Raw genomic sequence first — 72,089 nt, 5'->3', positions numbered from 1 at the left:
AGTATCGTTTTGTGTGGAGCAAGATCGAGGCCAATGTCTCGTAAATTATGATTAATACTTAAAATCGCCCTCTCTATCCTTTTCCTGCAAATATTTATGTTGGTTGTCCTCGAATAAATTGCGATATCGTCGGAAAATTGCCATACTACTATACTGGCAGGTAAATTGTTAGTTATGTCCGCGACGTACAAGATGTACAGTATTGGGCTTAACACACCACCTTCCGGCACCCCTTTGCCCACCACTCGAGAGCTATTGTCAGAGATTTCCGTATGTATGAACCTTTCATGTGTTAAGAATCTGACAAACTTGATCGTTTTTTTAGATATTGCAGTCCGCGAGTCTATTTAATAATATCGTGCAGTCAACATTATCGAAAGCACTGCTCACGTCGAGAAAAGCTGCTAGCACATCTTTGTGCTCTATATGGGCTTCATCAATGTGTAGCATTAGATTCGTAATATTATCTAAACAAGAACGACCCTTCGTGAAGCCTGCTTGGTCATTAGGCAATAAATTCTTTTGTTCCACCCACCACTGCAATCTGTTTTTAACTAATGTTTCGAAGAGCTTGCAAGTGCAAGACATTAAAGTGATTGGTCGGACAGATTTGCCATCTGCTTTATCTATAAAATGTACAAACGAATGCTTCCAGGCAGTGTGGTATTCCCTAGTTTCAAACATTTCATTAAATATATCAAGTAGAATAAGCTTAATCTTAATAGGTAGATTTTGAGGATACGAAAATCAACACCGTCCGGGCCAGGAGATGACTTATCTTTTTTACTGTCGAGCGCTATATTGAACTCAGCAAAGTCAAACGCGATGTCAAAAAATGGATTTTTACCACTAACAGGTAGCCAGGATGGATCGGAGCAGACCCAGTCAGGACTAAGTTTCTCTAAGGCTGCAAAAATTTTTTCTTTTTTTTCATTATTTCCCCTGACATGGACCGGGTTGACCTTTACCCACTTATTTTTAAAAATGAGGCACTTATTCCAAACATATTTTGCACTTGTTCTGAAGTCTATACTGTTAGCAATTTCTCTCTTCTTCCTGTTAAAAGTCTGAACAGCTTTCGCGCACGCTCTCTTGTAATCTATCGCGTCTTCGGAGTTCTTCGTGTGCTCCCATTTACGGAAGGCCGCGCGCCTTAATCTTTTCATCTTTTGACACTCCTCGTCCCACCACGAGACAGGGTTATTCAATTTTTTATTTGACAAGGTATTTTTATTACGATTTAATTGTTTATTAATAACGCGTTTTTTTCCACACGTGTGTAACTGTGGCGACAGCGTCACTGATTTTTTCCATAAAAATCTCATATTTTTACTCAACAGAATGAAACGAGAAGTAGGCTTTTTTAATAGTAGATTTAACTTTCTCCAATTAGTGTTAATGATGTTTAGTTTAAATGTCTTTTTTTGGTAATAATTTTTTTGCAGATCAACTCTTATGAAAAAAGGATAATGGTCCGAGCCCCACGTTTCGTCGCCAGCTGCAAGATAAATTTTATCCGCGAGATCCATTGTAGACATGATTAAGTTAATGTTGGATTTATTGTTGTTTCGAATATTTACATGTGAGACCGTATTGTTGTTATGAAGGAACAAGTTGCAATCCTCAATACTGTTTTTAAGTCGCTCTCCGTTGTTGTCAGTTAATTGACAGTTCCATACCGTGTTGAGAGCGTTAAAATCGCCGAGGAGAATGCAGTTATTGAAAACATCAACATTTCGAGTGATCTCATTCCATTGATCTTGAGCCAGCGACGAACCTGGGGCTCAATACAGAACTATAATATTTATCGAAGGATTTGTATTCGTTAATTTAATTCCGCAGATGTTCTACCGTTTGGTCTGGACTTATCAGGTCATCCATTTCTTTAAATTTCAAACTTTCTCTTATCAGAAGAAAAATTCCCTCACCTCTCGAGTGAGTTCGATCCAGGCAAAACGGCAGAAAACCCGGTACACAAAAATAATCGTCAGGATTCATCCAAGATTCTACACATACAAAAATATCAAAGTCATTTATAACTACTCTAAGCTCTAATCTTATTCTGAATGAATTTGTCACTGTGTCTAGTAGAATTTCTTCGAACATGTTTATTATAGCTGCTGTGTCTGCTGAGTGTCTCGCGACAATATCAGCGACCTTCTGTTGTCCGTGTGTCTCCAATATAAGTTGGCAGGTGCGTTCAAATGTGTTGGGAAACTTTCCTATATTTTCTATAAAACACTTCTTTGGTTGAGCTAATTTCATACTAATATCTGCAATTACTGGATTTTTCTTTTTTTGGTCCTCCCACCCTTTTGAGGTGTATTCTATCAAGAGCTCTAGTGTCTGTTTGGTGTTTTGGAATGCTTTTGTTTTCGTTTGTCTGTTGATTTTGGGAGCTGTTATTACCGGTATGAGCTTGAGTTGCCTTCTACGCCGTTGCTAGGGCACTGCTTAGCGATGTGTCCTGTTTGCTTACAGACAAAACATTCCATAGAGTCGGAACTGGGATAAATAAAGTAATAGAAATCGTCGAAATTGATTTTTAAGATTTCAAGCAGTTTACTGCAATCCTCTGGCTTAATAAATACTTATCTGCGGAAGCTGATGACGTGGTTGTATCCATTAGCCGTGATTCCCGCTCTAAGAAAGGTAACTGGAGAGCCACGCCTAATGCCAAGATTGTCAATTGTATCTTCTATAACTGCGTGCGGGATGGTTGGGCAGGCATTAGAGAGTGTGATTCTGTGCAGCTTTGCTTCTAGTGGACGTATGATGACATGATGTTGCCCTATTTTCAAGCTTTTATATTTGTTTGTAATTTCATCAACTAATGTCTTACTCGTTAGAAACAGACACACGCGGTTGTTCGAGATTCTGGATGCGTAGAGTACATTTTTCGGGAGGACAATATCTCCTACCGCACAGCTGTACTCTGATAACGAAAGTCCATCTGCACAGTCAAGAATAAGTCCTTGATTTCTTTCAGGAAAATTGTCTGGACGTGGCACTGCATGAGAGCTGCTGGGACTTGTTATTTTTGTCACAGCACTGTACGTCGCAGCTGTAAACTTTTCTGGACCTGTAGGATTGCTTGGTACTGTTTTTATCTTTAGGCACTTGATTTTCGTATGCAGTAGGATTAGGATTTACTTGACACCTGATTATTTCTCTCCATAGAAGACATTTTCAACACGCGTACTGGGCACATGTTAGGGCCTAAACGGCCTGGCACTTTACACTAGTTTGTATGTATTATAGGTAGTGAAAAATTTCCGGAGCTGAGGTAAACACGTCTTGACTCAACGAGTACTCGACACCGAATCCTCTGAGACTCAATTCTCTCGAACGAAAGGGAAATTGTGACTTTAATTTTTTAACCCATAAATAATTGGCAAATCAGCAATTCTATCTCTCTTTTCAAAAGAAGACGTATACGCAAATTTGACAAGCCTATCCAAATCATTTGAAAAGTCTGTTAAATTTTCATTTTCAGACTGTTTTCTAGCCTGAAAACGACTTAAACAAGCTCTAGAAAATTGAGCTTCACCAAAACAATCCTCTAAAATTTTTTTCAATTTTCAAAATTCCCTACATCTTACATTACTACATTTATATATATTTTATTTGAAGACTTGATTATAAATAAATCATACTGACGTTAATAGTATTTTGTCATGAATACTGTGTTGTTGTTGCTGTTTTTGACAATAACTTATTTTTGTCGACAACTTTTGTTAATATATATGCTATTTTTTAGTCTGCTTATCACGACTTTTTTTGTCATCAGAATTACCTATCATTTACCAGTTTTACTATGTTTACATATTATTTGATATTTTATTATGATTATTGTTTGAAATTAAGTCAAAATGATGTCAACATTAAATAAAAGATAACTGGATATTATTAATAATAATGAATTGTTAGAAGATGCGTATATGGATAAATGCTGTTCTACTTCATGATAAATTTAAACTATGAATATCGTGAAAGTTGGTTGTACAAACACCTGAAATGATTCAACCGATAAACTGAAAATGAAAATTATATCCAAATGCATAATAAAATTGATTAGGATTTGATAATGATAATGCATATCTGGGTCTGAAGGTCATTGGTGTGTAGTTATTATGATGATAAAAAAATTTATATTTTTGATCCGGCGAATAATAAAATTGTTGATGCTAAATTTCAGAGATATCAGAATGCCTTTATCCCGATTACTTTAAAACTGAAAATTCTATCATAGTTTCAACTGTTCAACATCAATATAATGGTATGAGTGTGGTGTTTTTGCCATAGCATGTGCAATATCATTAGCTTTCGGAGAATGGCCACTGTTACGTCCTGACTAATTATCCTGGAATTAACGAAATTTCAAGTTTAGGGAGCTTTTACAAAACAATAGGTAAACAGGGAGTCAGTTTATCAATAACTACCGTGTAAACACGCTAACGGTTGTGAAGCTGCCGATAATACACAGCGCTCTTACTTTAACGCGTTGAGACCGCGAGAAAATTTAAATAGGGGAACTCCGAAAGATTTACCTGACATGTGGAATATCATATGAATAGAAAAACGCAGGGAAAAAAAAAGAAAAAGAATTTAAATACTCACCGTTGGAGCCGCTGGGTTTCTCATGATTAAGAAAACAACACAAACAAAAAAAAACTCTAAAGGAGAGGTTTACAAAATTAAACAGTCCCACCCCCACAAAATGTCACTGGGGGATAGATGGCTGGGTAACTATTGCACGTTTTTGGGGATCACCAAAATCACCTTGAAGTCTAGCAACACCTCGTCACTCAAAATGGCGATTCCTTTTCCGATGGGGAAAGTGGGGCTTCGGTGGCTCCTCCTGGAAGATAGCAGATAGCTGGGCGCGTCCCCTATGGGTGATCCTTTATGATCCTCCTCATCTGCACCCTCTAGCCTGCTCTGATGTCTCGCCTCTTGGATTTAGGCATGAGGGCAACACATTGTTCTCACAGTTCATTAAAACTTAAATTTGTGCACAATAATCCAAAAATAGCGAAACTGAGGGTACACTGTAATCCAGTTACCGATACGGTTCACTCGAACTACTCTCTAGAGAAACGTCGAAATGTAAAAATTCGCGCACTTGTGAAATAAATAAATTCAGGCAATAGAGTCTAGGAAAATGGGGAAAAGGAACGTTTCCACTTTGGAAAGATGTTTGCACGCGTTAGCAAACTGCGCCTTAAAAAAACAAACTCAGAAACGTAGCGTGTAGAAAGGTAGGAATGACTGCACGCGTTTATTAACTGCGCCTCGGTCATATAAGTGTAGAGGAGGTAGGATATAGTAGTAGAAAAGAAAACTATTGACGGATATTTTTGAGGGGTTTTATTATTGACAATGAATTTATATACTTCACAAGGAGTAACAAGTTCACTCTTTGAGATTTGCGGATCACTGAGAAGAAAGATCACGTCAGCGACGACGGCGGCTCGGGAGCTCCGTGCTCGACGTTGCTGGATCCATGGTGATACAGGTGCAAACGTCAGGACTTTTCGGGCAGATTTGACAACGTCGAGCCTTCTGGGCCTTATCGCTGACGTCGGCTTTCTTCTCGTACATTGATAGTTTTCTTGAAGATCAAATTGTTTTCATTATGATACATTAGTTTTCAGGTTTTCATGAATTTTCAGGAGCTGTGGTGCGGATACAGGTGTGCCGCCGCGGCTACCTGACTTATTTTATGAGTTTCCTTAACTGTAGGCATTTTTAACGCCAAAAATAACGCGGTTCTTCGCGTTTTTAATTATTTGTAACAAAATATTATTTTGTTACATTAATACTACTATCACTAATTACTTAGAATATAGTCTTGGGAACGTCCGGTTAACAAATCCACATCTCACTTTGTTTAAATTTTTGCCTGACGCTGCGTGGGAACGCGCATCAGCTAGTGGACGTGTGGTGTGGTGACATACACATGCTTCCTTTACGTATTCCTATGCAAAAATAAAAAAATGTAAAATTTAGGGGGATTTTTGGGGTCCTATGTGATAGGGACGCTTATGAGGAACATACCTGCTAAAAATCGGCAGGTAAATATTTAATATTTATGGATTTGTTTAATAATTAAAGTCGCTCTCCTCTTCGTGAAGTAGTAGGAGAGCATAAACGCGAGAAGGTATTGTTAGCCGTGGGCCCACTCTGCCGGCCTCAAGGCCCCCGTCCATTCCACCGCGCTAGCGGTGACGGGTGACCTTGCCGCTTGGCAACCTTAATCCTATTTATTTGAAAACTACAATTGTGTAAAAAGTTTTATGGTAACAATAAATTAACCTTAATGGCATGATTAATTTTTATTAAAAGATCCCTGGGTTATCAGAGAATCAATTTGGTTATGACCTAGAATTATACGAATAAATTGCTAGACACGAAGTCCAAGCGCGTGCGCATTGGCTTTCGCCCGCTGCATGTACATGTGCGTTGGACTTGGTGGTGATTGTAAAACTGTCTGCTTAACGTTATAAATGTAGTGGTAATTTATTTTCTGTACCCTAAAATCTAAGTGAAGTTCGTCAGGACGTAACAGCCACCAAGTGTGCAATAGACACTGATGTAATGAGAAATCATTTAATAGAAATTTTCAGATCTCAAACTCTTTCTTTATCCCAAAAAGTAATGTTTCGTTTAGTGCCTCCTGTTAAAAAAGAGAAAATGAAAGCTATAAACGAATCAAGAAATGAACAGCAAACGAGACATGATGTTGTGAAGCAACTTTACCAAAGAAAAGAAAAAGATCGTTTGATATTCCTGCTTCATCTAGTATGCAAAAAAATATAATTGAAGATAATGGAAAACTTAATGATTTGCATATGCTTCACTATGAAATGCTCATGGAAAAATACACTAATTATAATCATAGGGATACTTTATATGTCCAACGACCTGAAAGACTAGAACCTGTTCACCCTTGGGAGAGACATATACAGATTTTACATAGTGAGTCTGCTGATCATTGGATATGTACTTATATAATGCAAAGGTAGTATATGTGTATGATTCCTTTAATAAGCTGGAATTGAACGAACCGTTAAAGTTTACTTAGAACACTTATATCTTTTTTACTTCGAAAATGGTAAAAAGGTGTATTTTATAAAAGTACAAAGGCAAAAAAATGAAGTCGATTGTGGAGTGTTTGCTATTGCATTCGCAAACTTTAATCGTTTTCGATAAGAAACCTGAGCAATTAATTTATGATGATTCTCAGATGCGAATACATTCAGTAGAAATGTTTAAGCAAGGGAACATCATTCACTTCCCAGCTATAATGAAAAATAGTAATAATTTAAATATTTTACCACTCGAAAGAATGCAAAAATCAAAATATTCAGCTATGTATGAAAGTGAAAATATTATAATAAGGTTCATGATGCAGTGATAAATAAAAAACATACATCAATTATTTCTACTGAATCTCCAATTGGATCACAAAATCCAATTCCATTCCTGTAGAATAAAGTAAACAAGAAAAATCACTTTATTGTAAAGTATAAGTAACAAGTCTAAGAACATTAATACAAACACATCAGAACCCATTTTAACATCTAGTAAGTTCCACTCTTCTGTTAAATCATACATAAAGAAAGTGCCATTAATATTTATGAGAAAATATTTCAAAAACCTGATTCAATTAGAGAAGAAATGAAAAATTGTTCAAAACAATTACAGAATGTTCTATTGACAATGAAAGTGATATACTAGATGATGAAGTTGATTTTGGTATTATAGATAAAAAAGGACAAAAAAAGTAACAAGTGAGGTTTATATAGAAAAATTACGAAAAGTAATCGAATCTCGAACTGACATAAATAATACAGAAAGTCGATTATTGTCAGAAAAAATAATAAAGTGGTGCATTACTCAAAGAGATATTTACATCTCTCAGCTTTCCTTAGCCTTATTAGGAATGAAAACTACACAGACTACTTTATTTGGAAATATAAAATGTCCCGCAATCTAAATAAAAAATTATATAATCTCTGCGGTCGGGTCTCTTCACGCAAAATCAACAGAATCTTATTTTTCTGAATCAACATATTTATTTGGACATCTAAAAAACAAATCACTTTCAAAAATACTCCTATGATAATAAATCATCAAGGTAAGGCAGTAAATATTTCGCCACTTAAGAGCAAACATCTATATCTAAAATACAATGATTAATGTGATAATAATTGCAATTTATTTTTCAATAGTAATGTAGAAATTCTCTGCGAAGTTCTATTAAAATATCACTATTTCTTGAATGTTTAAATCATTAGCGTTTAAAAATCTTTCTGAATTTATAAATAATGAATTCAATGAACATACTACTCCTAGGAATCTTACTTACAGCAACGAACAGATAAATATAAGATGGGGCATCCTTTCAGTTGCTATCAGCTAGATTTACCTTGTGATTTATTATCTATTAACGTTGGAATACTATTACCTCATTTTCCTCCAGTACGGCATATTAAAGCTGTAGTTTATAGAAGAAAATTTTTGTATGATAAATAAGCAAATTAGATTCAAAATTGGAAAAAAGCCATTACGAAGATCTTCATAGAATTTATGTAGATATGATTGAACGAGGAAGCGTTTACAATTATAACGACAGTTATATATGCTTGGATGAAGACAGAATTCGTGAAGATTACAAAAGAGCGTTTATTGCCTTAACAAAGCGATCCATAGATACTCCCTGTAAATGCTTATATTGTGTTGTCAAAAACTCTGCCCTATGCGGGATGGATGCATGATTGAAAATCTTAGAAAACCATTAGATAAATACGTTTTTATTCAGAGAACTCAAAAAATTCATCGCAAAAAATCCTAATTTCTTGGCTAGAGATGTTCCTAGAGAAATTTCTTCTCCAACTAATTGTGAAAATTACCCATACGAAGAGCCAAAGCATTCCAAGTCGTTAAAAGATGAATACAGTTTCTTAGAAAAATTAACCCAAATCGTATGAAAGTACAAAAATTGAAAGGAACTACATTTCATTTACGATTACCGCTAGAAGAAACGTATTCGCATCTGAGAAACATCATAAATTAATTTTTCAGGTTTCTTATCGAAAACGATTAAAGTTGCGAATGCAATAGCAAACACTCCACAATCGACTTCATTTTTTGCCTTTGTACTTTTACGTAGCGTAGGAATACAAGCGAATGACACAACGAATCTTGATATGACATCTGCAGGCAAATTATCAACAAATGGAAACTGTGAAGGATCACATTACAATGATCCATATGGAAATTGGGAAGAAGTGATAGTTAAAGGATCTTTAGAAGTACACATATATGATTATTACGCTGAGGTCAACTCGGATAATAATAAAGTAAAATAACGATCAGGTACTACCTGTGTTTTCACCGAAGGTTCGTGCGTAGACTCAGAGGGAAGAAATACCTATTGGAATTTTTTACCTGAAGATCGATGCAACACCGAGCGATACGATGTATTGTATAGGGGAAATGCTCAATTAGTAGCTGGAGAGAATGGAGGAGTAAAAGAGATAGTGTATACAATGAAGGGTGATGACGTAGTCTTTGCTAGACTAAAAAAGGGACAACAATCAGTCTGTAATACCACATTAACTTTTGTATAATCCAGAACATCATGTCATTGATAATCTATATAATCGACATGGATGGATTCATGGTTAACAAAAGGTTTTTATGCAAGGAGTTCAGCTTGATAAATGTGTCAAGTAGAGAAGTTGGACATTCTTATTATCAGTAGAAGGATATAAACGGCTAAGTTATGCAGATGAAAGGACAGCAAGATATCTAAGAAAACGAATTCATGGGATGAAGTTTAAGGACCAACCAGGAGATAAACCGCCAGAGAATATAAGTAAAAAATTGAAAGAGTTAGCACCTGAAGCAAACAGCTGAAGGTAGGCGCATAGGATACAAAGGAGGCACTCATGGAAGAGATTGGATGGAAAGATTGGGAATGAAAATCATTTTAACTTAAATTTAAAATGTCCAAGGTTTGATCAGTTATATCTCCGATAGAAGACACTTGAAATCAGAAAGAAGCTAGCAGAATTAGCTTGTCGACGTTACGAAAAATAGAGAATGTAAGAGGGATGATTGCTCATTGTCCACGTCAGGAGATTTATTTATTCATGAAATATTTGTATGAAGATGATGAAGAATAAATCAATGATCTGAGAGAAAGGAAAGACATAAGACTATTATGGAAGACACATTTTTAGGGGGACAGTAAAACAATAAATTAGTAACGTAGAAATTAAGGTAAAGAAAGAGGGAAATTTTTAAATATATATACTATGAAAAGGAGACAGGGTAGTCGAGAGGAAGGATATCTGCAATAATATAAAAATATATATATTGTGACGTTATTTTTCAATAACGTTCCATTCTCAGCTCTAGAATTGTTTTATTAAATATTTAAGGCTGATAATAGCCAAGTTAGAGTGTTTCAGTAATGATTTAAAAAGTAAAACTATTTATCTCGTGCTCATTCGAGCAATTACCTTGACTTTTATAGTCCAATTATGCATATTTTCAGGTGTTGTATTTAATCATAATATTTTTCCCTACGCCAAAGTATTCAATTAATTCATGTTTTATGAATTTTATTTAAAGTCATGAGTCATTATAATTATGTAAATTTATTTCTGCGTATTTTAGGCAAAATTATAATCTTTATTCGTATTTTGTGGCGTAGGATAGTTATTTCTAAGTTCTTATTGATATGTGTTGATTTATTAATATATTAATTATGAGTAATGTAAACCAAGGCTAAGGGATTCATTTAGTAATTAAATTTAGTGGATAAAGCGTCAATAACCCAAGTAAAGCAGAGTTGAGGTAAACAAGTAAATCTGTCGATCACATGGACTGTTGGGAGGAGAGTTGGGAGGCTGTAGTGGAGCAGAGAACGAAAAGCAGCGTGTCACCCTGCAGTTTTCCTATGCTGGGAGACGTCCTAGCCCTAAGGGTTGTAGTCACGAGGCTATTTGTAGTTAGTTGAGATTATTTTTGTTGAATAAAGGAAAATCCGTGAGGCTTGGTTTGCTTTCGTACTCGTTAATTTAAGCTCAATGGCAGATTTTGATAAAGGAGATATGATTTAGTTTAGGTGTGATTTGATTTAAAGATTAATTTCTTGTGGAAAGTAAAATATGGCTTGTGAGTTAAGAATTTCAAGTTGCGATTTATTGAGAAACATTTTGTTGAGAAATATTCTTTAGTTAGTAAGTAACGTTTATTTGAGCTCCAGAATTGTAACAAGTCAGAGTTTTAGTTGATTCATTTTGAAGATTGTAATAGCGTAACTGATTATTTGATATAGAAATTTGTGATGATGTTTTGAGCTCTAGTAATTGTTAAGAAAACCTAATTGAGTAAAATTATTATAATAAGTTGAGAGTTAAAGACTATGTTAAACTTGTTAGTTTATTTCTGGTAGTTTAGGAACCTTCAACCTAGTCCGTTAGTTAGTTTAGATTATTTGGTCTTTTTTTTCGAGTATTTCTTTTGTTTAATTGTATTGTGTTGGCCGGACACGACCCCTCTCCACAACCTACACAACTGAAGGCCAGGACATGCCCTGTTCAGGAGGATCCTGATTTTTGTAGACCATCTTAGTTAAGTTAGATATAAGTTTGAGATATAGTTTTAAGTATTGAGATTTTTGAAATATTGTGTGGATTTTGAGTTAGTTAGTAAGTTCAGATATTGAGTTTAGATTAAGTATGAATAGTTGTTAATTATACCAGTTTAGTTGTTCTGGTGAATAAAAATAACTTGGCACCCTAGGTAAAGAAGTATTAGTCTCCCAGGGATGGTTCTACTCAGGATTCCCACCTGAAGGAAGGTGCGTTATAGAGTATACCCTTTTATGGGGGTAGAAAAATAGGTTTTTCCATGTTTAACCTCACCTAACCAAATTTTGGAAACTTGGTACACTGTATTTGCAGGGTGATTTTTTTTTCTTAAACGATGCGGCCGCAGGCTAGCATAATAAATATTACGTTACAGCGTAGTAATAGTAAAGTTCAGAAAATATTACACTTAGTTAAAGGAAAATGCTGAGTACAGTACACCATTTTACATTTTAATTACGAATAAAAAATGCATTAAAGCAAAAAATGTTACATAACTGTTTACTAAAAAAAACATTTTTCATTGATTCTATCGAACTTATTTTAATAGGTTGTAGAGTCAAGTTCTTCTGTAGTATTTCGTGACCTTATAAATATTTTATGAACGTTAGTACATAAATAAATTGACATACGACATAAAACATATTGTATCTGGAGATAAAAATAACTTGACGAATTTTTTTCATTATTTTGTGCACTTTTAAAAATTTTTTTATACGAAAGCTCATTATTCTCATATATTTTTCTATTCTTGATGTAAGACATGTAAAAATGATTGTTGTCTGTTTCAAATGAGTAAATAATTACATTTTTCAAGAAAATATAATTGTAATTAAAGTGCAAAATGGTGCGCGTTACATAACTTTGTACTGGAAAGTAATTTTTGGCAGAAAATTGAGATTGAGTGAATTTGAAACTTTTCTTGTCGTTGTAAAAAAGCGTCTTATTTTTCCCTGTAAGTATTGTAAATATAAGTCTTGATGCGCACCCAATCTTCATTATGAAATAATTGGGATGCTGGTCAATTAATCGCTCGCATTCTTCTTTGTTAGGAGCCTTATGCTCTTTTATGTGATAGTTAAAGTATCTTGTCACGACCTGTTCTTGGTTCTGAATTCCATCGAGTCCTCCCACTTTGCTTAGAAGCTAGATTTAATAAAACAGAATTTTGATAGTAATCTAATAATTAATTGATTACGCAATAACAAAATAAAGATCGAAATTACGTACATTTTTTGTTACTTGACGAAGATGGTTGTGGTGACAAAGGCATAATATTACTCACTGATATTCCTGTAAAAGATTGTGATGGTTCTTCATCTTTATCTTCTGATTCAGCTACATCTACTTCAAGATTAATATCAATTTCATTAAGTGATTTGCCTCTATATTGGTGCCCTATACCCTTGTCCATCAATATCAACAGTTTTGATACTTTTGCAGTTTGGTAGACATCTTCGGATAATCTGAAAGAAATAATTGTGATTAAAATCATTAATGTTTTAAACTTACTTAAATATTTAAACAATTTCTTTTTGAGGTCTAACAAAAAAAATGTGATCCTTAAATGTGTTAGTAACCAGAAACCAACTATTAAAGTTCAAGTACTAGAAAAAATTGTATAACATCTGACATACAGGATTTACTTACTTGTAGAACTCTTCATGCGTTTTAGTAGTATGGCCCAAAAATTGGGCGAAGTTATCAACTTCGTCTTGATTTAAATATAAAATTTGGACTACCGTGGCTATTTGTTTTCGGAGCTTATTAGATGTTATATGCTCAGGATGGTCCAGTCCACATTTTTGTGCAAATCGATTGATAGTTGTATCGGCTCTTACCCAACGATCACTTTTGGGGTGAGCAAATAGGTACTCGTTAGAATCAGGAACCAGTCGAGTTGAAGTGCGGATTTCTAACATGACATTCATAAAATCTTGCAAATTTTGAGGAAATAAATTTACAATAGGTCGACTGCCTTTTCCTCCAGTCACTACTCTTTTGTAATGCTTAGTTAACATTTTCTCTGATTCGGTCAATGAGTTTAAAAACTCTTCTTGATTCGTAAATGAAGAATTGCTAAGATATGTTAGTAGTTTGGTGTATTGCACATCTCCTATGCGTCTTCTATTGTACAATACAGTTAAAGTGAGAGTTGCGTTGACAAGGTTTTTGAATTGTGTAACATTATTAGGATCTTCTTTTAAAATAGCAGTAGCTTTATTAGCAACTTTAGTGACATAATCTTTGAATTAATTTATTTCTTTTGTTAGTGGTAACATGACCGGTTTACTCCATTTTTTTTCATTAAGATCTTTGAACGCGAGGCTGCTGATTTCGGTTGTCTACTGAAATGATATCAATTCTTTAAATCGTATCACTGCATTAGATTTCTCCTCTGATCATAAAATTGAAGAATGCTTTTTAGTAGAAATTATATATGTAATTACATCGCAAACTCCTTTAAAGTGGTGCCATAGTGGGCTGCCAAACTCGCTGATTTTTTATATGAATTGGTTTCAATGTCATATCCACCAAGTTTCTTTACACATTCCAACACCTTTTCAAACATGTCTGGTTGTATAGCATTTATCAGTTGAAAATTAGGATCATTCTCAATGTTTCTGATTTCAATGAGTAGACGAGCCAGTTCTCGCATTATATTTAAGCAAACTACAGCCATTCGCTTTCTCTTATGTTTTTTTAAGTATCTTTCAGCATACAAATATATTAAAGTGTCCGTTTTGGCAACTATAGAGATTTGGTCCGCTCTCATGATTCCAAATACTTCATTTTTGCCACGTAATTTGTCAATTACATAATGGAGTCAAGTGCAGAAGCTATTAGTTTTTGCGAAGCAGAGAGACAGGTTTTACATTTCCTCTTAAATATTTATGAAAATTGCCTTTATTCCTAATTAGCTGAATAATCTTTTTTCTCTCGTTACTTTTTTTTGAATATTTCAACATATCTTTTATTTCTTTGCTATCACTATGATTTCGTTGAAGATGCCGCTCAAAGTTTGTCACATTGGACTCACAAAACTTGCGAAATGTTCATTTTCTTTTGAAACGTTTCTCTTCTATATACCTCGTCAGCTGAAACTATAATTTAGAAAAAAAACTGTTTCTTTAAGAGGCTATTATAAGTGCTTCAATTATAATTTTTATTGTTAATCGTAACAGAATTTAAAGTTTTTTGAACAATCAAATTTGATTAAAGTCCTAAATTGTAATAACGCCTTAGATAAATCAACTGTTACCTTTTTTGCCTTTTGAACTTCTTGAGGTTTTTCAAAATCCAATATTGGATCCTTTGAAATCTGATTTTTAGCGTCTGAATGTCCGTCAATATTTTGAATTTTCGATTCTCCGTGTTTATAGAACTGGTCTTAAATAATCTTTTGTATGTTATCATGGCGTTCCTCGTTGGATACCATAGCATTTTCAGGAAGTAAACTCTGCTTTACAGAGTAAGATTTATCAGAACCACTACATAAGTCACTGCATGAGTCTCTTGAACTCTCATCATCCTAAAAAAAAAAAAAATTTGATACGCACACAACCACATATTAAAAAAATAAACCAATTGTTTGACCAAAGAAATTTTATAATGTCCACATTACAACTATAAACGAAAAATAAAAGCGTTATTTTATTACAAAAAATTGAAAAATGCACTATTTGTGTGTTTAATTCATCGATAATATTTTTATTCTAAAAATTATATTGAATAATTTATTGATTTTCAAGATAAGATGATTACTAAAATTTATGTATAGTATCTTACGTCACTTATATGTGAATCCGAAACTTCATATGACGGGTCATTAATAGGATTGTCAAATTGAGAATAAATACTTGATGATGAAGAACAACCACTAGATGAACTATAAGATCGGTCTCTTCTTGATGAAGTCGCTCCATTTAATCGTTTACTTGTTCTTCACATCTGGGAGCTTATTTTTGAAATAAATTGATAAATTTCGAAAATCATAATGACATTTTCAACTTGAAAATTAATAAATAGATCGATAATAAATTTATAGTATAAAAAAATTGTTTAAAAATCATTTATTCTCTATTTTCATCTATAGTTTTTACATTTTAATAAATAACGCGATCTTGGCATTATACTAACATAAAATTAGATAGAAATAATAAAACGTGAATGTTTTTTTAAAACTACTTTTTAAAAATGTTTAAAAAAAAACTTTTTTTAAAACATTTAAAACTATGTTTGACTATTTTGAAAATAATCAAGTAATAATCAAGAACATGCATGATGTACTGTTAGAAGTGGAGAATTTTCATCCTTAGAAAGAGAAATTGCTATCGATTACGAATTATTCACAGTGATAGTAATACTAAAAATTACATACTTCAATATTTTTTTCACTGCATTTAGTACAATCACAAATACAACCTATTATGTTTCTGCCTGCTCTTTACCACTTCTCCTAGATTTACACGGCAGCGGTAAAAAGCGCATGCATATAAGTCATGTACATGTTTTGCAATTGTTCCTTTGTTTTTTTTAACGAATTAAATTTTACACGAAATAATTAGCTAATAATGCAAATTAAATTTTTTTGTTCAAAAAATTAACGTATTTACATAAACAAATAAATTATGAAAATGGAATCAACCAATCAATTGAACATATGAAAGTTTTTCAAATTGATGAACGTGTCGGTTTTGAAACGTACAGATTCTTTCATATAATAGGTTTCGAAATGAAATAGTAAAACGATGAAAAAAATTTCAAAAATTATGACTGATAATAATTGCAACTTGTTGTTTCCAAACTCTGAGAAATTTGTATCACATTAATTTTACAAATAACTAATTTCATGTTGAGCTGATGAACCTTCATTGTTTTACAAAATTTTCAATTGTTGCTTAATTTCATTCTTCTTATTTTCATACTAATGATCCCATAAAAATTATTTAATAATGAATTTTACTCAATTACGTTTTTTGACAATCCAGTTTAAAGAAAATAATATTTTTTATTTATAATATTTTTAGTAAACATTCATTGTGATTTTTTACCTATTGTTTATCAATCAAAAAACTCAATGAAATCCGCAAAACTCATTTTTCCCCAAAAGGTGGTATGATTTCTTTGGGTTTTGAATGTTAGGAGCTGTGGCAACTCCGCTGGATGCGCGAGCGTATGTACAATAGTTCCATTGAAATACATGGGAATCTAGACAGTCTTCTTACTGTGTGGAGTCAAGTAGTTACCTCGATTATAGCATTTTTTTGTATAAGTCAGAATGAAGAATTAATTACCCCTCTCTAAATAATTTTGTTTAGAATATATTAAACACTATTATGATGCTGTTTATACACTGAAACATTCATTTATTTGAGTAGAGGCTTGGACGCGTGGATTACGTACGGAGGCGACAAAGATATTTGGGCATATATATATATATATATATATATATATATATATATATATATATATTTACGTGTTTATGTTTCGGGATGACACATGTCAAACACTGATTTATATTCATACCAGGAGGAATTATTTCTTGTGTTGATCGAAAATATAAAACACCATTATGTTTATTTTCTAACAATTTATCGAATAAAAATTGGTCATGAAGATAAACCGCTTGAAAATTTAATGAACATTGAATGTTTTAACTCTCCAAATTGATAATGAGTTAATTCAGCATATTTTGGATCATGAAGGACAGTTGAAAATTGGTTGATTGATGATACAATAGGTAAATTCATGTCGAGATGCCATTTATACATGTTGGCTTCTTGTGAACTTCATGGGACTGAAAATTTATCTTCTTGTCTATAAATGGAAGAGTTATTTAAATTATAGTAAGCTGTGATATTTATAATAAATTTATAATACTTTAAAACAAAAGAAAAACATACGTTGTTATAATATTGTCATAAATTTCATATGTCGAACGTAATTGGTTACGATAAGCCTCTTTCAGTTTGTTTTTAAGATCATTTTCTTTAGCTAGAGTAGATTCTGCACTGTGATTGTGATTTGCAGTAAGGGTGAATATGTTGTTTTCAATTATGCCTGCACCTTCGCATGAATGCGTTTGATAATATTTACACCTCACTTTTCTGTATGAAAACAAAAAAGAAAAATTCAAAAAAACTAAAATGAATTGATCTATATATGACTTTTCGTTATCTTTAATATCAATTTTCTATTTTAATCTTCATTTGACGGCACTTTAATTCTTAGAACTTGTGTTTTAAAACACGTTGAAATTTGAATTAAACGAAAAAATTGATTATGAAAAATGAAGTCAAAACATCTAAAAATCATCCCTATATTTCTAAAGATATTTATCGAAAAAAAGTAATGTCAAAGTAAATGAATCTTATTATTTTTTATATAAAATAATGAAATGATGATATGGTGTATAAAAATTTACTGCAATTGCGTATCAGAATTTTTTGTTTTTAAAATAATTTTTTCCTGATAAAATCATTTATTCACATTTGTATGAAAGTATTTTTGACTATTATTAAATTAATAAAACAAAAGAACAAATGATATTGAGTTTCATAATTATTCACGACTTGATAAGTCATTTTAGAAGAAAAAGTATTATAATAATAAATATATCAACGAAATTCAACGAACAATAACCAGAGTTTTATAATTATAATAATATTGTAAATTATTTATAATACTTACATAAAGTGTTCGGTTTCCTTGCAGAATATATAGGAATGTCTATCGTAAACTTTATTTTCCAGTTTGTTGGGCATTTTCAAAATTTTTATAAATAAAATATTTAATATAATCCACCTCGAACGAGAAGTAAACAACAACTAACACTGCCGGCCAACGTTCAAGCATTCCACGTGATTGTAGAGTTGTTTCGATTGGTTAGTAGGACATTACGTGTCGTAACATCTGGTGGTATAAAATTGAATTTATCATTTCAATTTTAAAATGAAAACAAAATGAAAAATAATTTTTACTATAATTTTATCAAGTTCAAATTTTATTTCTATCATTTTATGAAAAAATTTTCAGATTAAAAATTGAATGTGGTGTTAAATGTGTGTAAAACTTACATTTAAATGATGAACTGGACATTCTTGTCCATATAATTGGAATGCAATTGTTGATACTTCAAAAACATCAGGTCGTAAATCTGGTTTTGGTTCTAACATATATCTTATTAAATTGTGTAATACTTTTCTATACCTGTTATAATAGAGAAGTAAGTATTATCTTTATCTTTATAATAATTAGAATAAAATACCTGTAGCTATCCTGAATATTAAAGTTTCCTGATTGAATTACTAATGTCCACTCATCAAACGGCAATATGAAAGAACATGATTTATTTATTTCTGGAGCTCTGTAGCTTAAACTAGTACATGTTTTTTTTTCGTCTTCTACTATGGTCGCACCATGAATCGTAGGATTTAATACTTTAGCCTTAGCTGATCCAAAATCACAAAGAACATAATGTCCCGAATCCGCACGAACATCATTCACATTACTCTATAAACATGAAAAAGTTCATATTAATGATATCATTTGTCATTATTAAATATATTATGATCATTCCAACACTCCATTAGAGTGGAATGTAGAGAAATACAACTCAGGTTTAGACAGAACTCTGAATATAAAAACTGTTACAAATTATTTTAAAAACCTCCAAATCTGTAGATGTATTCGAGAGATTCTAGTTTTATTTTGAGACTCTTTACAACTATTTCCCCGTATATTGACAAGTAAATAAATTACCACTCTCATAATAAAAATAAAATTCAATATTTACAACAGAATAAACTCAAATTGATTCAATATCTAGTAAACTTTATTGAACTGAAGATGCAAAAAAGAATCATAATCTAACAAGTATATAGCATAATGTTCTTCAAATATTCATGAAAGACAACATGATTGAATTTTATTTATTTTCTTCAGTCAATAATTAGATTAAATAGATACTGATGACTATAAGATTTACAGTGAATCTATCTCAGTGCCCTATTTATATTATGTTAATTAGCCCGCGCTAGAGTTCATCCGAAGTATTCTCATTAGGAGTGGGGTCATCCTCATGACACTACATTCATCTGCAAAATTTGTCTCACCGGCTTTTGGCTTCCGGACGCCGGCCTGGCAATACGGCTACCAGACGGTACTTCTTCACACCTTTTTCTTTTGGGAATTTCTGAAACCTCATCTCTTTTGGCTTTGATCTTGGGTGTTGTTTGGGGACCGAGTACCAACCAGACATCCAGATCAGGACTTCACCGATTCTTTGGAGGTTCCTGGATTACCTGGAGAAGTATTCTCCCGACTACGGTATGAAAAGTATTAAACATTGTAACCTTAAGTCAAATCGTGACCTTTTGCGTCAGCGTGGTCAGGCCATAAAGGCTCTATTACTGAATCATTATCATTTTGTTAATAGAATTGGATTTAAATCGTTTTCGTTTAACATGTATATGATTTTCTTTTATGCTCATGTACTTGATTTGTATTTCTTAAGTGATCAAAATCGAATAATTCATGCTCTATGTTTCGTTATTGAAATTTGTTCTAACTTTCATCGTTTTGTACTAATGGTGTGTTATGAATAAAAAAATAACATTACATATTTGGCGCCCGACGAGTAGGCAAAGACTTACAAATAAAAATAGACTCTACCAACCGAGTTGCTTGAAATATTATATGATAATTTTGGAATTGATATTGTATAAAACTTATTGTTTTGTCTAATGTTTTTAAAATTGTACATAAAGGTAATTAATTTAAATTGACGTCGAAATTTATTTTCTAAATAATTAAATTAAATGAAAATACGAAAATCAGAAAGACTTGAAATAAAGGAAACGAGTAGGGAAGCAAGAGACAATATTATTGATAGAATTTCTCATAGATCTCGAATTTGCAGAGAAAAGAAAGCAATGTGATACAAATGGCTGAAACTCAGAAAATTCAGGAGGTATGGGAACGAATAAGGCAGGCGAAGCAGTTAATTGAGCAGGAGCAGTTCAGATTAAAAGCTCAACAGGCGCAAATGGCGGCTCGTCAAGTACAGGAAAACAATGTTCAGGATACAACGGAAAATAAAATAATTGATAGTTTGGTGAGTCAATTCCAGTACTTACAAACAAATATTAAGGTACCTAAATTTAGTGAAGATACAAATCCTCTTGAATTTCTTGAAGAAATTGAAAAATATTTACGATTAAAGAGTGTGTGTGAGGAGCACCAGCTGTTGGTCATAGATGGTTTATTAGAAGATAGACTTAAAATTTGGTATGGAGTAATAAAATCAAAAATAAATAGTTTTCGTGAATTTAAAGATGAATATAAACAAGAATTCTATTCTGTCCCTGTTTAAGTAAGATGGAAAAATAAATGGTCATTAAGAAAGTACAACCGAGCTTCAGATGGCACGTTACAAGCTTATTCTTACAATCAAGTCAGAGAAGCAAAATAATATGATTCTCTGTCTGAGTATGAAATAAATTATTCAGTAGTATTGCAATACCCGCCAAGTATAAGAATGGCATTGTCATTAGTCGATTTATCTAATACTAAAATGGTTGCTCAAACGCTGATGCAGCTCGATAGTACCTATCAATACGAAGAGGAGCAGAATAAAAATTATGAAAATAGTAATAATAATTATGATAACAATAACAACAATAGTAATTCTCAGCAGAATTCAAATCACAGTGGTGTAGCTCATAATGGTATCAACGCGATCAGAGTAAATAAGAGATGGAAACGTGGTGTTGAAAAATAATTTTATAGTTATTCTCAGAATGTTAATAATAATAACAATCAGCAATGTTGTTATAGAAATCAAGTTCAAACTTGTGATAATCGAAATCCTGTGGTTTCAAATCGAACTCATGCGTGGTCATTTCCAGACACCAGATTTCCTCCTCCAAAGTCGAACGTTGGTCGTGGGCTCAATGTTGCTCCAAGTGTAGCTCGTGACAGAATAATAGAAAATAATTCTTGTAACAATGTAAATTATTTAAACTAGATGGTGACGCGATAAGTATAGGTCTGTTGTCGCGTCCTACCGGTTATGGCTTCTTAATCCAGGACCTCATGGAAAGTTAGAAAAATAACAATAATGATAAACAGAGTGGGCCGAGAAAGAGGAAATTACCTCAAGTTAAAATTGGTATGGGTGGTGTGTCGGCTTGAAACTCATTTCTTGAAACTCTGCAGGGCGTCGCTGGTAAGCTAACGGGACTAGACGAAACTCAGTCGAAAGCGTTGATTGATTTGCTATTGAAGTATCAGTTATTGTTCTCGGATAAACCCGGGTGCACTTGGGTTTATCAGCACCGAATAAAATTGATTAATTCTAAAACAATTGTCAGGAAGTCATATCCTGTACCCTTTAAGATTCGTGAAGCTGTAAGTAAGGAGATCCAATACATGTTAGATCAGAAAATCATTGAGAGATCAGTTAGTCCCTTTTGTAATCCACTTCGAATTGTGATGAAAAAAAAACGGAACAGTTCGGATGTGTCTCGATGCGAGATTTATTAATGCGATAATTGAATGAGATAATGAGTCCCCACCATCCATTCAGTAGCTTACTCAGGATTCGCTAGGTCGAAACTTCATGACGACACTGAATTTCAGTCATGGGTACTGGCAGGTGTCTTTGCATCCTGAATCCAGACCTTATACAGCATTTTTGTTTAAAGGCACGTTATATCAATTCTGCAGAATACCTTTTGGTTTAAAGACCGCTGGCAGTGGCTTCATCAGAGCACTGGGCATGGCAGTAGGTAATAATATGAACCACTTTCTTAGATGTTATGTTGATGACATGTTTGTGGCTTCACATTCATTTTGTTCTAACTTTTATCATTTTGTACTAATTGTGTGGTATAAATAAAAAAATAACATTACAGAGTATATTTAATGAGAATATCAATTTTAATTATAAGTTTTTTTAAAAAAAAAAATTACTTACTATGATTTAGTACTTTTAAAGAAGTAAGTATATGCTAATAATTATACACATTTATTTGCATTTAATTATGTAATATTACCATAGGTATATTTTTTTCAGAGCTTCAATAAATTAATTAATTAAAAGCTAATAATTTTTTCCGTTATATTTGTTCATTTAGATGCAATAGATATAATTATCCTGAGATAGTGAATAAATGCTGTAAAGCTTTTTATTATAAATATATTAATTTTCATTCATTAATAATACATTGGTATTTTTAGAGATACATATAAATTCTGTATATGTTTTTTTATCATTAAAATTATGACATTGTAAAATTTTTATATTTGTTGGATTATTTCCAGGCAAGAAAACGTATATTTGCTAATTCAAAACTCAACCACTGTCAATTTCGTAATAATTGAGCATTTATGATAGATAAGAGGTGCACTGTCATTGTTTTTTTTGTACGTCAAACATTTTCGGGTTCATAATATCGATTGATACTACTCGTTGAACTCTGAGAGTTAAACCAATGGACACTGCTGACTCGAAGAACTATAATGAATGAAATGTTTAAAGAGATACGTAATTAAATATTTATTTCAATAAAATATCTATTATACTGACTTATGGAAATAGGTTTTATATAATTTTCCTTTAATGATGAAATCTTTGGTTTACTTAGAATTCAATTACTACTGTTTGTACATACTAAAGAGAATTTTCGCAATGAAATTTGTTGAGCTGCTAAATGCAGTTTTTATGTTAACATACATAGAATTAAATATGTAACAATGTTATTTAATGAAAATATTTCCAAAAGAATTTGAAGTATGACGATTATCCCATGAATATTGTTTACTTTTTTGTACAGTAATATGTTAGTATTTTTTTTAATTATTATTTTCCGAACAAAGTTTGTCCAATCCATAACTAGATTTTATGGCCTAATAACTTTTATATATCTGGTACTAACATTTATTATATTTAGGAGTCGAAACAAGACTTTTAATGAATAATATAAAAATAATTTTCCGCCAATTAAATTTTAAGCATTGCCAACATTTTTCTCTATAAAAGATTTTTTAACACAGCACGATTTTTGAAAAATTTGCACAGTAAGTTGACTTTATGGAACGCTAGATAATTAACTTTCATCTCGATATTTATAAATTTCGTTTCATTTTTTTTAACTTCCCAGAAGTTATAGTGATGGGCCCGATTTTGCAAATCCCGAATTTTGACATATATATCCACGTTTTAATGTCCCCAGAGTCGGAATACGACCGTTTTTCAGTGGACGTCTGTGTGTCTGTATGTAGGTATGTGCGTTCGGAATTATTTTTTGCCTCGATTATCTCGAGAACAAAAAATGATATCGACGTGGAACCAACTGCATTTGACACGTAATTGCGCAACTTAGAACTGATTTGGTTTTAACAAAATCGGTCCAGCCCATTTTTTTCCGCAGAACCAAACAACTAGCAAAAGTGGAGAACGACCTGAATGTTGCAATTTATAAATTATTCCATTTTTTAGACAAAATTTCAAAAACCTTAAAAAATCCGAATATTAAATGATAAGAATACTTGTATGAAAATATAACGACAATATTTCATCGACAAAAAAATTTTAAGAAACAAAATCAGCAATGAAGGAATTTTAAACTCGTGTCAAGATTAAAAAAAACAGTATCAATGACGCAATAATAGTCAATAATATGGAATTGTGTCCATAACAATTGAACATTTTTACTAACAAATGATTATTGATCATGGTAATATTAAAATAATAAGTTTTAAATTGTTATAAACAATAAAAATAGGGATCCATTCTATATATATGAGTACTTTTAACGCATAATTTTTTCTTTTACTAAAATAATGTTACCAACCGTATGACATAAATGAAAACATACTTTTTTCGTGTATGATAATAGAATATGTTGTAAATAATGAAAAAAAGGATCTATGAGGTATATTTGAGGTATATTTTTTCTTTTACTGGAATGAAGTAACTACCACATCAAATGAATAAAACACACTTATTTCGTTTATAATTAATAATCCATTTGTTATAAAAAATGAAAACGGGTTCTATTCGAATTGTTTTCTCATTTTTTCCACTCGGAAGTTGGTCGTGTGGACCATTCGGGTTGCACTCAGACCACTGCAGAGCACTGATATTTTCAAAATCGTAAGCCGCTTGACGGGCTTCGTTGGCATCTTCACATTTTTAATGTATTATTTAATTTAATTATTCAGAAAAGCTATCGATATAATCAATAGATATCATCATTTTAAATAGTGAAAAATTATATATTGAGGAAAGTAATATTATATAAAAATCTAATTTTACTCCGATGCTATTTTTGAAAATTACATTCTCGATTGTCAATCATATTATTATGTCTATACTTTTAATGATAATCGAAATTTAAATATTTTTGAAGACGCATGGCATACATTTGTCGTAAAAGATCAAATACATTCGAGTATAAAGATATTTTTTTTTTCTATAGCAGTAAAATTGTTAGTTATGAAACATTGTTAGTTGACGTGGGAAAAAGAACATTGCTGCTCTTTGCATATTTTAGGTCAATTCAAATGTGAGAAGCAAATGTTAATACGAATCCACTACTCTGAAATAGATAACGACAGTTGTATCATGATTGTTATTATGACCTAAACTATTTTTATTTATTGTCGTGAAATTGCAATAATTGAATTTAAACGCTTCATCGATAATAAATCAAAAATCCATGTAAAAACTTCGAAAAAAGAATTATTTTTTGATACTTGCATTATGCCGATAGAAGGAATTGTTTATAGTACTTAAAACAGTTAGAACAATGCAAATAATATATGTATCCTATGAACGTAGTGATATTACGTAAAATTTGTCATGTCAAAGGAAATACTATGAAAAAATATTGAACTTCCTACGACTTCCAAGCTAACAAATGAAACACAGTACTTGAACCATTTATAATAAGACGTAAACGCAGACAAGATCACAAAGTTATCTTTACTCTTTAGAAATTATACATATTTACAAAATTGAAAAAGAACAAGATTATTAAAAATTAACATATAGAATAATAAACAAGGTCATACTCTGTTAGATATTTACATGCTTCATTTCTTTTAACAGAACAACTCTTTGAAACATCAAATCATTGTTGACACTAAAGAAGTTTTAAGAATTATTGTCAGTTCGATAACAGATTCTGCTAAACTACGGAATTATGTTTTACCGTAACTAACAATGACTCAAGTTGATAATGGTAAAGTTGAACATCACTCAAAAGAAGGTTCGTGGCTCTTTTTGATGGGTCACACTGATCTGAAGCTTGCTCTAACCACGCCCAAATACGAAAAAATTCTACTAATCAATTACAATAAGTTATTTGCCATAGGAAAGAAAATCGCTCTCATTTTACTATTTCGACTTATAGGTGTGTATTATCAATGACTTGATCATAACGATTGTATGAATGTTCTAAACAATCGTTTAGAGCCCTCCCTATGTGTTCATTAACATTAAAAAATTAAGGTAGCATCCACATACTAAAGGTCCCAATCATGATGATTTTTTTTATCTATCAAATAACTTTCTTCTTAGCATGTCTCTATGATTTGTAATGATCATTTTTGGAATCAATGCAACCGCTATTTATAAGGTCTGGAGCTTGCTCTAGCCACACCCAACTACAAAAAAAGTCAACTGACAAATTACAAGTTATTTGTCATAAGGAAGGAAATCGCTCACATTCGAATTTACCTCGACTATTCAATCATTTTGACTTACAGGTGAATGCTATCAATTAGTTAAAGATAATAATTGTAAAAATGGTCTTCACATTTATAATTTTTAAAGCCCTCTCTCATAATTTTCATGAAATCTTGAAATGAAGGTAGTTTGGCATCCACATATTGTTAATTAAAAATAATAATAAGTTTTTTTTTTTCAAAATCTATCAAATCACCTTTAACACAGAATGACTATATGATTTGTAACGATAATTTTCGAATTAAATGCAGCCGCTATTTATAAGAAATCAGAGCATAACTTTCGAAAAAACCAAACTTGATGCACATCCTTAAGATCTCACTGAATATATAAATACAACTAAAATGTGGATGTTAACCATCTAATATTAATGATGTAATGTTAGCCTTTCTACTATTTAGAACCATTTATCACTAATAAATTCCTTCAAGATGGAGCTAGAAATAATGATGCTGATCAAGGTTATATTAAGATATCTTGATAATATATTGGCAAACTTCCTGATAAAAAACCCCAGCTCGTTGCCATCGTTCAACAATTGGGAAAACACTGGGAATGTATTGAGTTCATAGACGATCGTAAAGTCATTAAGAAAAAATATTTAAGGAATATAAAACTTTGGATGTATTTTTTATTTGAGGACTTTGAATGGCCACTTATCGAGCAGGAGACGCGCATCGTCTACAAACTCTGGAGTACTTCACCTTCGATCTATCGAAGAAGGAGGTTATGATACGTCTGGATATGAAAGTTGTTAAGTTGGTACTAAATTTGTATCGCGCGACACCTATGTAAGAGGATGAGATAGTGGAGTGAAGTTGTTGGAGTATAGCTGTTGCCGAGTAGATATGTAAAATCATTTTATGTTTAATAAAGTTTACGTTTTTTATTATTTAAAAAACAGTAATTATTATTTAATGAGAAATCATAAGTAAATTAACATGGTAGCAGTCAGGTGGTTCGATAAAATCAAGAATTGAGTGAATAATTTGGTTGTTGAGTCAAGCTAAGGAAGGCAAAAGGAAAAGTGACGGTTGAAGTCTCCATTTTGCGGAATAGAAATTCGCGGAAAAATTTTTCAGTTAAAAATTTTTTTTTGAAAAGGTACTAGTTTTGTGAGCAAAAATGTCAGACGAAATAAAAACTCCTATTTTTTATGGAAAAGACTATGAATGTTGGAAGAAAAGAATTACAATGATCCTGAAAATGAAGAAATGTGCAGATGTTGCAAATAGAAGACGTTTAGTGACGGACAAGGAGGAAGATTGGAACGAAATGAATCTGAAAGCAATAAATATAATATACAGTGGAATTTCAAATGATCAACTACAATTTATTAAAGACATGGAAACGGCTTACGACATTATGAGGAAATTTGATGAGATGTATTTGAAACAATCAACTGCTCTTCAAATATGTGTAAGAAACAAATTAGAAAGACTTAGATTAAAAGATTTTGAAGATACAGCTACATTTTTTACTGAATTTGGAAAGTTAATTAATGAGTTAAAGAGTGCTGGTGCTACAGTCTCGGAAAAAGAAAAATTAAGTTACATGATCAAAATGCTCCCAAGTTCGTTGAGCTATGTTGGGGACCTAGTTGATGTTCTGAAAGAAAGTGATCAAACAGTCGAATATGTGAAAAGTAAAATTAAAATAGTTAAACAAAAAGAAAAAGAAGACAATGACAAGAATGGTGCAAGTGTATTCAAGACTGAGAAAAAACAAGATCAAAATTGTTTCAAGTGTGGGAAATATGGACATTTCAAAGCCCAATGCCCAAATACGAAGCCGGGCAGCAATTCATGGAAACCCAGGGGTGGCATGCATCAGCAAGGAGGCGGGCGACAACAAAATTGGCAGTATCGTGGCAACGGTCGAGGCAGTCGGGGTTCCAGTCAACATCGTCGTGGTGGCGGTTGGCAGCAAGGCTACTATCAGCGAACGGATGATGGCAGCTCAAGTAGTTTCTGTACTGAGATTGAATCACATGAATCTATAGTAAATGGTTGCGATGATAAAGTAGAATGGCTACTCGATAGTGGATGTTCTGACCACATTGTTAATAATGATGAATATTTTTATGAATCAATTGTTCCTAAAACACCTGTAAATGTAAAAATTGCCGATAGCCGTATATTAAAAGCTACTAAAATAGGGAACATTATACATGAGTTCAATGTTTTTGGTCAAATAATAAGAAATAAAATGTCGAATGTATTTTTTGTAAAAGGAATGGATAAAAATTTAATTAGTTATGGTAAAGTTACTTGTAAAAACAAAATTGTATCGAAAGGAAATACTTGCAAAATTTATAATCCAACGGGAAATGTGATTGCAGTAGCATTCAAAGTAAATAATGTATTCCGTATGACTAGCAAAATTGTAAAACCTGAAGCAAATGTGACAACTAAAAATAATATGACTGAAAAAGAAAAATATCATAGAACACTATTATCGGCGCGGAAAGTATTGGCCCCTCACTTTAGAGGAGCATAAAAAAAATACTAATACCCATGGAAAATTGAACCAAGATTAAAAATATAGGTTGAGCAATTCTACGTTACCTGTTCAAATTTGACTTTAATCGGTTGATAAGTTCGCCCGCTACCTAACTTTGAAAGTCGAAAAAGGGCGTTTTTAATGTAGAAAATTTTTTAGGGCAAATATAAACGACCATAATGATGTCAAAATTTGTTCAATCGAGTTGAAAATTTTTTGGTAGTTGCCCGGAACGTTTCTTTCGAAGATCGCGGTAAGAAAAATTAATTATCTCAATTGCCAATTTAATTATTCAAAGCAACATCCATGAACGCTATCTCAACAACAGAACAAGATAATAAAATGATTCAAACGCAAATATAAAGAAAAAAAAAATCACATTATAATCCGCAATTGTAAAAATAAGAACAAAAAGAATTCGCAAAAATATAAGACTTTTCAAAAATGGTACAGGTGTTTATGACACCGATTAACGTTAAGGCTTACCGGTCGTAAACCCATTCTGTGCGTATATGTACACAGAAGAGGATTAAAAGATAGAAAAAATTTTACGTGCGTGCGACCAGAAAACATGTGCAGATGGAAAAGCGTAGGACGTAAGAAATTTTCAGAGGGGCAACGAAAAAACTAAAAGTACCAATAAAGAATAATTCCAAGATCGAAACACTCGAGCGTCACAAGTTCAAAAATTCATATCACCTTTCTTTATAATAATTAAGGAATAAAAATTGATCTCCATATATATGATAGTTAAATAAATAATATAGAGCCATTTTTATTCGTTGAAAATTATTTTTAAACCCGTAGGGCAATTCTTGAGAGCATCAACTTGCTCCTTGAGGTCCCAGAGCATGATTTCTGGGACTTTGAAAATTCATAACACCTTTATTTATGAAAATTAAGAAATAAAAATTGATCTCTATATGAATTATAGTTGAATAAATAATATAGAGCCATTTTTATTCTTTAAAAATTATATTCAAACCCGTAGGGCAATTCTTGAGAGCATCAACTTGCTCCTTGAGGTCCCAGAGCATGATTTCTGGGACTTTGAAAATTCATAACACCTTTATTTCTGATAATTAAGGAATAAAAATTGATCTCTATATATATTATAGTTAAATAAATAATATAAAGCCATTTTTATTCTTTAAAAATAATATTTAAACCCGTAGGGCAATTCTTGAGAGCATCAACTTGCTCCTTGAGGTCCCAGAGCATGATTTCTGGGACTTTGAAAATTCATATCACCTTTCTTTATAATAATTAAGGAAAAAAATTGATCTCCATATAAATTTTAGTGTAATAAATAATATAGAGCCATTTTTATTCTTTAGAAATTATATTTTAATCCGGAGGGCAATTCTTAGCACTTTATGATGTAACTATCTAGAGATCAATATCTAAAATTCGGTACGGATGTTTTTGCCTACTCTTGGCCAACAATGAATTGGTGCTCGACGAAAACCACGTGAAGGTGGTAGGCGTTTTTCGTCAGGAGGGGAAAGGATGTGGGATAGGAGATAGGTTTGGGCTTTTGATTGTGTTGATTCTTATCTGTTGTCATTTGTGGTATTTTGTGATTTTTATTTTCTTCCGTGTTGTTTTGTGATTGTTGTTTGGTGTTAATCAAATTTTTTGCTCATTTTTCTTACCGTTCCTTTTGTACCCGAAAAAAAAATTGTCTCTTCGGTTGCTGCGGATTTATTGTCATACGGTTATTACATTGCTCATCTTTAGCTATCACTGTTACTCTCTTCTTCAGTTTCATCATCTTCACTATCATTTTCTGCGTTCTCCACTATCGATTCCATTCTTTCTGAAATGGTTTTCGCCAGTTTACGAGCTTTTTCTTCTTCTTTTTTCGCGTGCTGTATGCACCGCGGCCATAGCGTTGGAGGAATGGATGTCATCGCCTCTATACACAGCTGATGTACATCGTTTACCTTAAAGGTTTTGTTACGTTTTGCTACGTAATTTTTCACGTATGCCCATACGAGTTCAATTGGATTATACTCACAGTGTGCTACTGGCAGCCATAAAATTTTTACTTCGTCTCCACGCATTTCTTTGGCAATTTTATTTAACATATGTAAACATATTTAACATATTTAAATATTTAAATATTTAAAGCTTTATTTAAAGCCGGCTATATTACATATGTAATGTCTTGGATAGTGGTATGGCTTTGCTAAGTTTAAAAGTTCATTTCTGTACATGTCTTCAAAATTTTCTGCATACGTTGGTACTTTTACCTCTCGCTTTATTAACCATTGGATTATCTGCTCTTTTCGCCATTGTGTGGTGGGATTACGGAATTCGGGATCAAGCGTTGTATGATAAGGTGCTTGATCTAGGACTATTACCGATTTACTGGGCAGCACGCGTAGTACGTCTTCCATCCATTCCTGATAGTGTTGAGCGTTCATTTCATCGTGGTAGTCGCTCGATCCCTTTACGCCTACAAAACATTTCATTGCGTCTGGTAAAAATCCATCTTCACTTCCAATATGCAGCAGGATCACCCGTTTTCCAGCTCCAGAAGGTGTAATAAAACCACCTCGTTGTCCGTAAACGTCTTGGACTCTCTCACGATATAAATCGTAACCGTCAAACGCGTTCATATCGGTGCTCTCTGTCCATCCATACTTTCGACTATGATTTGCTCCACACCACGATTCGTCAGTATAAAATATTTTGTAACCCTTGTTACGGTATCCTTCAATTTCGCGCAAATATTTATCACGCTGCCCAGCGATTTTCACGCTTTCCATCCAAACGGGTTTCTTAGCTAGTTTTTTATAAGAAAAATTCAAATTTTTCATCCATTTCCTGAGGGTTGTAAGTTTAAATTCCGGTAGGTCCGGTACTTCTTGTTTTAATATTTCATACAGCGCTAACGTAGTTGGAAATTCTTTCCTTGCATAAAACTCGTGAATTTTTCGCCGTATCAACCCTTGCAAATTCTCATCGCACGGAACGGATGGTCTTCCACTTTTTTCGGTTTTTTTTATTTCACCGTTTTTTCGCCATTCGCTTGTGACACGCTTCACGGTCCTCTCCGAGATTTGAAGGCATTCTGCAGTCCTCCTTATCACCTGCATCACATCATTCGGTCCATTCATTTTTTCTTCATCGAAATACTTACGTGCATTAATGACCATTAATTTTTCACCTTCTGTTAAATGTTTCAGTGATTCCGCGTTTTTCTTGTTTTTTTCTTTTTTCAGCAGTTTTGGTTCTTCAGCATGTGATCGGTTTAAATCTGATGATGACGATTCTTCATCACTGATATGCAATGGTGAGTTTGCATTTCTCTTACAAGTGTTATCTTCTATCGAATTTACACTTTCTCTGTGGACCGTTGTATCAACCTTAACTGCTTCTACTTCCATGACATCATCGTCATTTGTCCTTGTTAAAATTTGAAAATGTCCATCTCTGTGATGTTCACTATGCTGCCCAGTAAATAATAAATGTATGTCTTCACTAGCATTCATATTGCGGAATTCTAACATATAGTGAGACTTGTCTGCATTTTGCCGGACGACGATCAAATTGACACCGAAAAATTGCGCTGCTGCCCGGCATTCTAGAAGAGACGCAAATACCCCTTGTTTTCCCCATCATGGACTTATATTGTGAAGCACTCGTAGTTTGAAAATAACCATTAGCATCGTCACAATAATCGGTCCAATGATCTACAACATAAGACACGATCTTTTGGCGCACTTTGAATGATCCACGAATATTGAATAATTTACTAAGGCAATTGAAAAAACAATCACCGTTACCGCCGGCATCGATGATACGAAAATTAGAATGATTTATTAGAATACACCCGTCCATTATGATTAAAAAAAAAATTAACAATACAAAATTAAGCGACGAAAATCGTTAAGATTATGAAATAAAATACAAAATTTCAACAAAGCGTCTCTACAGACTTGCCGTGAAAAAAATTATTCTTTGATAAAAAAAGAAATTAATATCGAATAATCTTAAATTCTTACCCCTGTTGAGAAGAATGAGACGTCTCGTAAATCCAAATAGAAACAGTATAACTGTCACCAAATGATTTTTCACTCACCAAAAATGACACAATCACAAAACGTAATATAGTTGCAAAAAAATCCACAGTACTTCAAATGATAACGTTGATTAAATCAAACACGAATAAAAAAACAGGTGAATCTACGAATATAGCGTAAGAAAGTCGAGAAAAATATTCAGAACGATAAGCACACAAGTAGTACTTTACCAGACAAACGATACTTCAAGACTGACCAAGAAATATGAAGGAAAAGGTATGGCAGAAATTGTCAAGAAAGATAATAATGTAGGGAAAGTCCAGAAATTAGAACAAACTATACAAACAAGTATGAGGAAAAATCAGGAAAGACATGACCATGGAATAAGTGAAAAAGGCCATCCATCACAAACGAGCAAATGAAATAGTAACCATTACAGAACAAGAAAAGGAAAACAATAGCTACTGCAAATTAGGAAGCGAACAATAGCTAACAGATACCCAAAAACAATGTTCTGTAGATAGACTAAAGGTGTTCCCACAGTCATCAATAGATAGTAGAAATAATGGTACAGGTCAACCCAAATAAGGGAGCGTATACAGTCAAACTCCTGTAATCTGTCGGTGAATGTGCCATTTTTTCCTGGAAGTCAGATTACAGGAGTTCCCCCACTAACTTACAATAGAGAGAGAAAGAAAACTCTATCTCTCTCGATTGTAATGAACATAACCTGAAAAATATTGATGCATGACCGAAAAGAAGATAATAAAACAAAAAATTAACTTCTAATTTCTTATATTTTTTTTATTAATAGCTGAACCTAGTACAAAATTGCAATTAGTTAAATTTTTTACTTTTTTTTAGGAACGTTCTCTATGTAGAAATATATAAAAATCCTTTTCATATGATACTCTTATTTTACTTTCAGTCGAAATCACTTTTTTTATATCGAGATTATAAATAAATAGAAATAAATATTTTAAATTATTTGTACTCTTTTTCATGACTAACACAGAATAAATTTAAAACATTGTTATTGAAAGAAATTTTCAATAATATTAAGAGCATCTCGACTTTCTTCATAATAATTATCATAGCACCACTTCTTTAATTGTTTAAAACATAATCCTGCTGCTTCTTTCGTAACTTCTTGTGATACCTCTATCTCGACAGGCATATGACAATTAAATTCATAATTTTCATGCATTGGTTGGTTCTCTTTTTCTTGAGGTTCATTATATTCTTGAGGTTCATTATTATCTTCAACCTGATGTGACATTGTCTCTTCTCCATTTTCTTCATAAATGATGTCTACGATATCGGTTTCAGATAGACATGGTGTTTGATGCGTTGATTTTAACCATTCTTCAAAATTACTTACATCTACATTTCTGTATTCTGATAAACTTTGAAGAGCAGTATGAAATTGTTTCAATAAATTGTAAATAACCTGTTCTTGATTCACAAAATTGGATACATTGAATCGATCATTCCAAGGCCATACCTAATAAGAAATGTTAATATAAGCAAAAAAATATTACTTAAGATATTTATCAAATGCTTCATATAAAAAGTATAAATACTACACAAGTACAAAATTAATTTATTTACCTGATTCCAGGATTTTTGAATGCAACTTTGTGTTACTTGATCCCAAGCTCCAGCTGCCCAATCTATTGCATTTTTGATGGTAATCCTTTTTACAGTATCACTCAAGGTTATGTTTTTCTCAATGCAATCTAAAATAAAGTCCATGAGATACTTCTTGTACAATAACTTCAAGTTTTGTAAACATCCCTGATCCATAGGTTGGATTAACGAGGTGGTGTTTGAAGGGAAAAACATTATAAAAATTCCATGTTCCTCAAGATTAATTTTATGTGCTGAGCAATTGTCCATCAGCAATAAAGCTTTTAGAGGTAGACCATTAGATTGTAAATATTCTTTGACCTTAGGAACAAAATCATTTTCAATCCAAGTTGCAAACAACTGTCTTGTCATCCATGATTTTTTTGAGAATAATATGTTACAGGTAAATTATTGCAGTTTTTTAAAGCACGAGGACGAGCGGCTGTTCCAATAAAAACTAGTGGCAGTTTAAAAGAGCCTGCAGCATTGGAACATGCCATTACTGTGAATCCTTCTTTGCTGTTTTTTAACCCAGATGGAGGTTCTTGTAACCTGGAAGATAGTGTAGTCTTTGGCAATGCTTTAAAATTGAGGCGAGTTTCATCACAATTGAATACTTGATGAAATGATAAATTGTTATCTTGAACAAACTTTAAAAATTTCTCTTTGAAAGGGTCAGTTGCCTCAATATTTGCAGATAACTTTTCTCCACAAATAGTCAATGCACGAATTCCGTGTCTTTCTTTCCAGCTGCGTAACCACCCGTTACTTGCCTTAAAGTCTTCATTTCCACCAAATATTGAATTAAATCGTAAAGCTTGAGCTTGGATCATAGGTCCATTTATTGGAACGCCCGCTTGACGTTTATCTTGAAACCAAATCCACATAGCATGATTGACATTTTTATTGTCTTCATGGCTTAAACGTCTTCTCGGCATCAGCTTATTATTACCACGCTCAGCAGACCACTTCACGAATTTTTCCTTATTTTTTAGCCATGACTTGACAGTATTATGATGTACTTTCAATTCATTGCAAATATCATAAATCGAAGATCCCTTTTCAATCTCACGGATTGCTCTTAACTTAACCTCTATCGACACTTCATTATGTTTTCTTTTTAGGCTACTATCACAAGACATTTTTTTGGCAAAAGTAAACTTTGATAAATAATAATAAATATTAACTTTAAACTTTCTAATTAACTCGATAATAATTAATTGTTACTATTAACTTATCTTAACTTAATCTAAGGCTACGATTCAATCTATATTTTATTCCATAACCTAAATAGAGTAAATGTCTCTTTCTTTTTGCGCATATTTCGCGATGCGCCGAAGGGGAAACAATTAGGAGGGAGAATATAAAACTCCGCCTACTTAGGGGAAGGACAGATTAGAGGAGTTCGAATTACAGGAGTTTGACTGTACCTGAAGCCAATGACACAGAAAATCGACGAATGACAAAAGTATTCAAGTATCAGAGCATTAAAACGCACTTGGACAAATAAATGACCTTTCGATATTTTACAGAAAAAAAGATTCATCTAGAATTATGAGATCCAGAAATTATGCTCTGGGACCTTAAGGGGCAAGTTGATGCTCTCAATATAATTTCTAAAGAATAAAAATGGCTCTATATTATTTATTACACTAAAATTTATATGGAGATCAATTTTTATTCCTTAATTATTATAAAGAAAGGTGATATGAATTTTCAAAGTCCTAAAAATCATGCTCTGGGACCTTAAGGGGCAAGTTGATGCTCTCAAGAATTGCCCTACGGGTTTAAAAATAATTTTCAACGAATAAAAATGGCTCTATATTATTTATTTAACTATAATTCATATAGAGATCAATTTTTATTTCTTAATTTTCATAAATAAAGGTGTTATGAATTTTCAAAGTCCCAGAAATCATGCTCTGGGACCTAAAGGAGCAAGTTGATGCTCTCAAGAATTGCCCTACGGGTTTGAATATAATTTTCAACGAATAAAAATGGCTCTATATTATTTATTTAACTATAATATATATGGAGATCAATTTTTATTTCTTAATTTTCATAAATAAAGGTGTTATGAATTTTCAAATTCCTAAAAATCATGCTCTGGGACCTCAAGGAGCAAGTTGATGCTCTCAAGAATTGCCCTACGGGTTTAAAAATAATTTTCAACGAATAAAAATGGCTCTATATTATTTATTTAACTATCATATATATGGAGATCAATTTTTATTCCTTAATTATTATAAAGAAAGGTGATATGAATTTTTGAACTTGTGACGCTCGAGTGTTTCGATCTTGGAATTATTCTTTATTGGTACTTTTAGTTTTTTCGTTGCCCCTCTGAAAATTTCTTACGTCCTACGCTTTTCCATCTGCACATGTTTTCTGGTCGCACGCACGTAAAATTTTTTCTATCTTTTAATCCTCTTCTGTGTACATATACGCACAGAATGGGTTTACGACCGGTAAGCCTTAACGTTAATCGGTGTCATAAACACCTGTACCATTTTTAAAAAGTCTTATATTTTTGCGAATTCTTTTTGTTCTTATTTTTACAATTGCGGATTATAATGTGATTTTTTTTTTCTTTATATTTGCGTTTGAATCATTTTATTATCTTGTTCTGTTGTTGAGATAGCGTTCATGGATGTTGCTTTGAATAATTAAATTGGCAATTGAGATAATTAATTTTTCTCACCGCGATCTTCGAAAGAAACGTTCCGGGCAACTACCAAAAAATTTTCAACTCGATTGAACAAATTTTGACATCATTATGGTCGTTTATATTTGCCCTAAAAAATTTTCTACATTAAAAACGCCCTTTTTCGACTTTCAAAGTTAGGTAGCGGGCGAACTTATCAACCGATTAAAGTCAAATTTGAACAGGTAACGTAGAATTGCTCAACCTATATTTTTAATCTTAGTTCAATTTTCCATGGGTATTAGTATTTTTTTTATGCTCCTCTAAAGTGAGGGGCCAATACTTTCCGCGCCGATAATAGGTCATGTAAATTTTAATTATTTGAAAACTATGTGTGATAAACAAGTATTAAAGGGTCTACCTAGAGAGCTAGAGTCTGATTATTTTAAGTGTGGTATATGTTTAGAGAATAAAATGCATAATTTACCATTTAAAAATGAAAGAACTAGGGCTAATGACATACTAGAAATTGTTCATACAGATCTGAATGGTCCTCATAATACTCCTGGATTGAATGGAGAACGATATTTTTTAACTTTTATTGATGACTTTAGTAAAGCGGCTCAGGTTCATGTAATAAAATCTAAGAGTGAAGTTTATAACTGTTTTGTCAAGTATGTAAATCTAATTGAAAATATGACTGGTAAAAAGATAAAGAAATTGCGTTGTGATAATGGTAAAGAGTATATAAATAATGAAGTGTTTAAGTTTGCATGCGAAAAAGGAATTGAAATAGAAACTTGTCCACCATATGTGCATGAACTGAATGGAACCGCAGAGAAATATAATAGGGACATAATGGATATGTCTAGATGTTTGTTAGCAGAAGCAAGGGTACATAGACGTTATTGGCCGGAAATTGTTAAAACAGCGACTTATTTAAAAAATAGAATTATAACAAATACAATTGTCAAAAATTAAACTCCTTATGAAATAATGTTTGGAGTAAAACCGAGCGTAGAATATTTAAAACTGTATGGTAGTAGGGTTTTCGTAAGAATACCTGAACATAGAAGACAATCAAAATGGGATAAGAAAGCAAATCTTGGTATTTTGCTAGGTTATGAAAAAGTGGGGTACAGAGTCCTGATAAATAATAAAATAATTGTTGCTAGACATGTTGATATAATTGAAGAGGGCACACCGTGTATTGGTCTTGAGTCAGTAGACAATAATGAAAGCTTTTCTAAGATTCGTCTAAATGATAATTGTAATGAAAATGAAAACGAAAATCGAAATGGTAATCAAAGTTCAAATGATTGTAGTAATAATGAAAATATGGAGCTAAGACGTTCAATGAGAGAAAGAAAAAAACCGGCTAGACTTAATGAAAACGATTTTGTTTGTAATAATATCATCTATGTAAATTATGTAGACGCAAGTAATCCTATTTCCTATACCGAAGCGATGAGTAGTAAAAGTCCTGAAAGATGGAAAGAGGCGATGAATAAAGAAATAGAGTGTTTAAATAAAAACAAAACTTGGATATATGTCGAAAAACCGAATGACAAAAAAATATTAGATCTTAAATGGGTGTATACTATAAAAGCTGATGATGTATATAAAGCAAGATTGGTTGTAAGGGGTTTTCAGCAAAATGAACTGATTGATGATATTTATTCACCTGTCGCGAGAATGCAAACGTTAAAAATTTTATTGTCATACTGTTGTAGTAATAACTTAATTATAATACAAATGGATGTTGAAACAGCCTTTTTAAACGGCAAAGTTAAATCTGAAGTGTATGTAAAGCAACCTCAAGGTTACGAGGATGGAACTGATAGAGTATTAAAACTAGATAAGGCACTGTACGGTCTTAGAGAAAGCCCGAGAGCGTGGTATGAGTGTTTTGATGAATATTTGAGATACTTAAACTTCAAGAGAAGTGAAAATGATAACTGTTTGTATGTTTTAAAAGAGGAGGATCATAATATATACTTAATTTTGTTTGTCGATGATTTACTAATTTGTTGCAAAGATGTAGAAAAGTTAAATAATATTAAAAAATTGTTAATGAAAAGATTCCAAATGAAAGACTTAGGCTATATTAAAACTTATTTAGGTATCAATATCGATTATGACTATGTTCATGGGAAAATGACTTTGGATCAGAAAAATTATATTGTATCATTAGGAAAAAAATATGATCTTGAAAATTGTAAGTTGTTTGCGACTCCGATGGAGCAAAATTTAAAATTATTACCTGCGAAAGCAGTGAGTAAACAAATTAAATATAGAAATTTGATTGGTGCATTATTATATATAAGTTCAGGTACAAGACCTGACATAAGCTTTAGTGTGAACTATCTAAGTCGGTTCCAGAACTACTATGACAATACTCATTATAAATATGCATTAAGAGTCCTTAAATATTTATTGTTGACCAAAGATTTGAAGTTAACATATTATAAGAATGATGAATCTGATATTCTAAGTTGTTATGTAGATGCCGATTGGGCAGGCGATGTAACTGACAGAAAATCTACGACTGGTTACGTAATAAAAATGTATAACAATGTAATATTTTGGAAATCCAAGAAACAGAATAGCGTAACAAAATCCTCTACATCTGCTGAGTATGTAGCGTTATCAGAGTGTGTGAGTGAATTAAAAATTGTAAAAGACATATTGTCAGATTTAGGTATTAAGGTTTCAGTACCTGTAAAAATTTATGAAGATAATTCAGGTGCAGTAAGCATAGCTAAACATGGTAATTTTACTAAAAATTCCAAATATATTGAAACGCATTATCATTTTGTGAATGAAAGTTATATAAACAAAATTATTGATTTTGTAAAAGTAAATTCGGAGGAAAATGTTGCTGACATTCTCACCAAATCCTTAGGTATTGTTAAATTCGAAAAATTCAGGGAAGCACTATGTATTCTATAAACTATTTATGATTTGTAATTAAATCGCGATGCAAATTTAAGGAGGCGTGTTAAGTTGGTACTAAATTTGTATCGCGCGACACTTATGTAAGAGGATGAGATAGTGGAGTGAAGTTGTTGGAGTATAGCTGTTGCCGAGTAGATATGTAAAATCATTTTATGTTTAATAAAGTTTACGTTTTGTATTATTTAAAAAACAGTAATTATTATTTAATGAGAAATCATAAGTAAATTAACAAAAGTGAAGCTGAATTGAAAGCTTGTCAACCTGACGAATCACCTCGAGATAATTACAATAATCGTTCGCATTGTTGTATGATGAAGGTCTTAAGGAACGTAAAATTGATGTACTGTGAATGGAAGGAGCTATATCCTAGGAAAATTTATTGGAAAACTAACTTTATTGAGAAAATATAGATAAAAACAAAACTGAGAAAGTTGAATCTAAATTCTTCGGATATAAACAAATGCAAGAAGATGTTTATTACTCAAAAACTCTATATATATCTTGTAAGTTTGTTAATATTTATTAAAAAGTTATCGAATTAGTAATCGATATAGTAATAAATATGAAGGATCAGCGAAATCAGAGTGTGTTTGTGCATTCTTTATGATAAATGTACTCTTTATCCACATTGTCTTTTTCCTTCAATCATACGCAGATTTACTCCACGTTAAATACTACTCATACATATTTATTTTTGATTATCTTTTTTTCTTTTATCAAGGAAAGAAAATAGGCCGGAATTGATGCATATCTAACTGAACTATGGAATAGAATGGAAAGTGTATTCGTATTTTTAAAGTTTAATGCACTGTTTGTACTGATGATATTTTTACTTCAATTTATCAAAGATCTATTACATGATGTATAGCCGCTAAAAGTCAAGGCGAACATAACGTTTCTTAAGGAAATTTAAAAGGTACCGACGACCTGATCTCTCAGTAAAGTTGCAATTTTAATTATTGTTTTTTTTTTTTTTTTTAAATAAAATAAAATGGAGATTTTAAATTGATTAATATTTGGGCATTACTGGAAGTGCTTATAATAAAAGTCGGACAGTGTCAACTAAAATTTAAACAAATTGAGAGAGATTGTATCGGTATTGCTGCCAATTGCTATATTCAATCGTTAGAGAAATTCTTATATGGCGAAATGAAAACAATTACCAGAGAATTGTTTATTTTAAAAACAAAAAAATGAAAAAATAAAGTGTTTGAAATCAAGCGATTAATCATAAAAAAAATTTTGTCGTGATTCTCCTTTATTATGCCTTTTTTAGACTCGACTTGAATGCTTGTTAAAACTATGTAGGAAAAGCCTTTTTTATATGAATCCACGCTCTTTAAATTATTATTTACACATATTTCTTAAAAATGAACTCAAATTGTTGTAAAACCCACTTTAGAAAGATCATCAATCGTCACATGCTTGGATTAAACAGTCTATCATTAGTATTAGTCAATAAGAGATATTATTAACATGATTTATACATTTTAATTAATATCAAAAATTATTCAAAGTAAGTTGTGGAAATAGTAACAGATGAATTAATACAATAAAGATAGTTTTAGCGCAAAAGAACGAAAATTATCATGTCATATTCATAAAACATAGTAATTTATATTTGTATTTGAAAATTGTAATTTTTCACTAAAGCCTCATGAAATATTTCGTTAAGTACTTACGTTACGCGCATACGTTAGATTTTTAAAGTATGGTATACAGGGTGTATCTGACCAAACTACCGACAAAAAATTCGAATCTACACAAGTTAATTTAACAAAATATCAAAGAAAAAATTAATTAGAGTAATTAGAATTTGAATTATTCACTAATTAAGTTCCGCCAATTGTAGCGCACCATTTTCGCGGGTGAAACGGTAGGTAATAGTAGGCAGCAGATAGTAGTTTTAAAATAATGCAGGGATGGCACTACAAGGAAAATAGAATCTGAAAAATCAAAAATTTAATTCTCAAAATCAATTAATAATATCATGATTGAACTTAATGAATAACCATAAAATGGGCAAAAAAGTAATTTACCAGAAGAAAATTTTACAACAAAAGTTAATAATAAAATGCCTAGGTAATGTGGGCTAGTCAACAAAACGAGGACGTTTATTGTAACAATAAAAAAAATCTTAAACGATCCAAATCGCCTTCATACATATTAATTAATTCTGATCAATTCATACATTATTTATTTTGCCAACAGTAGCATTTTTAACAAAATGCTATAACAATAAGAAAATCATTCGAAATTATCAATTTCGAAATTATCAACGTTCTCGCATCTAAAGAGCGTTTGAACCTACCGTTTTACCCACGAAAATAATGCGCTACAATTGGCGGAACTTAATTAGTGAATAATTCAAATTCTAATTACTCTAATTAATTTTTTCTTTGATGTTTTGGTTAATTAACCTGTGAAGATTCAAATTTTTTTTGTCGGTAGTTCGGTTAGTTACACCCTGTATATTAATCACTGTATTTTACTATCTCATTACTTTTTTATCTTTTGTAAAATTATCGTTATCTTACAGATAAATTACAGATTCTTACCTCTAATAGAATTGGTTTTCATCGAACAAAACTTGATTGTATTGAAGATATTAATTTGAAATTTATCAATAAGATGAAAATAATTGTACGAAAAACGAGAATGTAAAAAATGCTGAAATACAGTTATTAATACATATTATAATTGAAAAGTCTAATACATGTCGGAAGGCTATCAAACGAACTGTTTTTTAAAAAAAAAATTTAGGATGGAAGCTCATGCAATCGAATTTAGACGGAAACGTCCAGGATAATTGCATCCAACACAATTTAGATGATAATTGATCTTCATTTAACGAAGCAAATTGCGCGGTTATCCGCTGCGATCTGACGCGGCTCTAAATGATATAATATGCTCTCATGTTATGGAGACTAACTAAAATCGGGACGCCCCGGATACGGGCCGGAATAACAACGGATGGTGATAAAAAATAATAATGATGTTACAATAATTAATTATCGCGACTTCGCCCAATGCCCTTAAAAACAGGCTTTGAAGGTCGGCCCTCTATACGTATATATTAAATTTTTTAGCATAATATTCTCTATAATATACTAACATTTCAACAAAATCGGATGGGTGTAGGCTTAACTAGGTAATTACCATAATTTTTTATGTTTATTATGTTTTCTCTCTTTCATTGCAAAAAATATATTTATATATTTTCTTTTTTTAGGCTGCATGGGCTGACTTGGATGCTTTACTTATAGCATAATTGGGGAAAAAACTCATTCTTATTCCATAAAGACCTTTTCTAAATTAAAATTTCTTACGATTATTTTCAGGCGGTAACTCCCGGAGGAAGTTGTTCATCCTTTTCAAGGATTCGAACATTCAATATCTGAGTTCTTCTAGAACTTGGGATCAAATATTTAATTACTCTTTCTCGTTCCAGGACTTCGTAATTTTCCAGTCATTGGTAGTAGATAGGCAGATGATAAATCCGATGCTTCTATACACTAACTTGCATCTTGCATCTTGGAATATAAAAAGATCATTGGAAAATGGTGGTGCAGGTGGAAAAATATTAGTTATTAGTTTAGATTTACTTCAAGGAACTTGTTTTCTCATTCTTCTTTTAGCACGTTCTTCTTTAGTCGTGATATTTTTATATTAAACTCTTTAATTGGAGACAATGGTGAATGCGATGGACTCAAAGGATTGAAGTAAGTCAAATTGGTGAGTGTAATTTAATCTTTCCTCTTTCAGACTTTAGGTGAGATGGATCAGGTGCCCAGGATAGACCAGGAATAGGATGATCAACTGATGAACAAGGTAAGTTAATTTTCATATGTTCTGCTTGCAGGTTGTTATTTAGAGTAGCGGTAAATACTCGGCGCCACGTCACCTGCACATTCGGCCCCATTATCCATCTATTGCCCCGCGTCAAACTAGCGCGCTCTCGCGGCTGATATTTACAGTGCCGAGTAACGAGCAATCGTAGTAAACTAACAAACTGTCGTTAGTCTAATAGTTATTAGATGACGACATACAGTTATTTTACAATATATTGTATAGAATTGTATAGTATCTTTTATTGTATAAAATCACGTAATTAGTTTACTTTATATCATTTTGGTCTGTTTGGAGGTTTTTACCCGCCGCAGGATTTTTCCCTTCTAATTATTCGTTTTATTCATTTTAAAGCAGACAGAGTTGGGAAGCGGCAATATTGGAATCTAGGCTGAATGATTATTATTTTGATTTTCATAATTTCGAATTAGAAATTAAATTTTAGATTTTTCATGTTATTTATTTCAGCCTAATCCAATATTTTTACCCAACTAATAGGAATTGCCAGGTGGCAATTTTTAGAGGGGAGAAGTGTAAAATATTTGTATGTCGCCATCTAATGACTATTGGACTAACGACAGTTTGTTAGTTAACGACGATTGCTTATCGATTAGATTGTTTATAGGAACGAGGGGAGAGTTTGTTTATTTCCTGTTTTTTACTGAGACTTGAGTTGACCGGACGTATTCTTCAGATTTAATTAACTGCTGTCAATCTTTAATAAACTTTTTTTTCATTCATTAATTTTCTGAAGTTGTTATTTGGTCTTATTTTACAATATATACATATAAATCTAATCAGAGTGTCATTTGGGGACATTTCTTAAGTACAAGGTACTATACGAGGACGTTTGTATAGTTTAGGGACAGTTCAAAGGCCAAAGGCCGCACGGGAATTCGGAATATCGAGAGGAGGATACCAGTCCCCTGCCCTTAAATAATACATTAGATGGATTTATATATATATATATACATATACATACATATATACATAAATATTGATTATAGTTAAAAAGTTTTCATTCAATTTTTCCTTCATCTTCCAATACTGATAATAATTAGATCATAGTAAATAAGTTTATAGTGATAGTAAATAATTTATTAGATCTTAGTTATAAATCGATCCGTTTTCCAACATATATAAACATGGATAATAATGAGAAAACTCGTGTCTATCACAACGATAAACGGAGAAAAGAAAGAAGCGGTTGACGAATGTATTTAACAGCGATGCGAAAAAAAATGTTCCAATAACATAAATAGCAATGCTTTTATATTTAATAATCGGGGAGTTGTCAAGTTGGACACATTAGCAAAAGATCTAAGGTGTAAAAAATGTCAATCTGGGCTGTCTCTTCGATTCACTAAAGAAGAAGTTAAGCAGTTATTGGTAAATTAAAATTATAATAAATTATTTGATAATTATTTAGATGATCGACCATTAGAACTGCTTATTCTAATTTTAATATGCAGGTATGTATATCTTCTATCTCTCTTGAAAATCCCAAGAGAGAAACACATGACATGAGTATCGGTGTTAATTGCTAATGACGATGCTGCTATGAGTAATTTAAGAAAGAACGTGTACTGGGAAATTTGAAAATGGTCTGACATCAATCATGTCAAGAAGAATGTTACGAGTGAAATGTGTGCTTTAAAGATGCCAGTAGCTGCCATCAAATATTTTTCAAGACGTTTAATAATGATCCTTGAGTCTAACAAGGATAATCCTGATGCTATTAAGGAATTATTATTGAGTGTTGTTGACAATACATACGGGAGTCATGAGATATGTGGTTTTGTTCATAATCCTGATTCCTATACTACGAAAAATTTTTCTGGTATAATGCCAATGACTGATAGCACACGTAAACAGAATATTAAAAATATTTTCGAGAAATTAGATGGAAATGTTCATTCTTTTGAGTTAACGGTGAGTCTAGGGTAATTGACAATGAAAAAATTCTTGAACAAATTACGCAGGAATTACATTGTATGAATAATTCATCATTTAACATTGATAATGAAGAAAACCAAGTGTATCGTTTGAGCAGTGAAGACATAGATAGTACAGAGGACAATGAAGGTAAAACTAACGAATACTATGAATTAAAAAAAATAGATGCAGACGATGTATAGAAGCTAGTAAGCCATATAAATTTCAAAGAATAGACGAAGATATCTATGAATATAATGATAATGATGATGATTGTTCATTTGTTTTAGGAATCACCCGATTTTAGAGACTGACTATTAAGATGAATGTTAATTAATTATAATGTTGTTATTATAACACACCAAGTTGAGTATTTTTGAGACATTTAATTCAAATTCAGTAATTACAATTGACATTCAGTGATTTCTAATGACATTCATTTCTTGTATTCAGTGACAAAAGGTCATTCAGTGCTAAAAATAAAGATATTATATTTTTTATAAAACCTGACATCCGTTTGCTCTGTTCCGGCACAATCATTCCTATCCTTAAACGGTTAGGTTAATTCATAAGTTGAGATTTTCTCAATAGACTCCAAAAAACGAGATGACAGTGAAAAAAAATTTTTTATTCCAATATCATAAGTAGGTTGAAATACAGACCTTTACACAAGCATGATGTTACACTAGTTTAATTAATCGTAAAAGTTACTCCATATGATTATGAGGATTATAAGAGAACCTAAGGTTGAGCTTAGAGGTGAATCAAGAGTTTGATAAAGATCGTAGCGGTAGTTGTAGAGCGAGCAGAGGAAAACTACATTGACCTCACAACAGAAGGTACAAAGAATATTCATTCTTGAGGCTGACTGTGAAGAGCAAAAGGAGCTTATTAACCTGATGTTGATGGAGGTTGTTGAGCTGGAGCTTGGTCGAATAAAATTCAGCTAATTGGAGCTGTGGAAGCTGAAGAAGCTTAAGTTGATTTGGATTGAGCTTCCCCGCCTTGGTGGATTTTGATATGGTGCTTTATGCCACACATGTTGCACTGCTTTTCACTCTGGCACGCCTTCACATCGTGCCTATCGAGGCAGTTGCTACATAGATGATACTGCATTACAACTCTTAAAGTATTTGATCTGGGCATTCTCTTCCATTCTCTCTGAATGGAAAGATCAAGACGTCTGACTAAGTGATAAACAAGGGGCATGTCCCACTTGTCGACTTCGGCATGAAGAGCTTTCAATGAGTCGTAATCTTCTCTTAACCCGTTGAGCAAGTCGTGGAGACCCTTGAATGTTGGTTCTATCACCGAGCTATCACCAAAGAGCTTGTAGAGCTAAGTTGAGATCAAGAGCTTTTTGTTCTTATAGCGAGACGTGAGCAGGTTCCACGCGATAGTGTAGTTGTCATTGGTGGTCCGGAGATTCTGTAAGGCAAGCTGCATCTCCCTGAACGGTACCGTTGAGCTAAGTTGTCTTGTAGACGTCGGTAAGCTCTTGGTTGTTGCCAACTATGGCCTGGAACAAGTCCTCAAACTCCTTCCAATCCTGATACTTCTCGCTGAAGGATTTGATTTTGATCTTTTCAAAGAGATAAGCACCAGGTGAGCTAGATCTACGAGCTTCATGCAAGCTTGATGGTTGAGCTTGGCCAAGAGAGCTTGTTCAAACAACTGCCACGTCTTCTCGAGAACAGAGAGCTTGTTTACGTTGTCAGACCGACAAAAGTCTAGAGCTTGGAATAAAAATTCCTGTCATTCCTCATGAACAGCTAGTTGAGCTAGATCGGCCTCAAGCATAAACACATTTGTCAAGGTAAATGACGAGCTGAGACTTTTTGAATAATAACACAGAAAATCACTATTCACACACTAGCACTGAGAAATGCACAAAAACGGTGTAAACAAGTTTACTGTGTTCGCAGGAAGTTCGAAAGTTAGTTACTTTTAAGCTACACAATGATCAACGAACAGTAGCCACGAGTGCGAGCGAAAGAGCTTAACAAGTCTGTGAGCGTTAGCAGAAGAGCTGAGAAAGTTAATGAGCACGAGCGCGAAAGCGATACTTTGCTTGAGCGCGAGAATACACGCACGACGGAAATGTTTTTCAACTACTTTTTATTTTACTGTGAACAATATTGCACGAGAAACTAGAATTATTGCTTGTTTTGATTTAATTATAACGTCAAAGAGCTGAATAATTATACTAGCATATGAGCTACGCCATAGAATGTCGTCAGGAGATTTGCCCACACACAAAATCACTTGTTGAGCTGTTTACGTAGGTTTTATTATGACTAGCAAACATACAGCGCGGTCTTTCATTAAATTTGCTTGAATCTTCTGAACCTTATGAAAAAAACGAATTTGTTGTTTTAAAGAAAAATTTTTAATCGTTATTTTATCATAGTTAATAATTCGATCTATCTTCCTTTTGATTAATCAAATCAGTCCATATTTTGATGAATAGTGTAGAATTGAATTTAATAAAAAAATTTATAAATTGGTAAAAACATTATATCTAAAAAAGCTTTGTTTAAAATTGTGTAATTTGATTGTTTAAATTTTTATGGATTACTTTAAATGTAAATAATAAACTTTTTCAATTTAGAATGAGAGAGAGAAAATTTCTTTATCGACATAATTTTTAATTGAGTTTGCGCAACGATCGTTACCTATATATCTTTTTAAACATTCTGACAAACGCACTCGTGATGAATGACCATATAATTGTCCATGAGTAAATACATCTCTTCGAAGGTCTATACTAATTTTGTGATTTATTAATTATCATTGCAAATGCAATTTCTATACGAAATTGACGTCTTCTAAAAGTAAGAGGGTATTTGTTTTTAAGTAAAGTCTCATACGATTTAAGAAAACAATATCACCTTTTTTATCACCACATGAAATTTTACATAGTAAAACGTTATTAACTAGTTTAAGAACCATTGGTCAGGTTTTCTCATTCAAACATTCATTTATACTCAAATTTCTAATCAGCATAATGATACCATATTTCTTTACTCTCAGTTTATGAGGAGATAAACATAAAGGTGATAACGTATTTAAATATTCTGGTAACACAGCTTCTGGAACTTGATTATCATTATGATTTTCTGGAGTGTCAATGCTGGTATAATTGCGTTCACTTTTTTAATCAAGTAAGTTTATAACTTGATGATTAGGCTCATCAATAACATTAAGTATTATGTCTACTATGTTTCTTTGTGATCCATTCAATCGATTATATAATTGAATACCAATTTCCATTCGTTCAGCTCTTAATGATTCACCGACATTATCTTTAATTGCATCAATTCGTTCCAATGTTGGATACCGCGAAATATCTGATCTCTCATCTAACAATAATGTTAAAATTCGATTGTATGCTTTCGTTTGAGCTTAATTAGCAGTCATATGACGTTTAAAATCTTCCCATAATTATTCTTCAAATCCATCCCACAATATTTCCGGGTAAGCTGGATTACAATGTGTTCAAATTCTAACGAATGGTCGACGTAATCTAGAAGGCATCGTCTATAATGCAGCTTCTTCAAGCTGGGTATCGGATTCACGATGTTCTCCGTTGGTTCCTTCTAATCTCGAGTTTGTTTTATCCCTTTCTTCTTTTGAATTGTTTTTCAATTCTGTTGACATCCACATTGAGTTGCACGAATATTCAGTTTACCACATCTAAAGCAAAAGATTTGTGGCTTATTTTAGCATTTCTAACTATTATGACCTTCTTGCCCACACTTCTAACAGCATTTTTTGCTGTCATACAGGCTATGAACCATATTAATATCTGAACTACGTTTGTTATTTCTTTTATTTTCTTCTTTGCAGTCATCAACACCAGACGACTTGAACTGCTTCTCGTCATCTCTTGACCGCTCATATTCACTGGTCATACTGATGATATCTGTTATCGTTTTTACATCACATCTTCAAACATATCTTCTATACTCTGGAGAGCCGTAATAAAATCGCGTGCTGCTTCTCCAGGTTTTTGAACTCTATCCTGGATTTCTAAACTTAATTGAGTCCGATATCGTGAAGGTAAATAAAATTCTTTCAGAGCTTTAGTAAACTCTTCCTAATCTTTCCAATTCTTCTTATCATTTCTGTACCACAACAAGGCTTTATCTTTCAATAATATTGGGACAATGGCACTGTACAAAATATTTGTCTGCTATATCATAGCTTACTGACAACTCATCAACTCTTTCGATAAACGAGACTACATCTTTGCCTCCAGCGAATGTGACGTTCCATTTCCGGATCTGCTCTTTCATCTTTAGGTCCCTTTCCTCTTTTGCTTCTTCCTCTCGCCGTCTATTGTGCTCTCGATATGTGCTCCCTTAATTGTTGCGTCAATAAATCTCTTAGACCGGGTATATCGTCGATATTATTGATCACTGTCGGTATGTTAGGTTCCGCTATTCTGTCTTTATTATTTTCTCTGACTGTGTGCCAACCTTCACTTGTATCTCTACTCGTCGATTCAATGTCAAAATTGTCCTTCATATTTCCCGTACTCCGATCATCTCAATTCCACGAGCTTCTAACTCAGCTCTAACTTGCGACTTCCCTAACCTCCAGATATTAACTCTTGATGGACCGGCTTCCATTTTCAACTCTTTTTAAAGCTCTAAAGCCTATAGCTTATTTGCTTGTTCAAAGATTTCAAGTCCTATGTTCGAGCGCTAATTGTAACGACTAACATTTCCTTAAGGTGAATCCTCAAGAAAATTCCCGCCCCAATTTAAAAAATTATCTAAATTTTATGGCCCAGGATTCTATGGCGGATACGTTACAAGGTGATTTCTTTAAACACAAATTAAAATCCAATTCTAACTTTATTATGTAAACAATTTACAACATATATTTATTCTATTTGAGATTTCTAATTGTACATCTTTACAAATAAACTTTAACTTAAATGCCTTCATACTCGAAAGAGAGAGAGTTGATATCATAAAATCCCACCCCAAAAATGTCTACCTCTAAACCTAACCCCTAATTGGTCGGGCTACAACCCAAATCGGGATACTCTGAAAGCTAACAACTCTCAGAGGGAAGGCTACAATCTTACCTAGGTAATCGACGAGCTCCAACTCGTTGACGAAGAGCTACAACTCTCTACCTTCTAATCTAAATGGGCCTAACTAAGTGTAGACGAGCTACAACACGTCCCAGGGATACTCTAGGAGCTAGCAACTCTCAGAAGGAAGGCTTCAACCTTGCCTAAGTAACTGACGGGCTACAACTCGTCAGCGAGCAGCTACAACTCCTACACGGTCAAAATCGTGAGCTACAACTCTCGATTGCTATCTAACACCAAGAGCACCAACTCTTGACCGGAGGGCACAACCCTCTAAGTCCTACTTTCGGAAAGCTACAACTCTCTGGGGAACCTAAAAGGCTACAACCTCTTAGCCAGAGCTACAACTCCGCATTTACAACGTGAGCCACAACTCTCGTTGGTCTCGTCAGTCTAGTACCTCGGAGTCAAGTAAGGTGACGATCTCCGCAAAATCCAGCTCTTTTATACCCTTCGACTCCGCCCACTTTGCTATCCCCCACCACTATTGTGGTGAGTTGCGTGGGGAAGTCGTCATGGCAACAAAATCATCACAATATCTCTCTCTCTCTCTCTCTCTCTCTCTCAGATCTACTATGTTTCTTATGACCCTCTCTCTCCAATACATGGTTTTAATAAGCATGTGTGTATGGCCAACCGATTCCATGAGGTTGTCATTGCTGTGCGTGAAACTGAATCTTGGAAAAAGGGGTGCGCGTGCGTGGTGGCGCTGCTTTAGGATGGGACGTCTCGCTTCGAATCGTGATAAATTTTTGTACGTGTGTCGCGATTAAAAATCACGAGACAAATCTATATGAAAAATAAAGCCTGGAATAGCGATGAGTTAGAATGAGAACAGAGAGAGAGAGAGGATTAAAGGATAGTAGACTATCATTTAATATGTTTAAAGTAGTAATTGTCTTAAAATCCCGAAGCAGATGGCAGAAGAGCAGCCTAAAAAGCAACTAGTGGACTACGGGAGTGGGGAATAGGACACCTCGACCGAAGGTTCACCAGTCCTCGTAATAACAGAGGAGGAGACGAGTAACGAGAGTACTGCTGAGGTTAACGAAGAGGGAGGAAAAACTGAAGAAGGTGAGATACTTTAAAAGTTTTCTCTCACATATACATAAGCATATGTAAATATAGAGAAAACGCTGTTGTAATCTTCTGTTAAATAAAAACCGAATGACTTTATAAATTTATTATGAGGAAAGAAAGAGTTCAGAGTTTAGAGATAAAGAGGTAGAAGTTCAGAAGAAAGGCCTTGTTAAATGAGAATCAGAGAAAATCCAGGTAATATTAATAAAATTTTGCATTTACAGCTAAACTAAAGAGTCAGCCAAAAATAATGCAGGATATCACGCTACCAAAAGAGGATCGACACATATTTCGGGAACGGGCAACTGAGGGACTACGATTTAAAGAGAAATACCAGACTCTCGAAATGAAAAATCGAGAGTTGATAGCCCAGAACCTGAAAATGATGGAATACATGCAGAAAACCACGCACAATCTGAGAGAGGTCATGGAGGTGGCTCAAGGGATGGTTTCAACTTCAGCACAGATGTTGAAAGACAATTTAGAGGCGGAGAGAACTCGCCTTAAGGCTTTAGAGGTTAGGAATAGAAATTCATCTATTTTTGATTTCAAAGAGGTTAGAAATAGTAAAAGAAAAACGATCGACTTAGAAAATGCAACTCAGGAAGTTGAAAATAAAAAGTTGAAAACGGCAGTTAATAATGTAGTTGAAGTAAATAGAAGTATTCAATTAAAAACCGATGATAGCTCAAATAAAGAAGTAGAGCCAATAGAGAAAACGATGGATCAAGAGTTAGTAAGCAACAGGTTAAATATTGAAAGAGATTATAAACTAAAGAAGGATACAAATTTCGATATTTGGATTGACTATCTGAAATCAGAATTAACAAGTAATGAGTTGTTGGAGGTGATCGAAACCAAAAGAGCAAAACGATTTTGTTTGGCCCGAGGCAATACTAAACAAGAGAAAGAATTGGGTCAGAGACATTATAATAAATCGTTTAGATGAAAAGTACCATAAAAAGGTTCTAAATATAAAAGAACCCGTGGAAATAATAAAGAAACTAAGAATGTCGAGGAAAAGTGAGGCTAATGTAACACTCACGTCAGAAATGTGAAATGACTTTGGATGAAATAAAATCTTATATTTCACAGCTTGAAGCCGACAACAAGTTAGATAAAGAGGTCAACGAGGGTGATGAGGAGACAAAGGCTCGACGAGCTCAGGGTTTGCCCCCGGTTCCTCAAGGCACGCGGTGCCATAGGTAAAATCAAGTAGGGTACTGGGCTAAAGAATGTCCTTTAGCGTCGGAGGACAAGTGGTACTGTTATTCTTGCCAGGGAATCAGGCATCACAAAGGAGATGATTGTTGCATGAATCGGTATGTAAAAGAAGGAATTACTGATAAGAGGTCTAAGAAAGTATTGAATGATAAATATCACTATAATACGAGTTCTAAAAATAGACGAATCAAAAATAATAATAAAAAGAATAATAGAAATAATCGAAAATGGTCTAAGAAGAATAATAATTATAGATTCAAAGAGGAAAAGAGGAACAAACCTAAAGAGGCAAGTTCAAAAGTCCGAAGAGCTAAAGAGGATGGATGAGATAAGTCAAATTCAGGTAAGAACAACAGTTTTTGAATCAGTAGAGGCTAAAGAGGTAGAAAGAAAAATTGAAAACTGGGATTGTAGCTTAGTTAGCAGAGAGGTAGTAAAAATAGATGATTTGGAATCAGCTCAAAATTTAGAGGAAATATTCATAAGTAATCCCTTGGAAAGTAACAATAAAGATACAATGAAAATAATGAGGGAATGTTATGGCATGTTATGTTAGGACATGCCTCAATAAATTATCTAAAGAAATAACAAAAACTGGAGAAGAGGTTAGAGAAACTTAAATTTAACGACTCGATATCTGAATGCGAAGTGTACATCATGTTAAAAATGCAGAAACTTCTATTTAAAGAAGTCAGAAAGCGAGCTGAGAGACCTTTTCAAGTCATACACACGGACACGATGGGTCCAATCAAACCAACGTCGCATCCAGGACAAAAGAGGTTTATCAATGTATACATTGATGATTATCCACGATTCGCCCGGGCTTATTCAATAGAAACCAAAGATGAGTCGGGTGACTCGTTTGAGAAGTTCTTAATTTCTACACGGAACTTATTAGGGAAAAATGAGAAAGTATACTACCTAAGGTCAGATCAAGGGACTGAGTTTACTGGAGGGAAGTTCATAGAGGTTCTAAAGAGAAAAAAGATCGAAACAGATTTCACGTCACCATATACACCTAAACATAATGGAGTAGCGGAAAGGTTTAATGCAACCATTCAGAGGAAAGTGAGAACATATATGTTTGACTCAGGTCAACCTAAGACTATGTGGGAATTAGCCGTTGATGCAACAGTACATGCATACAATAGGACACCACATAAATCGATCGATTATCAGACACCTTTGATAAGGTTTAATAGTTAACGTTTGTTCCAAATACAAGTTGCCACTTCGATCAAATTAGAAGGTTTGGATGTATATCATATATTAAAGTTCCCAAACAAATGTTGAAGTTTGAAGAACCGGCGCTAAAGACGGTTTTTGTTGGATATACATCTACAGGATTTTTACTATAGCATCCCAGTTTAGGAAAGTTCTTTGAATCAAGACATGTAAGATTCAATGAAAAGATTGTGTATAAAGATGTGTATAGGAACAATCAACAAGAGGCAAATAAGAGGACGATACCAAACAATGAAGACAAAACTGATTGGAACTGGATGAAAGATATTCAAAAGAGGTCCAAGAAAAGGAAGAGGTACAGAAGCCTGAGCCTAAAAAGAGAGGTAGACCACGCAAGAAACCAAAAGAGGTAGAAGGAACCAAAGAAGAAAATACAGGAAAACTGACTACCAGACCTAAAACAAGAAGTCAAACCAAGAGAAAATTAGATAATGAGGAAGAAACTATAAGTAGATCAGTTAAAACGCTCATACAAGACACAAGCTATGTTAGATTTGTAAACATTGGAAAATGTACAACAAGTGAGAATACTTGGGATAAAACTGAAGAAGAAGAGTTGAAGCAATGTCTTATAGCTTCAATTAATGAAGAACCAGTAACCTTTGAAGAAGTTATAAGATCTGTTTTTGGAAGGTGGCAGCCCTTTTTATCTCAGCCAATTTTATCTCTGCCAAAAGAACTCGGTGAAAAGATTTCATGGAAAAATTTCTCATTTAAAAATATCTCAGTCAAGTCATCCTAAAATACCATCTACAATCGAAAATTTAATAATCCCTGAATGCTATACAGTAACCAAAGTTGGAGAGAAGTTTTTATTAAAAGATGTAACTATTACTACTGCTAAACGAAGTGATCGTTTATTAATTTTTTCGACTGCTTCAAATTTAAATTATCTAAGATCAAGTAATGTTTTATATGCTGATGGTACTTTTAAAACAGTACCATCACTATTTTATCAATTGTACAGTATACATGGCAGATTGAAGGATAAGGTATTGCCTCTAGTGTTTGTACTGTGTACTGGGAAAAGTAAAAAAGTATACACTCGCATGTTATGTGAATTGAAAGAATTGGAGCCTCGATTAAATCCAAATGAGTTTATGGTTGATTTTGAGTTAGCCTCGATGCAAGCTGCTGTTCAAGTGTTTGGAGTTGAAGTAAAAGGATGTTTTTTTCACTTCACACAATGTATTTGGCGAAAAATACAGAGTTGTGGATTACAGGTGAAGTACGCTTCTGATACACAGTACTCGTTGAATTTGAGGATGTTATGTGCAATTGCTTTTGTTTCGCCTCGAGATATTATTGAGGCATACGATGAGCTGCTTGCATCACCATTTTATAATGATCATCTTGATGAGTTTAATGAATTACTGGAATACTTTGAGCATACTTGGATTGGGAAGTTAAATCGACGTAAGCAACGCTCTGGAAGTATATTCTGTATAAAATCATGGAATTATTATGAGACAACGTTAAATCACGATGATCGAACGAACAATTCTGTCGAAGGGTGGCACAATGGATTTAATAATCGTGCTGCCGCAGCGCATGTCACCATCTGGAAATTCATTGAATTACTCCAAGAAGAACAATGTTTAACTGAAGCTGCGGTTGAACGTCTAATCGCTGGTAATAGTGATAGTAATGATCGGAAACGATATCGTGATCGAAATCGTAATATTTATATAATTGTTCAAAATTACAATCGAGAAGATGTATTAATGTATTTGCGTGGAATTGCACATAATTTATATATTTGATTATCGTAAAAGTTTAGTGATAATTTTTTGAAAAACAATACTGATGGCTGTGCTAATTTAATTGTATGCAATATATTGCTGATGTAATAACATATTTATTTGGGTGGCACCTCAATATATCTCAAGTAATAAAGTCTTTGTTTATGAGAATTTTTATGTCAATATATAATGTAATTTTTTGTATTGGTTATTTATGAAATAAATTATATTCATATAAGAAATTTATGCTAAGAGAAGGAAAATAGCGAAGGGGGCGGTCGGGGTCAAGGGGCAGAGCCCCTGGTAGGGTTTGGGGCGAAGCCCCAGAATGTACTTGCACGGTTTTTGTAAATTGATAATTACCCTCTTGCAGGGTTGGTTTCTTTTCCGGGGTCGAGGGGTGAAGTCCCCGCTACAGGGGGGCCTGGGGGTGCAGCCCCCAGTATAAACAGATGATTAAATATTTATGAGTTGAAATCGAGAGATATTATTGCGCTGAGATATTTTTGTTGAGAAATTTTTGATATGAGATATTTTTGTCTGAGATATTATTGTCGAGATCACGTAGGCGAGATATTAATAACACGTACCGTTTTTGGAAAAGAGCTGTTGAAGAGGAATTAGAATATATAAGGAATAATATAGTATGGAAATTCGTAAAGAGAGAGAAAATACAACAAGGAAATAAGAGAGCAAACATTATAGATTCAAAATGGGTATTCAAGAGGAAATTAGAAGCAGACGGTTCAACACGATATAAGGCTCGACTGGTTGCAAGAAGCTTCAAAGATAAAAATAATTATGACTTAAAAGAAACATATTCCCCAGTCTCAAGACTTCCAGTTATGAGAGCTATGTTTGCAATAATTAATAAATTAAATCTATATGCGTGTCGATTGGATGTCAAAACTGCATTTTTAAATGAAGTGCTGGACGAAGAGGTATATATGGAAATTCCAGAGGGACTGGAGGTAGACGAACACACAAAAAGATCAAATGTATGCAAATTAGAGAGAGCATTATATGGGTTAAAAGTGAGCCCAAAAAAATGGAATAAAAGATTTACAAAGGAAGCGAGAAAATTGGGTCTGGAGAACGACTTACATGAACCATGTCTGCATACTTGGAGAAAAGAGGGTAAGATGGCAATGTTAGTTATATATGTAGATGATATATTGGTAGCTAGTAATGATGAGGAAAAATTAAACAAAATTAAGAGCCATTTGAGTCAAGTCTTCGAAATGAAAGATCTTGGTGAGCCTAAAAGTTTCTTGGGTATGAATATATAAAAAAAACAAGAGGAAAAATTCATAATAATTAATCAATCGACATACACTGAAAGCATTCTGGAGAGATTGAACATGAGAGAATGTAATCCCCAGAATACCCCAATGGTAACTAGACAAGTGGAAAATAGAAATAAGAAAAGAAGGATGGAGGAATGTGACAGAGAGGACACATCAGAGTATAATCAACCTAAGAGGATACCTTACAGAGAGGCAATTGGTAGTTTAATGTACCTAGCAAATGCAACACGACCAGATATAGCATTTGCAGTAAATTATCTATCAAGAAAATAGTTGGAACCAACTAAAGAAGACTGGAAAGATGTGAAAAGAGTATTCAGGTACTTAAGAGGAACAGTCAACATAGGTCTTAAATATACGACCAGAACTGATAACTTGGAGGCATATACTGATGCGAGTTTTCGAGATCATGAAGACTCAACATCAACTGGAGGATATATCATTAAACTATTTGGTGATGTAATTGCATGGAGGAGTCATAAACAGTCATATGTTACATTGTCTACGTGTCAGGCCAAATACTTGGCTATGAGTGATGCATGCCAAGAACTAATATCTATAGATAAAGCTGTGAGATACGCAATTGGGAAAACATTATTTCCGACCACTGTGTGGTGCGATAATAAGTCAGCAGGTGATTGTACAAAGAAAGACGGGAGTCACAAACTCAAAATGTTCGATGCCAATATAGACGACATTAAAGAGAACCTATCAGAAAGAGAAAAGAGTGGAAAGAGGAGGCACATGGCCATAACACATGAAAATTTCGTTTGTGTGTGTAGAGGAAAATAGAGTAAATGTTAAGTGGGTGGCTACAAAAGAAAATGTGGCAGACATACTAACGAAACCTCTACCTTTAGAGGCACATAAATGTCTTACCTACAAACTTTTAAATTAAAACCTAATAAAAAATTTGTCCGTTTTAGATTAATAAAGAGGATGCCTAAGGACTAACAAAGAGAGGGAGTGAGAGGAAAACAGGACTTTGTTAGTCTTGTCACCTTGTGGTGGATTGTGTTATGATTATTGTAAAACCCTCCACATAAAAATAAAATTCAATCTATTTTATAGCAAACTATAACTGCCTAAGTGCACATATTATATTACTATAATTTTCTCATAGACATAAGATACTTTACTTTAAGGATTATATTATAGTCCGTCAGCAAGACGTTGGGAGCTACAGGCTACTCAACGAGCAATTTAGTGTAAAGTTGTTAGATTAAATCTAGACTTAAAAGGAGAAACATCTCTGTATTTTTACTTCTACAAATATTCAATAAATCACTCAAATAAACCCAACTTCACAGTGTCGAAAATTGATTCATTACAATTGGTGTCAAAAGTGGGATCGCTCGAAGATAATACGAAAGTTGATCGAGCAATCGAATTTAATTCCGAATCAAGAAAACAGTGACAAGTTGGTGTACTTCAAGAGAATTCAGTGCGACTTATCAACTATATACTTCACTAAACCAACAGAACTGAAAGAAAATTGTTCAGCCTTACTAATTCCTAATCAGTGTAAAGATAAGCGCTGGTGCTGTGCAGTAAACATCAACCTGTGAAGCAGACAGCTGTAACAATATAACTTCTTGCTGTTAACCAGCCATCGAGTTGATAAAACCCTTCAACTCATCACCAGCCAAATTTTACACACGCATCATCCAACCTTCGCATTATCCAGTCTTCGCATCATTCAGTCTTCGCATCATCCAGCCTTCGCATCATCCAAACCTTACACCACTGAACCACCGTATCACCTACATCTGGACATCAAGAGCGAAGGATGATCAGCATTAGAGATGCGAGCGTGACCGAATTGGTCATTTATGACCGTCATGTCACGGTCATAAGACCATCAGCTGACCATTACTAAAATGACCGACCACTGGGTTAGTCGCGACATCTAACGGATAATTTTATGACACTCTAGTAGCCTTCATCCATTTTATCGACAATTATTTATACATACATTATTTATGTATGTTGAATTGTAATGTAACATAACGCAAGGTATGTAAATAAAATAATATTAGAGATTTAATATATCAATAAACTTAAAAAATAGATCTTTTAATTATAAATTATTCTAAAACTATTGGTATTGAATATAAATAAGTTGATTTGCTTATTGCACAGCCAAGTCGTTTCTTTTTTTCAAACAATTGAGATTATAACCTCTTTAATACTGTGATTTTTTTATGTATTTCAGAATAATGACTCGTTCTAAAAGCTTCAATTTAAATGCTTATTTTACTCTTGTAACTACTGATCCTGGTAAAAAATTAAAAACATATAAATGCAAATACTGTACAAAACAGCATGTATGGCATTTTACACGAATGATGAAGCACCTAAGGACAGACTGTAAAGGTACGCCAAAAAGTATCAAAAACAAACTTGAAAGAATTATTAACATGAAATCCAAAGTTAATATTCAAGTAGAAAATTTCGAGAATACTGATGAAGAGAACATTTCAATAGAATATGAAGATGAAACGAGAAATAAATCTAGAGATGAAACTGATCATAATGGTAATGACAGAATTCAACATCAACCACATAGACAAATAAAGAATTTTTATGACTCAAGATCAATTAGTTGAGTGTCAAAAAAAAATGTGTCGTACTATATATTCATCGGGAATGCCCTTACATATGGTCTCAAATATATATTGGAAAGATTTTTTCAAGACTCTTCGTCCTGCTTTTTCGATGCCATCGAAAGATCAAATTTCTAACAAATACTTAAATGAAATATATGAAGAGATGAAAAGTGCAGTTGAGAATAAAATAAAGAAAGCTTATTCGGTTGGAGTTCAATGTGATTCATGGACTAATGTTCGCGGGGAATCCATCTTGAATTTTGTTGTAACTACTCCAGAACCAGTTTACTATCGATCGATTGCAACTGGTAAAGCATCACAAACAGTAACTAAATTAGCTTCAGAAATTTCAAGTGTCATAGACAGTATTGGTACGTCCAAAGTTGCCGCAGTTTGCACAGATAATGCTAGTTCAATGAAAGCTGCTTGGAATCTAGTTGATGCCATGTATGAAGAAAAGATTCAATTTTATGGCTGTGTTGCTCATATTCTCAATAATTTGATTAAAGAAATTATAATCTTACCTACATTTCAAACACATAATAATAACGCAGTTTCTGTTGTTAAAGAAATAAAAAAATCAAATATTTTGTTAGCTACTCTGACTAGTATTCAAAAAAATAGTACAGATAATGAAAAAACTACTTTGAAAGTTCCAGGACAAACACGTTGGGGTTCTTATGTTTTAACTTATGAAAGTTTACTAAAAAATAAACAAAATCTTAAAAGTTTAGCAATTGATATTAAAGTGGAAAAACGTTTATCATTAGAATCAAAAAATACTTTGCTAAGTGATGAATTTTGGGTTACATTAAACAGAATTTTAACGTTATTGAAACCAATAATGAAGTGGATAACTATTTTAGAAGGTGATGGCGGAACTATAAACTTAGCCTATCAAGCTTTTTATGATATTGAAAAACTTTTCAAAAAAGAACTGAAAAACAGTTCAGTTTCTATTCTAACATCTGAAGAAACAAAATCAGTATTTGAGATTTTAGAGAAAAAAAGACATTCAGCTTTAAAGCCAATTCATTACGCTGCTGACATTCTCAGTCCTACTCAAAAAGGTAAATTTTTGACGGAAGAAGAAGAAGCTAGTGGAACAAGTCTTATTACAGATTTAGCAAAAAAATTCTAACATGGACTGTGAGATTTTGTTTAAAGAAATCACTGATTATCAACTAAATGAGGGTTTGTGGGCAGAAAAGCATGTCGAAAAATCAATGTCATCTGTGTCTGCTCTTAATTGGTGGAAAGCAATATGTCGTAAAACTCAATTAAGTAAAATTGCTGAAAAGATTTTATCGTTACCAGCTAGCTCTGCAGCAACGGAACGTAGCTTTAGTACTCAAGGTTGGATTCATGATAAAAAACGGAATAGACTGACTAATGTTCGTGCTAGTAAAATTACATATATAGCATATAACAAAAGATTATTTAATAATAAAAAAAAATATGTACCTGAACTAGAGGATTCAGAAGATTCTGACAATAGTTGGGAATCTGACTCTGAAAATTGCACAGAAACTGATGACATATGATATTATAATTTAATATTATGTTGTTTTATTTCATTAGCTCTATATTTTTATAATGTTCATAATTCTAAGTACTACGTTTATACGAAAAAAGTCTCCAAGACAGTGATGATCATTAATCTTAGTGATATTCTTATTCGAAAAAAAGTGATTCATATGTTATTTATATAGTTCAATATTTAACATGTAAGAAAAGTTTTGTATTTTTTTAAAATAATAAAAGTTATACTATTGCAAAATTTTTTACAATTGTTTATAAAAATATTTTTAAGAACAAATCTTGAATGAATGAATAACAAATTTTAATTATCTTGAGATATTGATGATTTATTTATGTTTATTATTTTATACAACATTATGATAATTGGCATTATTTTATTGATTGTTTGAATATTATAAATGAAAAAAAAAAAGTTAAGTCTACAAAAATAGTAATATTGCTGTCTTAACGACATTCCAGAGAAAAAATCTTTAATATCTTGCACACTATCAGCTGGATCAAGCAGAAATGAAACCTGTTGTTCTTCATACATTTTTTTACAGTTATCACAAGTACAAAGCAATGATCTCCATCCTTCGGACCAGAAACAAGAACCAGTATATTGTTCAGAAGGTTTTGCTGTCTTATACCATCAAGCTAGATGCAGATGACCAAATTGATGACCACTCCGTTTTAAGTGACCGAATTTTAAATTACGGTCCAACTCATCTAGCTAGATGCAGATGACCAAATTTGTGACCAAAAAATTCCTGACGGTAAATTGGCATTTCAAAACCGGCGGTCATTTGAGACGGTCAGTCACATGACGGTCGTATGACCGTTCTGTGACCATAATTATAAATGACGGTCATCCTGCATCTCTAATCAGCATCATCTTTCTGTAAGCTAACTTAATTGCCTAGACAGAAATTACCGAGACAGAGGACCACGATTTCCTTTTTAAAATAATTCAAACCAAAATATCTGGGAATGCGCGAGCACTTATTCGTAATCGCACCTTCACTGATTGGGAATCCTTAAAATCTTATCTCATAGAAGCGTACTCTGAAAAACGATCTCACGCACAATGGCAACTCGAACTATCGTCATGCAGGCAAGGCCCAAAAGAGGACGTTTTATCCTTCTCCACGAAGGTTGAAAATTGTCTAATTAAACTCACTAATAGTCTTGACCAAAGCCTGTCTACGACGGATCGAGCTGCTTGCGTTAAATTAATACAGAATCAAGCTATGAATGTATTCATTTTAGGATTGAATAGGGATCTTTCATTAGTTGTAAAAACTCAAAAACCTACTTCTTTGGAGGACGCAGTGCAATACGCTCTGGCGGAAGAAAGCGAACAGAAATCGCGTGAAGAAATGTCAAAATTTCAGTACCTTAGTTTAAAAGAAACTCGATATTGTGAAAATTGTAATCGCGGGGGACATACTACCCTCCAATGTTTTAAACTCAAACCTCAGACAACATCAACACGATCTGAAACGCAAGTTAGACAAGTTCAAGCTCAAGTTGAAGGCGAAGCTAAATTTTGTAGATACTGTAAAAGAAGCGGACACGACATCTCCGAATGCCGTAAAAGGATGTATAATAATTCTAGAAGAGCTCAAAACCCACATAATAATACTAACCCCAATCAAAACCAAAGAATTAATAGTTTGAATACTAATAACGAACCTAACCCCATCAATTCCGAACCTTTAAACTTCGATACTACTCCGGTAGCTGCCGTACTGCGGAGTATAGACAATATCCAGGCAGAACAGTAAAAATAAACTATTTAATGAGTGTCACAACCTTCGTCAATCTTAAAATTATCCAAGCGAAAGAAAATCCACTCGAAATGCTTCTCGATAGTGGGGCTACCATCTCAGTATGAAACTCTCAAAACTACGCGGAGACACACCCTGTTATAATAACATAAAATTAACCATCAATGGACTTTCGAATGAAAATATAGAAACTCTAGGTTATTGTCACCTGGAGCTAACTACAGAAAACTCGAAATATCCAGTCGTTTTCCACGTAGTGAAGGACTCTTTTCCGATACCATTTGCTGGTATTCTCGGGAATGATATCCTCACTCAATTTAAAACAAACGTTGATAACGCGCAAAACCAACTACGTTTTGCAAACGGCTCAATTCCTTTGATACATCATCCACAAAATCTAACTCCTCAATCCAACACTCAAATATCACAAAATCCTTCAACTTAATCTCAGAAGAATCCGATTCCTCAAACAAACCCACAAAATCCTTTAATTCAATCTCAAAAGAATCCGACTCTTCAATCAAATCCGCAAATATCACAAAATCCTGTAATTCAATCTCAGAAGAACTTAATTCCTCAATTAACCCACATTCACAGAATCAAAGCTAGAACGGAAACCATAGTTTCCTTAAAAGTGAAAAATCTGGACGTCACAGGGGGTATAATCGACAGAAAAGGAATTCGCGACGGCGTTTACCTCTCTGGCAGTTTAGTTAGAGTTGATAAAAACGGATTCGCGAAAACCACTTTTCTCAATACAACTGATACTGACTGTGAAATCAATATTCCGGAAACGGATATTGACCCAATGTCCGAGTATGATATAAGAATAATGAAACTACAATACCAAACCAACTCATCCATTAATCACGAATCTTCTCGACTATCTGCACTAATAGAAAGCATCCGTGTTGCTCACCTCAATCATGAGGAAATAGCTCACTTATTACCAATTTGTACTGATTTCAATCATTTATTCTGCCTAAAAGGAGATATACTCACGAACACTGATTCTTCAGACCATAAAATCCTGACAACTGACGACACACCAATAAACGAAAAAATGCACCGACTCCCCGAAGCTTTCAAAGATGAAGTAGCTAGACAGATCTCAGAGATGAAAAACGACGGCAGAGTAAGAAATTCTGAGTCTCTGTGGAACGCACCGGTGTGGGTTGTGCCAAAAAAAAAAGGACGCTTCCGGTGAACAAAAATGGCGTGTTGTTATTGACTACCGGAAATTAAATGACAAAACTATTGGCGACGCGTACCCGTTACCTAATATAACCGACATCCTTGACCAGCTAGGTGGGTCTAAATATTTCACAACACTAGATTTAGCTTCTGGATTCCATCAAATCCCTATTCGAGAACAAGATATAGCAAAAACAGCATTTTCGACCCCACAAGGTCATTACGAATTTACCAGAATGCCTTTTGGGCTGAAAAATGCCCCTGCAACCTTCCAGAGACTCATGAATATAGTTTTAGCTGGAATCCAAGGTCTCCGATGTCTAGTGTACCTCGACGATATAATCATTTTTGCTGACTCTTTGGAAACACACGGGAAACGATTACGAGAAGTATTTAAACGACTCTCACAACACAATCTAAAACTTCAACCTGATGAATGCAAATTTTTAAGACGCGAGGTAATGTATCTGGGACATAAAATATCCGAATCAGGCGTGCAACCCGATCCCGCTAAAGTTACAGCTGTTTTAAGATGTCCGGTCCCTAAAACACGTGAAGAAATTCAATCATTTCTCGGGCTTGCTGGTTACTACAGACGTTTTATAAAAAGCTTTAGTGATATAGTTCAACCGATGACTAGTTTATTAAAGAAAAACGCTAACTTTAAATGGACAAGCACACAACAAAAATCGTTCGAGATAATAAAGAATAAACTTACCTCCGAACCAATCCTCATATATCCAGACTTCACAAAAGAATTTATTCTCTCTACTGATGCGAGCAATTTTGCAATCGGTGCAGTATTATCTCAAGTACGTGGTGTCACCGACAAAGATAAAGAAATCCAAACCGATTTACCTATTGCTTATGCCAGTAGAACCCTAAACACTGCGGAGACAAACTATTCCACTATAGAGCGTGAATGACTAGCTATAGTTTGGGCTGTCAAACATTTTCGTTCTTATCTTCTAGGCAGAAAGTTTCGAATAGTCACCGATCACCAACCTCTGACTTGGCTATTTGGAGTCAAAGACCCTAGCTCTAGATTACTCAGATGGAGACTGAAACTAGAGGAGTATGATTATGAAATTCAGTACAAGCCGGGTAAGAAAAATCAAAATGCTGATGCACTCAGCCGTATAACACTACATCCTGTTCAAACTCAAGTAAATATTCACCAGATCCAATCGGATGGTTCGTACGAAGATTTTCTAGCATCTTTAGAATCGACAATTATCACAAATAACCAAGTAGAAGAATACGACGAAATTCTAAAATCATGGGACGACAACCGCGTAATACTTATCTCCGAAGATTTAAATTTCAATGACAACAATGTCGACGTTAGAACGCATTTCGAAGAATTAAAAGAAATAAATCCTAAGATACACGATGTTGTTTCATTACCATTTAAGAAAATAAAATTATACTACGCTGTAATTAAATCGAATTCTTGGGATAAACCTACCCCAAAGGACATTTTTCTTACTTTTCTTAATCTGAAAAATCAATTATTAAAAGAAAACCAAACTTCCATTAATATTTCAAAACCAGCTAGTGAGTTTAAAACTCTTCGCTGGAACAAAATCCGCACATTAATCAGATTTATTTTTAGACACTCTAACGTTCGAGTAAAATTATTTTCAAACAATTTAATAGAACCAAATCCTGACGAAATAAAAAATATTCTGGAGGAACACCATTCCACTCCAGCGGCAGGTCATACCGGTCATCTATAAACTTATAAAAGAATAAAAAAGTTATATAAATGGCCTTATATGAAGCAGGATATAAAAAACTTCGTAAACTCATGCGACTCATGTCAGAGAAACAAATTAAATCGAAGGAAAAACAAAAACCCAATGATAATCACGACAACTTCGGCTAAACCTTTTCAAAAAATTGCACTAGATATTGTAGGACCGTTGACACTCACAGAATCAGGAAATAAATACATTCTAACCCTTCAGGATGATCTAAGCAAGTTTTCTCAGGCGTATGCTATTCCTTACCACGATTCAATAACCATCGCTCACGAAATAACTAGACAATTTATCTGTAAATTCGGACTACCAGAAGAAATACTAACCGATCAGGGAAAGGATTTTACCTCATCTTTACTAAAGGAAGTTGCAAAATTGTTTAAAATAAAACAAATTCAAACAACGGCTTACCACCCTCAATCGAACGGTGCACTAGATCGAAGTCATGCCACCCTTGCTGACTACCTCAAACATTTCATAAATAGTAACCAAACAGACTGGGATAAATGGATAGATTTTGCAATGTTCGCTTATAACACTGCCGACCATTCGTCCACAAACTTCTCGCCCTATGAATTAATCTTTGGGCATCGCGCCATTTTACCAAGCGCTATTACCAAACCTGTCGAATTCAGATACACGTACGATGACTATATTGACGACTTGACTTACAAGCTACGCAGATCACACGAGATAGCTCGAAAAAACTTAATAAGTTCTAAACAACGAAGTAAAATTTATTACGACAAAAACTCACGTGAAGTAACATATCACGTAGGCGATATGGTATTTATTACAAATGAACAATTTCCCAGGTCTAAAAAACTATCTGCTCGTCACAATGGTCCTTACGAAATCGTGAGAGTGGATCCTCCTGCAAATGTTACTTTGAAAATCAAGAATAAAAATGTCACAGTTCATAAAGATCGAGTCAAACTTGCAAGTCCTTCAAAGAATTAATTGTTACAGCTTCGCACTCCCGGCGCTTGCTCACATTTTAAGCCAAACTAAGTTATTATGCGAAGCAAATCCACTATATGCTTGTCATACCTCTCTGCTACTATTAGATCAACTATCTCCAGAATTAAAGAAAATGGAAACAGAGTTAAAACAATTATTAGGCACTAACCGAGTAAAACGCGGATGGTTCAATGCCATTGGAACTGTCTTTAAGACTATTACAGGGAACCTCGACAACGACGACGCACGACGTTATGACTCGATGATATCTGGACTACAAAAAGACGAACACGAATTAGCTATAATACTTAAATCACAAATTCAGGTAGTCAGTACGACAATAGCAAATTTTAACGAAACTATAACTAACTTTCGCCGTAGCAAACAGATTTTGAATGACAATCTCGAATCAATGAGGAAATTTATGACTGATTATTCTATATGAACGGTACACATGGACATGAGAATAAAAGTTGAAAGTCATTTGTCTTACCTCTTCCTACTATACACCGAATTACGTAATGAACTAACTACTCTTTTAAACTCAATCTTATTTGCCAGAAGTAATATTTTACATCCGAGAATAATAAGTCCTGACCAGTATATCAACGAGCTGAAAAAGACAATGACACATGTTCCTCCAGGTTATCATTATCCCTACATGCTGGATAACGCAAATGCCCACTCACTCTTAAGTCTCATTACATTACAAGCTTATTACTCCGAATATCGAATTGTATTTATTATCAATACACCTCTAGCACGTGACACGCTGTTTATTTTATACAATCTCATACCTCTTTCTTCACTACGTAATTCGAGCCAGTACGTTTTTATCCAGCCATCACACAAATATTTACTTGTCTCCGAAACAAAAAATCAGTACTCATGGATCGAAGACATATCACATTGTAAGAGCTCTGACCCAGATTTTTATATATGTAAATTATCATATCCAATCTACTCATTTTTCCCACCTCTTCCTTGCAAAATAAAATTATTATCAGTGAAAAAGGATATTCCAAAAAGTTGCGATACTAGAATCGTACAAATTACCGATGAAAAATGGTATAAACTGAAGAATAAAAATTTTTGGATCTATATATCACCATTTTTTTTAGTTGGAACCACATTGTAAAGCTTATACGCCAGTAACGTTACTTGCTGCGGAAAGCTCTTTCACGAGTAATTATACTATAAAAACCCTTCCTTTTAACATCACTCAAGACGACTGTTGCGATATAGAAAATTCTACCCCTTTCAGTATACCTGTAATGCAACAACTACCTAAAACAGATGTTAATTTAGATAATTTAAATATTGCTAGCCATAAGTTAACCGTAATATCAAACATGATAGACGACTTGGAGAAACAAAGTATGTTAGATTATAAGGTATCAGTTTTCACGTACATTGGTTATGTTGTATGTATTATGATTATCTTATATATTGTTCTTAGATGTTGCGGCTGCTGTAGAAAATATAACCTTTATCCATTTAATCGTAGACGTAGTGATGAAAACCCAAACGAATGCTCTAAATTTGTAAACTGCCTTACTTTTAATATTTGTAACACTTCTAAAAAAGGAAGGTAACCTAGCTCTGTAGATGTACCATTAGAGCCTTTACCAGGTCGATCTTCTGAATTTGGTCCTGTACCAGAACCACGAAGACCTTTACGCTCTATTGGTGTAATTAAAGATAAGTTCTAATATAAAACATTACCTTTAACTTAAAGAGGGAGGTGTTATGATTATTGTAAAACCCTCCACATAAAAATAAAATTCAATCTATTTTATAGCAAACTATAACTGCCTAAGTGCACATATTATATTACTATAATTTTCTCATAGACATAAGATACTTTACTTTAAGGATTATATTATAGTCCGTCAGCAAGACGTTGGGAGCTACAGGCTACTCAACGAGCAATTTAGTGTAAAGTTGTTAGATTAAATCTAGACTTAAAAGGAGAAACATCTCTGTATTTTTACTTCTACAAATATTCAATAAATCACTCAAATAAACCCAACTTCACAGTGTCGAAAATTGATTCATTACAATTGGAAGAACTATACTTCCCCCCCCTCTTCATCTTATGTTGCGCGAAGGCGACAACGCTTCAGTCAATCTGGACAGTGTCGTTAAGGGTTAAACATCACTTGTCTTATTAAAGCTCCTGTGTGTAATTAAGATTAATGTAGAGTGTCTTAAGAGTAGTATAATATTAAGAGGAATAAATTAAAAGAAAGGTTAAATATACATATACTGAGTTACAAAGTTATTTAATAAAAGCCCTAAAATCCAACATAATTGCATTAAGTGACATTTCTTGTAATAAATATATTTTCGTGCAAAGGTATACAATCTATTTAAATACAAACTGTAAAATCCAGATACTTAATTTATAAGTTATATTTAAGTTTAAATTTATAGTTTTAAAATTTTCCAATGTCAGATTTGAGATTAAAGTCAGATTACCTATTAATCATTATTACTTACTAAAATATAAAGTTTCTAAAATCGAAAAAATTTAATTTCGAAGATAAAATGATTTTATGCTTAGTAAAATTTAAATTTCAGTCTGAAGATTCGTATTCTGTAAACGATGGTTGAAGTTTTTCAATGTTAAATTAAGGATTATTAAAAGTGGAAAAATCTCTTTAACTTCCCAGTGGGAAAGTATAGTAATGGGTCCGATTTTGCGAATCGCTAGTTTTGACATATCTCCACGTTTTAAGGTCCCCAGAGTTGAATACGATAGTTTTTACGTGGACGTCTGTGTGTGTGTATGTACGTATGTGCGTATGTGCGTATGTTCGTATGTGCGTATGTGCGTATGTGCGTATGTTCGTATGTGCGTATGTGCGTATGTTCGTATGTTCGTACGTGCGTTCGGAAGTTAACTTAGTACTGATTAGATTTTCAGCAAAATCGGTCCAGCCATTTTTTATGCAGAATCAAAAAACTGAAAAAATAGTGAACTACCTAAATTCTGCAATTTATAAATTATACCATTTTTTAGACGGAATTTCGAAATCTTTTGAAAAATATGAATATCAAATGTTTGAAATAATTGTACAGAAATATAATGACAGTATTTCATAGAAAAAAAATTTTTAAAAAACGAAATCAGCGATAGAGAAATTTTAAACTTGTGTTGGGATAGAGAAAATAGCGTTGAGGTAATAAAATAGTCAATGATTATTGTTAATAATAAAAAATTGTGTTCATAACGATTGAACATTGTTAATAACAAATGATTATCGATCATAATAATATTCAAATAAAAAATTTTTTAATTGTTATAAACAATAGAAATAGAGATCTATGCAATATATTTGAATTCTTCTAACGCGTAATTTTTTCTTTTGCTAAAAAAAAGTTACTAACAGTACGACATGAATGGAAACTCATTTTTTTTGTTTATAACAATAAAATCTGTTATATACAGGTACATTCGAATTCTTCTAACGCATAATTTTTTCTTTTACTGAAATAAAGTAACTAACCATATCAAATGAATAAAAACAGACTCATTTCGTTTATAACAATTCCATTTGTTATAAAAAATGGAAACGGGTTCTATTCAAATTGTTTTTTTATTTTTTCCCCTGGGAAGTTGGTCGTGTGGACCTTTCGGGTCGCACCCAGACCACTGCAGAGTACTGATATTTTGACATTCTAATTTTATGTTTTTATATGTTGAAATTCAAATTTTATAAGTTTTTAGTTAACGTTTTTTTGTTTAATTTTAGATTCAGATTGTAATTTTTTATATTAATTTTCAATCTTAAATTTCCAAATTCCGATTTATTTGATTCGGAAGCTTTTCATGAAGCTCCAAGCCTAAATTTGTTGATCTGAAAAAGAATCCTGTCATTCTTAATAAAGCAATTTTCAAATAATTTTTATCGTATCTTACATAGCGGAATCAAGGAAAGAGAAGTCTTGACTTGGCGTCGAATGTTACGTTTCCAAGACTACTCTTTCCTTGGTTCTGCTATATATGTTGAAATAATTGAGATGTTTTTTTTTTTTCATTTTATTAATATTCAAATAAACAGCATAGATTTTTATGTAGTTCGAAAAAAAGTAAATTTGTTAAGATTCGAATATTAAATTTTTTTCTTATTAATGATTAGTAGCATATTCGTCTGTTAATAACAAAAAATATATTTCCACTTAAATAAAAATTATGTACATTACTTACTTCAATTCATAGTTGATAGGTTGAAAATCTAGTAGTTAATATTTGAGAAAAACAAATCAATTTCTATTTTCATCAGAAATAAAGAACATTCACTTCGGAGCTAAATTGAAAAAATGAAATAATTTATTTATTGAGAAACATCAGATCAATAACTTTTCTAGTTTTATCTAAAAAAATGTGTGAAATAGTTTCCCATATTACTTGTTTACCTCTATTATATTGAGATTGTGCTGACTTGGTCTGAGGTACTCTACCGACGGCCTAACATTTTTCTCCCCACCGAATAATTAGATGACTCAAGGTCTATCCTGCCAACTCATTTTCGCCAATTAGACAACTCTAAGTAATTCCTAGGCGTA

The 72,089-nt window shown here is 33.0% G+C and overlaps 3 protein-coding genes and 1 pseudogene across 3 annotated transcripts; 1 reads left to right on the top strand and 3 right to left on the bottom strand.

Moving 5' to 3' along the window:
* Positions 1 to 12,612: 12,612 nt before the first annotated feature.
* On the bottom strand, positions 12,613 to 14,352 carry LOC118071106 (uncharacterized; annotated as a pseudogene).
* A 3,021-nt stretch (positions 14,353 to 17,373) lies between these two features.
* Positions 17,374 to 18,481, bottom strand: LOC118071102 (uncharacterized). Its single transcript, XM_035090058.1, has 3 exons — positions 18,363 to 18,481; positions 17,576 to 17,779; positions 17,374 to 17,489 (listed from the first exon to the last, which is right to left on the bottom strand). The coding sequence occupies exons 1-3, from the start codon at positions 18,434 to 18,436 to the stop codon at positions 17,462 to 17,464; spliced, it is 306 nt and encodes a 101-aa protein (XP_034945949.1). The 5' UTR covers positions 18,437 to 18,481; the 3' UTR covers positions 17,374 to 17,461.
* Positions 18,482 to 33,582: 15,101 nt separating this feature from the next.
* LOC118071105 (tigger transposable element derived 5-like) lies at positions 33,583 to 35,731 on the bottom strand. Its single transcript, XM_035090060.1, has 2 exons — positions 35,241 to 35,731; positions 33,583 to 33,690 (listed from the first exon to the last, which is right to left on the bottom strand). Exons 1-2 carry the CDS (start codon positions 35,729 to 35,731, stop codon positions 33,615 to 33,617), a joined length of 567 nt encoding a protein of 188 aa, XP_034945951.1. The 3' UTR covers positions 33,583 to 33,614.
* Positions 35,732 to 60,329: 24,598 nt separating this feature from the next.
* On the top strand, positions 60,330 to 61,430 carry LOC118071103 (uncharacterized). Its single transcript, XM_035090059.1, has one exon. The coding sequence runs from the start codon at positions 60,330 to 60,332 to the stop codon at positions 61,428 to 61,430; it is 1,101 nt and encodes a 366-aa protein (XP_034945950.1).
* Positions 61,431 to 72,089: the final 10,659 nt, after the last annotated feature.

The sequence above is a fragment of the Chelonus insularis genome, unplaced genomic scaffold (genome assembly GCF_013357705.1).
Source record: "Chelonus insularis isolate UGA/USDA-ARS -01 unplaced genomic scaffold, ASM1335770v1 contig_73_pilon, whole genome shotgun sequence".
In the NCBI taxonomy this organism is placed as follows: domain Eukaryota; kingdom Metazoa; phylum Arthropoda; class Insecta; order Hymenoptera; family Braconidae; genus Chelonus; species Chelonus insularis.
This window is presented reverse-complemented; position numbering and strand designations above follow the sequence as displayed.

What these genes read in the sequence shown, in the direction of transcription:
- LOC118071103 (XM_035090059.1), top strand. Translation starts at nt 60,330, where the DNA reads ATGCCCTTACATATGGTCTCAAATATATATTGGAAAGATTTTTTCAAG.
- LOC118071102 (XM_035090058.1), bottom strand. Translation starts at nt 18,436, where the DNA reads ATGCCCAACAAACTGGAAAATAAAGTTTACGATAGACATTCCTATATA. An exon ending in AAGGAAACCGAACACTTTAT is followed by an intron (nt 17,780 to 18,362) that starts GTAAGTATTATA and finishes GTTTTCATACAG; the next exon opens with AAAAGTGAGGTGTAAATATT. An exon ending in TATGACAATATTATAACAAC is followed by an intron (nt 17,490 to 17,575) that starts GTATGTTTTTCT and finishes TTCCATTTATAG; the next exon opens with ACAAGAAGATAAATTTTCAG.
- LOC118071105 (XM_035090060.1), bottom strand. Translation starts at nt 35,731, where the DNA reads ATGTCTTGTGATAGTAGCCTAAAAAGAAAACATAATGAAGTGTCGATA. An exon ending in TTCAAAGAGAAATTTTTAAA is followed by an intron (nt 33,691 to 35,240) that starts GTTTGTTCAAGA and finishes AATATTTTTCAG; the next exon opens with GTTATGTTCATTACAATCGA.